General features: G+C 45.9%; 1 pseudogene; it reads right to left on the bottom strand.

Moving 5' to 3' along the window:
- Positions 1–45,232: 45,232 nt before the first annotated feature.
- LOC132591536 (uncharacterized protein K02A2.6-like) lies at positions 45,233–59,744 on the bottom strand (annotated as a pseudogene).
- Positions 59,745–72,089: the final 12,345 nt, after the last annotated feature.

The following is a 72,089-nucleotide window of genomic DNA, read 5'->3' as shown; positions in this document are numbered from 1 at the left end:
GTCGATGGTGTCAAAAGCCGCTGAGAGATCCAGCAGAACTAGGAAACAGCTCTCACTTTTGTCCCTAGCCCGCCGGAGATCATCAACCAGTGCGACCAAGGCAGTTTCAGTCCCATGATGAACCCTGAACCCTGACTGGAAGGGATCCAAATGGTCCACTTCTTCCAGGCGTGCCTGGAGTTGTTCAGCAACCACTCGCTCAATCACCTTGCCCAAGAATGGAAGATTTGAGACTGGGTGATAGTTGGCCATATTAGCCTCATCTAAAGATGGTTTTTTAAGAAGCGGTTTAATGACCGCCTCTTTCAGTGGGGCTGGGAATACTCTCTCATAGAGGGAAGCATTTACCACCCCGCAGAGCCCATCGTCCAGCGCTTCCCGGCTAGCTTTTATTAGCCAGGATGGGCAAGGGTCAAGGAGACAGGTGGTTGGTTTCACTCGTCCAAGCAGCCTGTCCACATCCACGGAGGTAACAGATTGAAATTGATCCCACGAAACATGACTAGACAGGACTCTAGCACTCTCCCGCCCCTGCCCTGCTCCCACGGTGGAGTCTACCTCCCTCCGAATCTGAGCGACTTTATCTGCAAAAAAACTTTGCAAAAGCATTGCAGGAGATATTGGGGTCCCTATCAGGCCCCGATGAAGAAGGTGGTTCGGATAGATTGTGAACCACCTGGAACAGTCTCCTGCTGCTGTTTTCTGCAGATGCGATAGAAACGGTGAAGAAGGTCCTCTTTGCGTCGCTATTGCCACTTGGTAGGCTCGAAGTTTAGCTCTAGCCTGTGTTTGGTCGGATTCAGAATGAGTTTTCCGCCACCGGCGCTCTAGCCTTCTCAGCGACTGTTTCATCGCCCTCAGCTCCGGGGAAAACCATGGGGCTGTCCGGGCTCCATGCAATCGGAGAGGGCACTTCGGAGCCAAACAGTCAATGGCCCTGGTTAACCCCACATTCCACTGGGCCACCAGGGAATCAGCTGAGAGGCCATCAACATGGGATAAAGCATCCCCTACCACTCTCTGGAAACCATTTGGATCCATTAAGTGGCGGGGGCGGACCATCCGAATAGGTCCCACCTACCTGCAGAGGGGAAGGGTCGCGGAGAAGTCCAGTTGCACCAGGTAGTGAGTGATCTGACCATGGCACTTCGTTAGTTTCACTTTTACTTAGTGTCAGATCACCAACTTCCATAGAGGTAAACACCAGGTCCAAGGCATGTCCACGGCTATGAGTTATTCAGGGACAGCCCCATGGAGGCCATGCTTTCCACGAAGTCCCGAGCGGCTCCTTGTAAGGTCGTGTCGGCATGGATGTTAAAATCCCCTAAGACAACCAAGCTAGGTGTCTCCAGGAGCACATCTGACACGACCTGAAGCAGCTCGGGCAGGGAAACCTTGGTGCAGCGGGGAGGTCGGTACACCAAAAAGAATCCTGTACTGCCCCTATTGCCCAACTTCCAGAACATGCACTCAGAAAACCTGGTCTTACCAATAGGACGCCTGGTGCAAACTAATGACTTCCTAAAAATCACTGCAACCCCCCCTCCCCGCCCAGATGGCCTGGGTTGCTGTGCATAAGAGAAACCTGGTGGACAAGCAGCGGCAAGGACAGGCCCATCTGCTTCATCCAACCAGGTCTCTGTCACACATGCCAGGTCAAATCCTCCATCCACAATCAGGTCGTGGATGGCAGTGGTCTTGTGGATCATTGACCTGGCATTGCACAGCAGCACCTTCAGGTCATGTGGGTATCCCTTGCTGATTCCAGTATCCATCCGGTCAGGGCCAGACCCAGGTATTCAAAAGGAGGTGAGATAGTAGTAATGGGGGATTTCAACTATCCTGATATTTGTTGGATGTCAAACTCAGCCAAGAGCATAAGGTCAAACAGATTCCTCACTGGCCTTGCAGACAATTTCATTGTCCAGAAAGTGGGAGAAGCAACAAGAGGATCAGGCATTTTAGATCTGGTCCTAACCAATAGTGATGACCTGGTTAGTGGGGTAGAAGTGGCAGGATCATTAGGTGGGAGTGATCATGCTCTTCTGGAGTTTATTGTTCAGCGGAAAGGAGCAACCAAGCATACTAAGACTCAAATCCTAGACTTTAAGAAAGCCGACTTCAGAAAACTTAGGGAAATGCTGGGTGAGATCCCATGGACAGAAATACTAAAAGGGAAGGGAGTTCATGATGGTTGGGAGTTTGTTAATAGAGAGATATTAAAAGCACAACTTCAGGCAATACCAATGAGACGGAAACATGGAAGGTGCCTAAAGAAGCCATGGTGGCTATCTAAAGAACTTTTAACTGAGTTAAGATTTAAAAGGGATATGTACAAAAAATGGAAAAGGGGGGAAATCACCAGAGAGGAATTCAAACATATAGCCAGCACGTGTAGAGACAAAGTCAGAAAAGCTAAAGCACAGAATGAACTCAGGCTCGCCAGGGAGGTTAAAAGCAACAAAAAGGGCTTTTATGGGTATGTCCGTAGCAAAAGGAAGAGCAAGGAAACAGTGGGATCACTTAGAGGAGAAGATGGTGAAATGCAAACAGGGGACAGAGAAAGGGCAGAACTCCTCAATGCCTTCTTTGCCTCAGTCTTCTCCAAAAAAGAAAACAATGCCCGACCTGAAGAATATGGAGCAGATGATTCAGCAGGGGAAACACAGCCCAGAATAAGTAAGGAGGTAGTACAAGAATACTTGGCTAGTTTAGATGTATTCAAGTCTCCAGGGCCAGATGAACTACATTCAAGAGTATTAAAAGAACTGGCAGAGGTGATTTCAGAACCACTGGCAATTATCTTTGAAAATTCCTGGAGAACAGGCGAAGTTCCAGCAGACTGGAGGAGGGCAAATGTTGTCCCTATTTTCAAAAAGGGGAAAAGAGAGGACCCAAACAATTACCGCCCAGTCAGCCTGACATCAATACCAGGAAAGATTCTAGAGCAGATCATTAAGCAAACAGTCTGTGAGCACCTAGAAAGAAACTCTGTGATCACTAAAAGTCAGCATGGGTTTCTGAAAAGTAAGTCATGTCAGACTAATCTGATCTCATTTTTTGACAGAATTACAAGCCTGGTAGATGAAGGGAACGCTGTGGATGTAGCCTATCTTGATTTCAGCAAGGCCTTTGACAAGTTGCCCCATGATATTCTTGTAAAGAAGCTGGTAAAATGCGGGCTAGACAATGCTACCATTCAGTGGATTTGTAACTGGCTTACTGACCGAACCCAAAGGGTGCTCATCAATGGCTCCTCCTCATCCTGGAGAGTAGTGACTAGTGGGGTGCCACAGGGTTCTGTCTTGGGCCCAGTCTTATTCAACATCTTTATCAATGACTTGGATGATGGGCTTGAGGGCATCCTGAGCAAGTTTGCAGACGACACCAAATTGGGAGGGGTGGCTAGTACCCCAGAGGACAGGATCACACTTCAAAATGACCTTAACAGATTAGACAAGTGGGCCAAAGCAAACAAGATGAATTTTAACAAGGAGAAATGTAAGGTACTACACTTGGGCAAAAAAGGAACAATCTCACACCTTACTTTTGATATCTATGCTACCAATTACTTCTGCCATTTTAATGTTAGAGAAAATGTGCTGATTTAAAAATTATATGTACTACCAAATAACAGTTGTAACAATATGTAAAAGGTAAGCACAAATTTGTAAATTTATTCCTCGCTGTGTAGTAGCAGGGGCTAAACAGTTGTTTTTCTTTACCCCAAGTGAAGCTTCCAGAGGTGTGGTATTGAGGCTCCCAGCCTTTGTGTGTTTGATGGCAGATGCGTGGGGTGTGTGTGCCAAACTGGGTCTTTGACCCAGGTGAGATAAAGCCTAGTCTTGCCCCTGCCCTTCGCCTCCAAATAATTTGGCCCTTATTTCAGACATAGTGTGATATTGGTATATCGCGATGTTAACCTGATAACATCGTCGTCGTTTAGTCGTTTAGTCGTGTCCGACTCTTCGTGACCCCATGGACCATAGCACGCCAGGCACTCCTGTCTTCACCGCCTCCGCAGTTTGGTCAGACTCATGTTGGTAGCTTCGAGAACACTGTCCAACCATCTAGTCCTCTGTCGTCCCCTTCTCCTTGTGCCCTCAATCTTTCCCAACATCAGGGTCTTTTCCAGGGAGTCTTCTCTTCTCATGATGTGGCCAAAGTATTGGAGCCTCAGCTTCACGACCTGTCCTTCCAGTGAGCACTCAGGGCTGATTTCCTTCAGAATCGATAGGTTTGATCTTCTTGCAGTCCATGGGACTTTCAAGAGTCTCCTCCAGCACCACAATTCAAAAGCATCAATTCTTCGGCGATCAGCCTTCTTTATGGCCCAGCTCTCACTTCCATACATCACTACTGGGAAAACCATACCTTTAACTATACGGACCTTAGTAGGCAAGGTGATGTCTCTGCTTTTTAAGATGCTGCCTAGGTTTGTCATTGCTTTTCTCCCAAGAAGCAGGCATCTTTTAATTTTGTGACTGCTGTCACCATCTGCAGTGATCAAGGAGCCCAAGAAAGTAAAATCTCTCACTGCCTCCATTTCTTCCCCTTCTATTTGCCAGGAGGTGATGGGAACAGTGGCCATGATCTTGGTTTTTTTGATGTTGAGCTTCAGACCATATTTTGCGCTCTCCTCTTTCACCCTCATTAAAGGTTCTTTAATTCCTCCTCACTTTCTGCCATCAAGGTTGTGTCATCTGCATATCTGAGGTTGTTGATGTTGAGCTTCAGACCATATTTTGCGCTCTCCTCTTTCACCCTGATAACAGATAACATAAAGAGGAACCTGATAACATATCAGCTGCTAAAATATCATGATGTTGAAAACCAGGAATGCGCCAAGCTGAGGTCACACCAAATTATGAAGATCCACTTGGGGGCGCCAAACATTGGACTAACACTGGACTCCATTTTATGAAGTACATTTTGTCTCTAATCTGCCATTACCTGGCACCTTGGGTGTAGACCGATATTTGGCGCCACCAAGTGGATTTTCTGAATGTTGCACCACCTCAGTGAAGGCGGTGCCAGGGCTCTGAGAAGGCAGGGCTCTTTGATACTGTCATAGCTTTCTCAGCTTTGGGAAAGACAGAAGGGCTCTAGGACCATGCCAATCCTGGTGCTGCTTTACCAGAGCCAATAGTCCTCCCATTTTATCTGTCTTTTTGGGAGGCATTAGAATGCTACCAGTGCCTGGGCACTGCCTTACCAATGCTGGGTAAAACTCATGTTATCACAGCTTTGGTTTATTCACTTCCCTGCACCCCAGCACTGAGGCCCTCACCTCACCTCCCTAAAGCCCCCCCCCTAGTTTCTGCCAAGTTTTGCCTTTTGAACATCTTCTGCCTTTAGCCAGAGCTCCCTTGGAATCTGTTTTAGACCCCTGTGGAGTAGCAGTTGGTGGGACATTGCCCCGCTTCCCTCTACATAGCTCCATCCTTATTTCAGACCATCTATTATATCTGATGTTAAGCCCTCTTGTTTTCTGAACTGTGTTTATGTAGGATGTTCATTTCAGTCTGTCAATCTGCATGCCATTTCAGTTAACAGAACCTCATATATGAGAGAATACATTGCCTGTAGGATCTGCTTTCTTTGCAGGGTATAATACTCCTGAGGTACTTAACGCTGTTGCCAGTCCATTATTCCTGTTCTCTTGTTTGTGTGAAGGGGTGTGTGTGTGTGTTTCTATGTCTATCTCACCTTAAATTTGATATCTATGCAACTGATTACTTTGACCTTTTTAATTACCGTTCCTATAAAATATCACTTGTAACAATATTGTAAAGGTAAATTAAAAATTATAAGTTTTAGACCCCCTCAGTAGGAGCTATTGCAAGGATATTACCCTGTTCACATCCACGTAATGCCAATCTTATTTCAGACATCTTGTTTTCTTGGTATATCGCGATGTTTTGGTAGTAACATATCACGATGTTGAAAACAATACATCGCGTTGAGCAGCCGCCATTTCTTTAAGTCCATTTTCTGTTTCCCTTATGGTCTGTCATAAAATGGTGCCCTGTTGCACACCTCAGTGAAGGCAGTGCCAGGTCTCTGGCAAGTTAGTGCCAGGGCTCTGACCACATCCGGGAGCCCTCATGCTGCCCTTCCAAAGCCGGAAGCTAGGGAAGGAGAGAAGGGCTCTAGGACCCTGCCAGAGCCCTAGATCTGCCTTCCCAGAGCCCGGCAAATTGTTTTGCTGCAATGCGGGGATCCGGCACAGTGATCTGAGCTGAAGTGGTACAAAATTGTGAAGATTCATAATTGAGAAGTTCCATTTAGGCGTGCCACATATTGGCTTAAAAGATTATTAAAATCTGTCCATTTTATCCTCCTTTGGGAGGGCAATGTTAGGGATCTGGGATGTTACCAGAACCCTGGCACTGCTTTCCCAAAGCTGGGAAAACCTCATTTGATCCTAGCTTTGGTTTCTTTATTTAACTGCCCTGCACAGGGATGCTGGTGGCACTGTGGTCTAAACCACAGAGCCTAGGGCTTGCTGATCAGAAGGATGGGGGTTTGAATCCCCCTGATGGGGTGAGCTCCCATTGCTCGTTTCCTGCTCCTGCCAACCTAGCAGTTGGAAAGCACGTCAAAGTGCAAGTAGATAAATAGGTACCGCTCCGGCGGGAAGGCAAACAACATTTCCGTGCGCTGCTCTGGTTTGCCAAAAGTGGGTTATTCTTGCTGGCCACATGACCCAGAAGCTGTAGGCTGGCTCCCTCGGCCAGTAAAGTGAGATGAGCACCACAACCCCAGAGTCGTCCACGACTGGACCTAACGGTCAGGGGTCCCTTTACCTTTACCTTTACACACTTTCACTGGGACCCTCACCTCCCCTAAACCCTCCAGGTTGCTGCCCAGCTCTGCCTTTTGAACAGCCACTGCCCTCAGCTGGAGCTAACTCAGAAGCTGCTGCTAGTTTTGTGGAAGAATATACTGGGATTATTTCTTTTGGTGCTAGTATTTGGTTTTGTCAGGGCAGGGTGCTGGGTGCTGGGTGACAAAATCTGAGGCTTCACTCAGCTGAATGTGGGGGGGAAATGTGTGGAGGGCTGATTACCCAACTGGGATGCAGTACCCCAGAGGTCTCCTGCCAAAGCGCAGAAACTGCTTGTGCAGCTTTGGGAAGAATGGAAGGGCTCTTGGACCCTGCCAGAGCCCTGCAGCTTTCTTCCCAGAAGCAGGTGCCTTGCTCAGCCACAGTTCCTGATGCCACATGTTTCTCTGTACAGGGGCTTCAAATATTGGCCTCGCCCTGGGTGCCATTTTATGAAGTCCATATTCTCAGGTCCATCTGTAAGAAGGATCCTAAAGCCAGATTCTGCACAGGGCACTGAGCTGAGGTAGCACAAAACTGAGTAGATCCATAATTGAGAAAAATCTATTTGGTGGTGCCAAATATTGGCATTGCACGGCGTATTAAGTCCGTCTGTCACTGGCTTCTCAGAGCCCTGGTATCCTCCTGCCAAAGCTGGAAGCCTAGCATGGAAAGGAGAAAAGGGCTCTGCAGTATCCTTCCCAGATTTAGGCACCTTGCTTACCTGCAGTGTCAGATCCTGCAGGTTGTTTGTTTTTTTTTACAAAAAGTGCTGACCTGCAGTGATACAAAGTTGAGATCCATTTGGAGATACCACATATTGGCCTTGTTTATCATGTGATCTTAGCTTTGGACAGATGTAGTCTGTTGCTTAAGCTTCTTTTCTCCCTTCTTCCCTTCTCTGTCTCTCACTGTGTGTGTGTCTGTATTTTCCCCATGTCTAGTCTATCGGAGAACATTTTCTCACCATAACTTCGATATCTATGCTACCAATTACTTCTGCAGTTTTTCTCTCAGAGAAAATGTGCAGATTTTAAATATCTGTACTATAAAATAAGAGCAGTAACAATATGTTAAAGGTAAGTAAAAATTTGTAAGTTTTAGACGCCTCAGTAATAGCAGTTGCCAGGACATTACCCCATTCGCTTCTACATAGTTCCATCCTTTTTCCAGACATCCTATTATTGGTATATCACCAGGTTTGGTTGGTGACCTATCACAGTGTTGAAAGCCAAACACCACCCAGGCCTCCTTGCACCCCTCTTTGCTTCTGAACTATGTTCATGTAGGATGCTGTTCTCACTCTGCCAATCTGCATGCCTTTTCAATTTACAAAACCTCATACAGTATATGATATATTGCTTGGGGGGTCGGCTTTTCTTGTAGGGTATATTCCTCCTGAGGTACATAACGCTGCATCCAGTCCATTATCCCTGTTCCAATAGGTAACCTGGAAGCCAAGTAAGTGCTTCCCTAACTTTGGAAAGAAGGAAAAAGCTCTAGGATCCTATCAGAGCCCTGTAAAATCCTTCCCAGAGCCAGATACCTTGCAGTGTGAGATCTGGCAGTTTTCTTGTGTAGGGTGCTGAGCTGAGATGGTCAAAATGCAGAAGATCCGCAATGGAGAAGATCTGTTTGGGGGTGCCACATAGCGGCCTCAAAAGTTTACTAAAGTCTGTCCATTTTAACCAACTTTGGGAGGGTGGAGGCTACCAGAGCCCTGGACTGCTCACAATTTCTTCATGTATTTTCCCATGCGACTCACTTCCCCAATGCCCACATGTTCCTGCCTGCTCTGCCTTTTAAACAGCTGTTGCCATCAGTTGGGTCTGGCTTGGAAGTGACAGCTAATCCTATGGAAGAAGGAACTGGGGTTACGTATTTACTTCTGAGTTGAAGAAGATGAAAATAAACATTGCCCTGTTGCTTAAGCATCTTTCTTCCCTTCCAGCAGACTGGAGGAGGGCAAATGTTGTCCCTATTTTCAAAAAGGGGGAAAGAGAGAACCCAAACAATTACCGCCCAGTCAGCCTGACATCAATACCAGGAAAGATTCTAGAGCAGATCATTAAGCAAACAGTCTGTGAGCACCTACAGTAGAAAGAAACTCTGTAATCACTAAAAGTCAGCATGGGTTTCTGAAAAATAAGTCATGTCAGACTAATCTGATCTCATTTTTTGACAGAATTACAAGCTTGGTAGATGAAGGGAACGCTGTGGATGTAGCCTATCTTGATTTCAGCAAGGCCTTTGACAAGGTGCCCCATGATATTCTTGTAAATAAGCTGGTAAAATTTGGGCTAGACAATGCTACCATTCAGTGGATTTGTAACTGGCTTACTGACTGAACCCAAAGGGTGCTCATCAATGGCTCCTCCTCATCCTGGAGAGTAGTGACTAGTGGGGTGCCACAGGGTTCTGTCTTGGGCCCAGTCTTATTCAACATCTTTATCAATGACTTGGATGATGGGCTTGAGGGCATCCTGAGCAAGTTTGCAGACGACACCAAATTGGGAGGGGTGGCTAGTACCCCAGAGGACAGGATCACACTTCAAAATGACCTTAACAGATTAGACAAGTGGGCCAAAGCAAACAAGATGAATTTTAACAAGGAGAAATGTAAGGTACTACACTGGGGGGGGATGAAAGGCACAAATACAGGATGGGTGACACCTGGCTTGAGAGCAGTACATGTGAAAAGGATCTAGGAGTCTTGGTAGACCACAGACTTGACATGAGTCAGCAGTGTGATGCAGCAGCTAAAAAAGCCAATGCAATTCTGGGCTGCATCAATAGGAGTATAGCATCTAGATCTAGGGAAGTAATAGTACCACTGTATTCTGCTCTGGTCAGACCTCACCTGGAGTACTGTGTCCAGTTCTGGGCACCACAGTTCAAGAAGGATACTGACAAGCTGGAACATGTTCAGAAGAGGGCAACCAAAATGGTCAAAGGCCTGGAAACGATGCCTTATGAGCAACGGCTTAGGGAGCTGGGTATGTTTAGCCTGGAGAAGAGAAGGTTAAGGGGTGATATGATAGCCATGTGCAAATATATGAAAGGATGTCATATAGAGGAGGGAGAAAGATTTTTTTCTGCTGCTCCAGAGAAGCGGACACGGAGCAATGGATTCAAACTTCAAGAAAGAAGATTCCACCTCAACATTAGGAAGAACTTCCTGACAGTAAGAGCTGTTCGACAGTGGAATTTGCTACCAAGGAGTGTGGTGGAGTCTCCTTCTTTGGAGGTCTTTAAGCAGAGGCTTGACAGCCATCTGTCAGGAATGCTTTGATGGTGTTTCCTGCTTGGCAGGGGGTTGGACTGGATGGCCCTTTTGGTCTCTTCCAACTCTATGATTCTATGATTCAATCTCTGTGTGTGTGTGTGTGTGAGAGAGAGAGAGAGAGAGAGAGAGAGAGACAGACAGACAGACAGACAGACAGACAGACAGACAGACAGACAGTGTCTCCCACTTGACTTTTAGGGAGCACTATCTCTTCTTATATTTGAGATCTATGTTACTAATTGTTCTATGGTTTTTCCCTTAGGGAAAATGTGCTGATTTAAACATTACATATACTATAAAATAACAGTTGTAACAATGTGATAAAGCTAAGCAAAAATTTGTAAGTTTTAGACTGCTAAGCAGTCACAGTTGCCATGACATCTACTCTTGGCCTGTGTAATAGTTCCATCCTTATTTCAGACATCATACCATATTATCTCAGTGTATCGTGTTGTTTAGCAGGTGACAGTTCACAATGTTGCAGCCTACTTCGTTTCTGACCTATGTTTATGTAGGATGCTCATTTCAGTCTGTCAATCTGCATGCCTTTTCCATTTACAGGACCTCATATATGACAGAATACATTGTCTATAGGATCAGTTTCCTTTGCAGGGTATTATACTCCTGATATACTTAGTGCTGTTTCCAGTCCATTATTCCTGTTCTCCTTTCTACAGTACATAGTATTATGCTATTTCAGACAAACATATATCCCAACTGCCCCCCTAGTGGTGGAACTCCAGAAATGAATAAGTACTTAATAACACAATATGGTTCAATTGAACCACTGTGTTAATTTTGGCATTTCTAATGATGAGAGATTGTACTTTCTTGGGCTTTCTTGGGCTCCTTGATCACTGCAGGTGGTGACAGCAGTCACGAAATTAAAAGACGCCTGCTTCTTGGGAGAAAAGCAATGACAAACCTAGACAGCATCTTAAAAAGCAGAGATATCACCTTGCCGACAAAGGTCCGTATAGTTAAAGCTATGGTTTTCCCAGTAGTGATGTATGGAAGTGAGAGTTGGACCATAAAGAAGGCTGATCGCCGAAGAATTGATGCTTTTGAATTATGGTGCTGGAGGAGACTCTTGAGAGTCCCATGGACTGCAAGAAGATCAAACCTATCCATTCTTAAGGAAATCAGCCCTGAGTGCTCCCTGGAAGGACAGATCGTGAAGCTGAGGCTCCAATACTTTGGCCACCTCATGAGAAGAGAAGAATCCTTGGAAAAGACCCTGATGTTGGGAAAGATTGAGGGCACTAGGAGAAGGGGACGACAGAGGACAAGATGGTTGGACAGTGTTCTCGAAGCTACGAACATGAGTTTGACCAAACTGCGGGAGGCAGTGCGAGACAGGAGTGCCTGGCGTGCTATGGTCCATGGGGTCACGAAGAGTCGGACACGACTAAACGACTAAACAACAACAATGATTATTTTGGCGAAATGGCATTGGCCTTCAGCTGCTGGCTTTTAAAGGCTGGTGTTTTGTTACCTCAGGATACGACAAATCCCCTTATCTCACTTTAACTGCTGCTTTGAGGTATATCTTCCGCAAAAGAAATGGCTTAGGAGTAAACACCACACAAATGCGGAGCGGCATCCCTAAGGAGACTAGATGCCTCCTTTGGGCAACTCCTGCAGCCAAACTGGTGCTAAATGCATTGCTCTGCTTTCCTTTGGACTACATCAGTTACGGGGTGGTGGTTCTTGTCGGAAGGGCTCTAGCTAGGACCCTGCCAGAGCCCTGAGCTGCCTTCCCAGAAGCAGGTGCCTTCCTTAGCTGCAGTGCGGGATCCAGAAAGAGCAGAAAGCCCTTTCCACATTGGCACCCAAATCCCCCCCCCAAGTTGTTGCCCAGTTCTGCCTGTTGAACAGCTATTGCCATCAGCCGGAGCTCGCTTGGAAGCTTCTGCTGTTCTGATTGTCTGGTGGAAGAAAAACTTGTTTAAGTCTCTTTCTTACCTTCTCCTCTTTTTGTGTGTGTTTCTGTGCCCCCATCCTGTCTACCTGGGAAAAATCTCTCACCTTACTTTTGATATCTATGGTACTAATTACTTCTGCCATTTTAATATTAGAGACAATGTGCTGATTTAAAATTTATACGTACTATAAAATAACAGTTGTAACAATATGTAAAATGTAAGTACAAATTTGTAAATTTATTCCTCCCTGTGTAGTTGCAGGGGCTAACCAGTTGTTTTTCTTTGCCCCATGTGAAGCCTACAGAGGGGCGCTATTGATGCTCCCAGCCTATGTGTGTGTGATCGTAGATGTGTGGGATGTGTGTGCCAAACTGGGTCTTTGACCCAGGTGAAAAAAGCTTGTTCTGCCCCTGCCCTTCGCCTCCAAATAATTTGGCCCTTATTTGAGACATAGTGTGATATTGGTATATCGTGATGTTAAGCTGATAACATATCAGCCAGTAAAATATCATGATGTTGAAAACCAGGCATTGCGCCAAGGTGAGGTGGTGCCAAATGATGAAGATCCACTTGGGGGCGCCAAACATTGGACTCACACTGGCCTCCATTTTATGAAGCACATTTTGTCTGTAATCTGCCATTACCTGGCACCTTGGGTGTAGGCCGATATTTGGCGCCATCAAGTGGATCCTCTGAACATTGCATGACGTCAGTGAAGGCGGTGCCAGGGCTCTGGGAAGGCAGGGCTCTAAGATGCTGTCAGATCCCTGGCACCCCTTTCTCAGAGCCCTGGCACCACCCTCCCAAACCAGGAAACCTAGTCATAGCTTGCCCAGCTTTGGGAAAGAGAGAAGGGCTCTAGGAGCCTGCCAGAGCCCTGGAGCTGCTTTCCCAGAGCCAGTAGTCCTTCCATTTTATCTGTCTTGGGGGGGGCAGTGTGAGGGCTTTAGGATGCTACCAGAACATAGCTGTGAAGTTCTCCCTTTTTTTAAGGGAAATTCCCTTATGCTGAATAGGCTTCCTCGCGAGAAAAGGGAAAACTTGACAGCTATGTACCAGTAGCAGAACTTCGCATATGAGATAATACATTGCCTGTACGGTCTGCTTTTCCTGTAGGGCAGGCATGTTCAACAGGTAGATCATGATCTACTGGTAGATCACAGGGTGTTTCTGGTAGATCCTGGTTGATCTCTGCCCATCCCAGCGATCTCCTTAGAATAAAGCAAAAAAACAAAACAAAAAACCCAACAACTTTGGCTTCCCCCAAAAAGCTCAAAAACTGCTACTTTTTTAATACTGTGAGTAGATTGCAGTCTATTGGGAGCTGGACGTCCCTGCTGTAGGGTATAATACTCCTGAGATACTTAGTATTGCTTCCAGTTCATTATTCCTGTTCTCCAATTTCTGTGAATGTGTGTTTGTGTGTTTCTATGTCTATCTCACCTTAAAGTTGATATCTATGCAACTGATTACTTTGACATTTTTAATTGCAAGGATTTTACCCTGTTCACATCCATGTACTGCCATCCTTATTTCAGACATCTTGTTTTCTTTGTATATCGCGATGTTTAGGTAGTAACACATCACGATGTTGAAAACAATACATCGCATTGAGCAGCCGCCATTTCTCTAAGTCCATTTTCTGTTCCCCTTATCTGTCATAAAATGGTGCCCTGTTGCACACCTCAGTGAAGGCAGTGCCAGGTCTCTGGCAAGTTGGTGCCAGGGCTCTGACCACACCCGGGAGCCCTCACACTGCCCTTCCAAACCCGGAAGCTAGGGAAGGAGAGAAGAGCTCTAGGACCCTGCCAGAGCCCTACCTTCCCAGAGCGAGTAGTCTTTGCCATTTATCTGTCTTTGCCAGGACCGCGTGAGGGCTCTACCAGAGCCTGGGCACTGCCTTACCAATGCTGGGTAAAACTCTTGTTATCACAGCTTTGGTTTATTTACTTCCCTACACACCAGCACTGAGGTCCTCACCTCACCTCCCTAAAGACCCTCTATTTTCTGCCCAGTGTTGCCTCATGAACAGCTTCTGCCTTTAGCTGGAGCTTCCTTGGAATCTGTTTTAGACCCCTATGGAGTAGCCATTGGTGGGACATTGCCCTGTTCCCCTCTACATAGCTCCATCCTTATTTCACACCATCTGTTATATCCGATGTTAAGCCCTCTTATTTTCTGACCTGTGTTTATGTAGGATGCTCATTTCAGTCTGTCTGTTGGTGATCATTTTCTCACAATATCTTTGATGCCTATGCTACTAATTACTTCTACAGTTTTGATTTTAGAGCAAATGAGCTCATTAAATTTTTTATCTGTATCTATAAAAGTAACAATGTGTTAAAGGGAAGTAAAAAATAAACAATGTACATATTTTCGAAAACTAAGAAATCTTTAATGGGAATTATTTTAAATAAATAAATAAATGGAATAAAAATTGGTAAGTTTTGGAAAAACAACAATCCAGTAGTACCATGCGCTTACCTGGTATTTTGTCCCAGGTGAAGCCTTCAGAGGGGAGCCATTGAGGTTGCCAGCCTGTGTGTGAGTGTACGCAAATGCATTTGGAAGTTGCCAAACTACATCTTTGACCTGGGTGAAATGAAGCCTAGTTTCGCCCCCACCCTTCGCCTCCACATAGTTCCATCCTTATTTCAGACATCATGTTATATTGGTAAATCACGATGTTTAGCTGGTAACTTATCACGATGTTGAAAGCAAACATGGGACTGGATAGACGCCACAAAATAAAGAAGATCCACCTGGGGGCGCCAAATATCGACCTTGAACTGGGCACCATTTTATAAAGTATATTTTATCTGGTCCATCTGTAATCTACCATAACATGGCGCTTCTGTGATATTTGGTGCCACCAAGTGGATCTTCTGAAAGGTGCACCACCTCAGCATAGACGGTGCCAGGGCTCTGGTTAAGCAATGCTATGGGGGCTGTCAGAGCCCTAGCACCGCCTTCTAAGAGCCCTGGTACCACCCCCCCAAAGCTGGAAGCCTAGCAAGTGCTTCCCTGGCTTTGGGGAGGAGAGAAGGGCTCTAGGACCCTGCCAGAGCCCTGCAGCTGCCTTCCCGGAGCCAGGCACCTTGTTTTGCTGCAATGCAGGATCCGGCACAGAGATTTGAGTTGAGGTGGTGCAAGATTGCGAAGATCCATAATCGAGAAGTCCTATTTAGGCATGCCACATATTGGCTTGAAATATTATTAAAGCCTGTTCATTTTATCCGCATTCGGAGGACAGGGAAAGGGATCAGAGATGCCACAAGAGCCCTGGCACTTCCTTCCTAAAGCTAGGAACACCTCATTTGATTACAGCTTTAGTTGCTTTATTTACTACCCCACACATCTTCACTGGGGCCCTGGGGCCCTTGCCTCATCTTTTCCAAACCTCCCCAGGTTGCTGCCCAACTCTGCCTTTTGAGCAGCTCTCGCCATCAGTTGTGGCTGGCTTGGAAGCTGCCGCTGGTCCCATGGAAGAAGGAACAGAGGTTATATAATTTCAAGTTTAAAAAAATGAAAATAAACCTTGCCTGTTGCTTAAGCCTCTTTCTTCCCTCATTTACTTCTCTCTCTCTGTGTGTGTGTGTGTGTATGAGAGAGAGAGAGAGAGAGAGAGAGAGAGAGAGAGAGAGAGAGAGAGAGAGAGACGGTGAATAAATATGGGGAATATTTTCTTGCCATATCTTTGATGTCTACACTACTAATTTTTTCTGCAGCTTTACTTTGAGACAAAATGTTGTATTTGTTGTATATAGTAACGATATGTTAAAGGTAAGTAAAAATGTGTAAGTTTTAGACACCTCAGTAATAGCAGTTGCCAAGACATTCTCTCGTTCTCCTCTAGAGAGCTCCATCTTTATTTCTGACATCATGCTATATAGGCATATCACGATGTTTAGCTGGTAACATATAATGATGTTGAAAACCAAACATCGCCCAGTTCGTTTCCGAACAATTCAAAGTGTTGGTGCTGACCTTTAAAGCCCTAAATGGCCTCGGTCCTGTATACCTCAAGGAGCATCTCCACCGCCATCGTTCTGCCTGGACACTGAGGTCCAGCACTGAGGGCCATCTGGCGGTTCCCTCGTTGCGAGAAGCCAAGTTGCAGGGAACTAGACAGAGGGACTTCTCGGTAGTGGCGCCCGCCCTGTGGAATGCCCTCCCATCTGATGTCAAAGAGAACAACAACTACCAGACTTTTAGAAGACATCTGAAGGCAGCCCTGTTTAGGGAGGCTTTTAATGTTTAATAGATTACTGTATTTTATTTTTCTGTTGGAAGCCACCCAGAGTGGCTGGGGAAACCCAGCCAGATGGGCGGGGTATAAATAATAAACTGTTGTTGTTGTTGTTGTTGTTGTTGTTGTTGTTGTTGTTGTTGTTATCGCCCAGCCTTCCTTGCAACCCTCTTTTCTTCTTAACTATGTTTATGTAAAAGCAATGACAAACCTAGACAGCATCTTAAAAAGCAGAGACATCACCTTGCCGACAAAGGTCCGTATAGTTAAAGCTATGGTTTTCCCAGTAGTGATGTATGGAAGTGAGAGCTGGACCATGAAGAAGGCTGATCGCCGGAGAATTGATGCTTTTGAATTATGGTGCTGGAGGAGACTCTTGAGAGTCCCATGGACTGCAAGATGATCAAACCTATCCATTCTTAAGGAAATCAGCCCTGAGTGCTCACTAGAAGGACAGATCGTGAAGCTGAGGCTCCAATACTTTGGCCACCTCATGAGAAGAGAAGAATCCTTGGAAAAGACCCTGATGTTGGGAAAGATGGAGGGCACTAGGAGAAGGGGACGACAGAGGACGAGATGGTTGGACAGTGTTCTCAAAGCTACGAACATGAGTTTGACCAAACTGCGGGAGGCAGTGCAAGACAGGAGTGCCTGGCGTGCTATGGTCCATGGGGTCACGAAGAGTTGGACACGACTAAACGACTAAACAACAACATGTTTATGTAGGATGCTAATTTCAGTCTGTCAGTACTTAATTGTACAAAAAGGTACAATTGAACAACTGAGCTTAATTATGTTACTTCAAATGATTATTTCTGAGAAATGATGTTGCCCTTCAGCTGGTGGCATTTAAGGGTTTCCTTTGCACCACATCAGTGAGGTCGAGGGTGTGTGTGTGTGTGTGTGTGTGTGTGTTGCCCTCTTGGCATCCCAGGACCTCCACATACACTGTGGACCTCTTGGCATCCCAGGATCTCCACATACACATTTGGCTTGTGCACCAAATCAAGCCCCAGAATGGGGTCCCAGAAAGGTGGAGAGCTGCTTACCTGGCTTTGGGAAGGTTCTGCAAGAGCTCTGGCAGCCTACTGTCTCCTGTCAAAGCCTGGTAGCGCTTGCACGGAGTTAGTAAGAATGGAAGGGCTCTAGGACCCTGCTGAAGCCCTGGCCTTCCTTCCCAGAAGCAGGTGTCTTGCTAAGCTGCAGTGCCAGATTTATTCTACAGTTTCTCTGTACAAATGCCTGAAAAATCAAGAAGATCCACTTGGGGGCGCCAAATTCTGGTATTGCGCCGGGCGCCATTTTTTGAAGTGCATTTTTTCTGGTCCATTTGTAATCTGCAATAAAATGGCATCCTGTGCGATGCCAATACTGTATTTGGCACCCCACGTGGATCTTTTTAACATTGCACCTGGGAAGCCTGCAGCCACTTTTCCAGAGCCGGGCACCTTGCTTAGCTGCAGTGCTGGATCCAGCAGGTTTTCTGCATAAGGAGCTGAACTAAGGTGGCACAAAATTGAGAATATCCAATAGGGAGTGCCAAATATTGGACTCAAAAGATTGCTAAAGTCCATCTTTGGGTGGGATGCTACCAGAGCCCTGGCACCACCTTCCCAAAGCTGGGTAAACCTCATGTGATCCCAGCTTTGGGCAGGTGTGCATGTGTGAAGTGGGGAAATAAGACACAAACAAGACCCTTGCAAGAGAAGAAAGCCCTTTCTTGCTCTCCTCTCGAAATCCCCCATATTGCAGCCCAGGCTGCTCTCCATAGCTGGCGCTCACTTAGAAACCCCTGCCAGTTCCATAGAAATATAAACTTTGGTTATATGCTTCTAATTTAAAAATAAAAATAAACCAGGCCTGTTGCTTAAATTTATTTTTCCCCATATGTTTGTGTGTGTCTCTGTGTGTGCGCGAACACACGTGTGTTTCTGTGTGTGGGGTCCATGGGGTTCTGTGTGTCTCTGGTCCATGGGGTCACGAAGAGTCGGACACGACTAAATGACTAAACAACAACAACAACCATAAAATAACAGTTGTAACAATATATCTGAAGAAGTATCTGAAGAAGTGTGCATGCACACAAAAGCTTATACCCCCAAAGTTACTGCCCAGCTGGGTTTGTTGAACAACTGCTGCCTTCAGCCATGACTTGCTTGGAAGCTGCTGCTAATCCTGTGGAAGAATAAACTGGGATTGTTTGCTTCTGAGTTAAAAATAATAAGATTCCCCTGTTGTTTAAGTCTCTTTCCTCCCTTCTGCTGTCTCTCTGTGTGTTTTTCTGTGTCCCTCTCCTGTCTATTAAGAAACACTCTCTCACCTTACTTTTGATATATGTGCTACCAATTACCTCTGCAGTTATAATTTTAGGGGGGAAATGTGCTGATGTAAAATTTATCTATACTATATACTATACTATAAAACTTCCAAGAGGCTGCAATTGACTCACATAACAAGAAGCTGGCAGTGATGTAGCAGCTTCAGATCAAAGTTGCAGATCAAAGCTGTTGAGCTTTTTTAAACAGGGGCAAGTCTTTTCTTAGGAGGGGCAGCAAATACTACTGCAGCTTCTGGGGGTGCAGCAAAAATTGCTAAACAATAAGTCATCCCGCCAGCGAAAACTCCATCTTCCATTGTTGAAATCGTGTGGGGATAAAGGAAAGAGGGAGGGGGTGGGGCCGAATGCTCGTTGTCCCCCCCAGACGAAAATGAACCCACGATCGACTTCTAACAGTCGGGGGTTGACCTGTCATGGTCATCCTGTTGGACCATGTTGTTGTTTAGTCGTTTAGTTGTGTCCGACTCTTCGTGACCCCATGGACCAGAGCACGCCAGGCACTCCTGTCTTGCACTGCCTCCCGCAGTTTGGTCAAACTCATGTTCGTAGCTTCGAGAACACTGTCCAACCATCTTGTCCTCTGTCGTCCCCTTCTCCTAGTGCCCTCAATCTTTCCCAACATCAGGGTCTTTTCCAAGGATTCTTCTCTTCTCATGAGGTGACCAAAGTATTGGAGCCTCAGCTTCACAATCTGTCCTTCCAGGGAGCGCTCAGGGCTGATTTCCTTAAGAATGGATAGGTTTGATCTTCTTGCAGTCCATGGGACTCTCAAGAGTCTCCTCCAGCACCATACGGTAATTCAAAAGCATCAATTCTTCGGCGATCAGCCTTCTTTATGGTCCAGCTCTCACTTCCATACATCACTACTGGGAAATCCATAGCTTTAACAATATGGACCTTTATAGGCAAGGTGATGTCTCTGCTTTTTAAGATGCTGTCTAGGTTTGTCATTGCTTTTCTCCCAAGAAGCAGGCGTCTTTTAATTTTGTGACTGCTGTCACCATCTGCAGTGATCAAGGAGCCCAAGAAAGTAAAATCTCTCACTGCCTCCATTTCTTCCCCTTCTATTTGCCAGGAGGTGATGGGACCAGTGGCTATGATCTTGTTTTTTTTCATGTTGAGCTTCAGACCATATTTTGCGCTCTCCTCTTTCACCCTCATCAAAAGGTTCTTTAATTCCTCCTCACTTTCTGCCATCAAGGTTGTGTCATCTGCATATCTGAGGTTGTTGATATTTCTTCCGGCAATCTTAATTCCGGCTTGGGATTCATCTAGTCCAGCCTTTCGCATGATGAATTCTGCATATAAGTTAAATAAGCAGGGAGACAATATACAACCTTGTCGTACTCCTTTCCCAATTTTGAACCAATCAGTTGTTCCATATCCAGTTCTAACTGTAGCTTCTTGTCCCACATAGAGATTTCTCAGGAGACAGATGAGGTGATCAGGCACTCCCATTTCTTTAAGAACTTGCCATAGTTTGCTGTGGTCGACACAGTCAAAGGCTTTTGCATAGTCAATGAAGCAGAAGTAGACGTTTTTCTGGAACTCTCTAGTTTCTCAATAATCCAGCGCATGTTTGCTATTTGGTCTCTGGTTCCTCTGCCCTTTCTAAATCCAGCTTGCACTTCTGGGAGTTCTCGGTCCACATACTGCCTAAGCCTGCCTTTTAGAATTTTAAGCATAACCTTGCTAGCATGTGAAATGAGGGCAATTGTGCGGTAGTTGGAGCATTCTTTGGCACTGCCCTTCTTTGGAATTGGGATGTAGACTGATCTTCTCCAATCCTATGGCCATTGCTGAGTTTTCCAAACTTGCTGGCATATTGGGTGTAGCACCTTAACAGCATCATCTTTTAAAATTTTAAATAGTTCAGCTGGAATATCATCACTTCCACTGGCCTTGGATCATAGCTGCCAAGTTTTCCCTTTTCTCACGAGGAAGCCTATTCAGCATAAGGGAATTTCCCTTAAAAAAGGGGAGAACTTGGCAGCTATGTGTTGGACACCCCTGATATAAAATAACAATTGTGACAATATGTTAAAGGCAGGCTACAATTTGTAAGTTTGAGATCCCTCAGAAGAAGCAGTTTCCAGGATATTATCCCGTTTGCCTTCATCCTTATGTCAGACATTGCATTGTATAAGCATATCACGATGTTTAGCCGGTAACATATCACGATGTTGAAAACCATACATCAAACATCTCTCTGAGCTGAGGTGCCACCAAATTACGAAGATCCACTTGGGGGCGCCAAATATTAGACTTGCACTGGCTGCCATTTTATGAAGACCATTTTGTCTGTAATCTGTTGTAAAATGGTGCCCTGTGCGAGGCCAATATTTGGTCCCACCAAGTGGCTCTTCTGAATGTTGCACCACCTCAGCATAGGCGGGGCCATGGTTCTGGAAAGGATGGGCTGTGGGATGCTTTCAGAGCCTTGGCACTGCCATCTCAAAGCCCTGACCAATATTTGGTGCCACCAAGTGGATCTTCTGAACATTGCCCTGCCTAAGCAAAGTCGGGGCCAGGGCTGTGGGTTGCTGTCAGAACCCTGCCACCACCTTCTCAGAGAGCTGGCAGATATTTGGTGCCACCAAGTGGCTCTACTGAACATTGCACCACCTCAGCCAAGGCTGTGACAAGGCCCTGGGAAGGCAGGGCTGTGAGATGCTACCAGAGCTTGGCACTCCCTTCTCAGAGTCCTGGCACAACCCTCCCAAAGAATAAAGTCAAGTCATAGCTTGCCCAGCTTTAGGAAGGAGTGAAGGGCTTTAGGACCATGCCAGAGCCCTGAGCTGCTTTCCCAGAGTCAGTAGTCCTTCCATTTTATCTGTCTTTTTGGGAGGGCTTCAGGATGCTACCAGTGCCTGGTCACTGCCTTACCAATGTTGGGTAAAACTCAGGTTATCAAAGCTTTAGTTTATTTACTTCCCTACACCCCAGCACTGAGGCCCTTACCTCACCTCCCTAAAGCCCCCTAGTTTCTGCCAAGTTTTGCCATCTGAACAGCCGGAGTTTCCTTGGAATCTGTTTTAGACCCCTATGGAATAGCAGTTTGTGGGACATTGCCCCGTTCCCCTTTACATAGCTCTATCCTTATTTCAGACGATCTGTCATATCCGATGTTGAGCCCCCTTCGCTTCTGAACTCTGTTTATGTGTTGTTGTTTAGTTGTTTAGTCGTGTCCGACTCTTCGTGACCCCATGGACCATAGCACCCAAGGCACTCCTGTCTTCCACTGCCTCCCGCAGTTTGGTCCAACTCATGTTCGTAGCTTCGAGAACACTGTCCAACCATCTCGTCCTCTGTCGTCCCCTTCTCCTAATGCCCTCAATCTTTCCCAACATCAGGGTCTTTTCCAAGGATTCTTCTCTTCTCATGAGGTGGCCAAAGTATTGGAGCCTCAGCTTCACGATCTGTTCTTCTAGTGAGCACTCAGGGCTGATTTAATTAAGAATGGATAGGTTTGATCTTCTTGCAGTCCATGGGACTCTCAAGAGTCTCCTCCAGAACCATAATTCAAAAGCATCAATTCTCCGGCGATCAGCCTTCTTCATGGTCCAGCTCTTACTTCCATACATCACTACTGGGAAAACCATAGCTTTAACAATATGGACCTTTATAGGCAAGGTGATGTCTCTGCTTTTTAAGATGCTGTCTAGGTTTGTCATTGCTTTTCTCCCAAGAAGCAGGTGTCTTTTAATTTCGTGACTGCTGACACCATCTGCAGTGATCAAGGAGCCCAAGAAAGTAAAATCTCTCACTGCCTCCATTTTTCCCCCTTCTATTTGCCAGGAGGTGATGGGACCAGTGGCCATGACCTTGGTTTTTTTGATGTGAGCTTCAGACCATATTTTGCGCTCTCCTCTTTCACCCTCATTAAAGGTTCTTTAATTCCTCCTCAATTTCTGCCATCAAGGTTGTGTCATCTGCATATCTGAGGTTGTTGATATTTCTTCCGGCAATCTTAATTCCGGCTTGGGATTCATCTAGTCCAGCCTTTTGCATGATGAATTCTGCATATAAGTTAAATAAGCAGGGAGACAATATACAACCTTGTTGTACTCCTTTCCCAATTTTGAACCAATCAGTTGTTCCATATCCAGTTCTAACTGTAGCTTCTTGTCCCACATAGAGATTTCTCAGGAGACAGATGAGGTGATCAGGCACTCCCATTTCTTTAAGAACTTGCTATAGTTTGTGGTGGTCGACACAGTCAAAGGCTTTTGCATAGTCAATGAAGCAGAAGTAGACGTTTTTCTGGAACTCTCTCGATTTCTCCATAATCCAGCGCATGTTTGCTATTCGGTCTCTGGTTCCTCTGCCCCTTTGAAATCTAGCTTGCACTTCTGGGAGTTCTCGGTCCACATACTGCCTAAGCCTGCCTTGTAGAATTTTAAGCATAACCTTGGTAGCGTGTGAGCGCAATTGTGTGGTAGTTGGAGCATTCTTTGGCACTGCCCTTCTTTGGGATTGGGATGTAGACTGATCTTCTCCAATCCTCTGGCCATTGCTGAGTTTCCCAAACTTGCTGGCATATATGTTGTAGCACCTTAACATCTTGGAGAGTGAAGTCAAATGGGCCTTAGAAAGCACTGCTAATAACAAGGCCAGTTGAAGTGATGATATTCCAGCTGAACTATTTAAAATTTTAAAAGATGATGCTGTTAAGGTGCTACACCCAATATGCCAGCATTCGAGAGGCAGACAAGGGTGGAGCTGTCGTCATCATGAACAAAACTGATTACATCCAGGAGGCCCACAGACAACTTTCCAATACTGCCTTTTACATGAAATTGGACTCAGACCCCACACAAGCATACAAAAAAGAACTGAACAAGATTATTAAGGAGCTACCCCTACACATCCAAGAACAGATCCTCACAAACACACCAGCGGAACCTCGGCCAGGAACTTTCTATCTTCTACCCAAAATACACAAACCAGGAAACCCAGGACGCCCCATCATCTCAGGTATTGGCACCATTACAGTGGGTGTTTCCGGCTATATGGACTCTGTTCTGAAACCATATGCTATCAGTGCTCCCAGCTACGTACGTGACACCACAGATTTTCTGAGGAAAATACAATATTTGAACAATCTTCCTAACAATACTATACTAGCCACTATGGATGTGGATTCTCTATATACCAACATCCCACACAATGATGGTTTACAAGCCATAAGGAACACCATTTCAGATAAAACCACAGCGGACTTTGCTACCAAACTCTGCCACTTTGTCCTTACCCACAACCACTTCAAATTTGGTGATGACCTGTTCCTCCAGATCAGCGGCACAGCCATGGGCACCCGCATGGCCCCACAGTATGCCAACATCTTCATGGCAGATTTAGAACAACGTTTCCTTAACTCCTACCCACTCAAACCTCTCCTGTACCTGCGATACATTGACGATATTTTTATTATCTGGACACATGGACAACAGACCCTGGAAACCTTCCACCAGACATTCAATGACTTTCACCCCACCATCAACCTAACAATGAACCAATCTATGCAAGAAATACATTTTTTGGACACTACTATAAAAATACAGGATGGACATATAGACACCACCTTATACAGAAAACCAACTGACCGACAAACATATCTACATGCTTCTAGCTACCATCCCAAACATACCAAACAATCCATCGTATACAGCCAGGCCTTACGTTACAACCGCATCTGTTCCAACTCTACAGACAGAGAATCTCACCTAAGAGATCTACAGCAAACCTTTTTAGAACTAAAATATCCACCTGATGAAGTTAAACAACAGATCAACAGAGCCAGACAGATACCTAGAGAGAACCTGCTGCAAGACAGACCCAAAAAAGAAAATAACAGAACACCACTAGTCATCACATACAGCTCCCAAGCTAAAACAGTACAACGCATCATCAGAGATCTACAGCCTCTCCTGGACAATGACAGCTCCCTTTCTCAAGCTCTGGGAGGAAGACCTTTCATTGCCTACAGACAGCCACCCAATCTTAAACAACTCCTCACCCACAATAATACAACCACCAGACTTAACATGGACACTGGTACCAGAGCCTGCAATAAACCCAGATGCCAACTTTGCTGCCACATACACCCAGACAACACCATTACTGGCCCCAACAACATCCAACATACCATCTCAGGACTATTTAATTGCTCATCCTCTAACATTGTGTATGCCATCAAATGCCAACAGTGCCCTTCAGCTCTCTATATTGGACAAACAGGCCAAACCCTACGCCAAAGGATAAATGGACATAAATCTGACATCAGGAACCAGAAGACAGAAAAACCAGTAGGAGAACACTTCAATCTCCCAGGACATTCTATACAAGATCTCAAAGTAGCTGTCTTACTACAAAAGAATTTCAGAAATAGACTGGAAAGAGAAGTTGCTGAATTGCAACTTATCACCAAGCTCAAAACCATGGAGGGACCTGGTTTGAACAGAGATATCGGATTCTTATCTCATTATACATGATAAGCGAGCTTCAGCCATCTCAACCCTTGCTTTTTCATGCAAAACCATTTGCAGTCGTTTCCGGTCATCAACAGCTATCAGTCAGTCAATCACCCATTTCCACCACCCTTCTGAGTGATCCCCCCTCCCCATCCCCACCCCTCCCCACCCCTTCTCTACATAAGTGCCTGGAAACTTCAATTTCACTGTATCTGAAGAAGTGTGCATGCACACGAAAGCTCATACCAAAATAAAAACTTAGTTGGTCTTTAAGGTGCTACTGAAGGAATTTTTTTTATTTTACTTCGATCCAGACCAACACGGCTACCTACCTGTAACCATCACTTCCACTGGCCTTGTTATTAGCAGTGCTTTCTAAGGCCCATTTGACTTCACTCTCCAAGATGTCTGTCTCAAGGTCAGCAACCACACTACCTGGGGTGTACGAGACCTCCATATCTTTCTAGTATAATTCCTTAATGTATTCTTGCCACCTCTTCTTGATGTCTTCTGCTTCTGTTGGATCCTTACCACTTTTGTCCTTTATTATGTTAATCTTTGTACGAAATATTCCTTTCATATCTCCAATTTTCTTGAACAGATCTCTGGTTTCCCCCATTCTATTGTTTTCCTCTATTTCTTTGCACTGCTCATTTAAGAAGACCCTCTTGTCTCTGCTTGCTATTTTTTTGGAAGTCTGCATTCAGTTTCCTGTATCTTTCCCTATCTCCCTTGCATTTTGCTTGCCTCCTCTCCTCCGCTATTTGTAAGGCCTCATTGGACAGCCATTTTGCTTTCTTGCATTTCCTTTTCCTTGGGATGGTTTTCGTTGCTGCCTCCTGTATAATGTTACGAGCCTCCATCCGTAGTTCTTCAGGCACTGTGTACACCAAATCTAAATCCTAACCTGTTCCTCACTTCCACTGTGGTATTCATAAGGGATTTGATTTAGATTGTATCTTACTGGCCCAGTGGTTTTTCCTACTTTCTTCAGTTTAAGCTGGAATTTTGCTTTAAGAAGCTGATGATCTGAGTTACAGTCAGCTCCAGGTCTTGTTTTGCTGACTGTATAGAGCTTCTCCATCTTTGGCTGCAGAGAATATAATCAATCTGATTTTGATGCTGCCCATTTGGTGATATCCATGTGAAGAGTCGTCTCTTGTGTTGTTGGAAAAGAGTGTTTGTGATGACCAGCTTGTTCTCTTGACATAAATCTATTAGCCTTTGCCCTGCTTCATTTTGAACTCCAAGGCCAAACTTGCCAGTTGTTCCTTTTATCTCTTGATTCCCTGCTTTAGCATTCCAATCCCCTGTAATGAGAAGAACATCCTTCTTTGGTGTCATTTCTAGAAGGTGTTGTAAGTCTTCATAGAATTGGTCAATTTCAGTTTCTTCAGCACCAGTAGTTGGTGCATAAACTTGGATTACTGTGATGTTAAAAGGTCTGCCTTGGATTCGTATCAAGATCATTCTGTCATTTTTGAGATTGCATCCCATTACAGCTTTTGCCACTCTTTTGTTGACTATGAGGGCCACTCCATTTCTTCTATGGGATTCTTGCCCACAGTAGTAGATATGATAGTCATCCAAACTGAATTCGCCCATTCCCTTCCATTTTAGTTCACTGATGCCCAGGATGTCAATATTTATTATTGTCATCTCATTTTTGACCACTTCCAGCTTACCTTTATCCATGGTTCTTACATTCCAGGTTCCTATGCAATATTTTTCTTTACAGCATCGGACTTTCCTTTCGCTTCCAGGCATATCCGCAACTGAGCGACCTTTCGGCTTTGGCCCAGCCGCTTCATCAGCTCTGAAGCTACTTGTACTTGTCCTCTGCTCTTCCTCAGTAGCATGTTGGATGCCTTCCAACCTGAGGGTCTCATCTTCCAGTGTCATAACTTTTATATGCCTGTTGTCTTTGTCCATGGAGTTTTCTTGGCAGGGATACTTGGAGTGGCTTGCTAGTTCCTTCTCCAGGTGGATCATGTTTAGTCAAAACTCTCCACTATGGCCTGTCCATCTTGGGTGGCCCTGCATGGCATAGCTCATAGCTTCTCTGAGTTATTCAAGCCCCTTCGCCACGACAAGGCATTGATCCATGAAGGGGTCTGTTTATGTAGGATGCTCATTTCAGTCTGTCAATCTGCATGCCCTTTCAGTTTACAGGACCTCATATATGACAGAATACATTGCCTATAGGATCAGTTTCCTTTGCAGGGTATTATACTCCTGAGATACTTAGTGCTGTTTCCAGTCCATTATTCCTGTTCTCCTTTCTACATAAAAAGGTAAAGGGACCCCTGACCATTAGGTCCAGTCGTGACCGACTCTGGGGTTGCGCGCTCATCTCGCATTATTGGCCGAGGGAGCCGGCGTATAGCTTCCAGGTCATGTGGCCAGCATGACAAAGCTGCTTCTGGAGAACCAGAGCAGCACATGGAAACGCCGTTTACCTTCCCGCTGTAGCGGTTCCTATTTATCTACACATAGTATTATGCTATTTCAGACAAACAGGTATCCAAACTGCCCCCCTAGTGGTGGAACTTCAGAAATGAATGAATAAGTACTTAATAACACAATATGGTCCAATTGAACCACTGTATTAATTTTGGAATTTCTAATGATTATTTTTGCAAAATGACGTTGGCCTTCAGTTGGTGGCTTTTAAAGGCTGCTGTTTTGTTACCTCGGAATAGGACACACACACACCCCTTATCTCACTTTAACTGCTGCTTTAAGGTTTATCTTCCACAGAAGAAATGGATTAGGAGTAAACACCACACAAATGCAGAGTGTCATCCCTAAGTAGATTAGATAGTGCCTTGTATGCCTCATTTGGGCAACTCCGGCAGCCATGATGGTACCCTACTGAGATCGTGCTGCCGGGTTGGTGCGCTCCCCCCACTCCTCTTCCTCTGCCAGTGCATTTTATCTGGCTCTGGGAGGGCAGAGTCAAGGATGTGTGATGCTACAAGAGTCCTGGCACTGCCTTCCCAAATCTGGGAAAGCCTTCTACATCTTTAATTTACCAGAAAATGTGCTGATTTAGAAATTACCTGTTATATAATGTAAGAGTAGTAACAATATATTAAAGGTATGTAAAAAATTATTAGTATAAACCCCTCAGTAGTAGTAGTTGCCAGGACATTATCCTATTTGCCTCTAGATAGCGCAATTTTTTCAGACATCATGTTATATTGGTGATATCACGATGTTTAGCTGGTGACATATCACGATGTTAAAAACATCGCTCTCAGCTGAAATGCCGCAAAATTAAGAAGATCCACCTGGGGGCGCCAAATATCGACCTTTATCCAGCCGCCATTTTATGAAGTCCACTTTATATGGTCCATCTGTTCTCTGCCATAACATGGCGCCTCTGTGATATTTGGTGCCACCAGGTGGATCTTCTGAACGTTGCACCACCTCAGCATATGGGAGCTGTCAGAGCCCTGGCACCACCTTCTAAGAGCCCTGGTACCACCATCCCAACGCTGGAAGCCTAGCAAGTGCTTCCCTGGCTTTGGGGAGGAGAGAAGGGCTCTAGGACCCTGCCAGAGCCCTGCAGCTGCCTTGTTTTGCTGCAATGCGGGGATCTGGCACAGAGATCTGATTTGAGGTGGTGCAAGATTGTGAAGATTCATAATCGAGAATTTCTATTTAGCCATGCCACATAATGACTTGAAATATTATTAAAGCCTATTCATTTTATCCATCTTTGAGAGGGTGGCACAAGGGATCTGGGATGTTACCAGAGCCCTGACTGCCTTCCCTCATGTTATTTCAGCTTTTGACAATTGTGGGTGTGCGGAGGGGGGATATAAATAAATGTAGAGTGAGTTTCCTCTCCTGTGGTTATATACTTCTAAAATAAGTTAAAATAAGCTAATGTTAAAATAAAAGTTAACATTGCCTGTTCCATTCTTCCTCTCTCTCTCTCTCTCTCTCTCTCTGTGTGTGTGTGTGTGTGTGTGTTTCTTGGTACAACTCCAGATAGTTCCATCCATATTTCAGACATCATGTTATATTGGTACATCACGATGTTTAGTTGGTAAAATATTACGATGTTGAAAACCAAACATCGGGCTGAACGGAGGTGCCGCAAAATTAAGAAGATCCACTTGGTGGCACCAAATATCAGACTTGCACCAGCCACCATTTTATGAAGTCTATTTTGTCTGGTCCATCTGTAATCTGCCATAACATGGCGCCTCTGCGACACTGTTGCATCCCCAAGTGGATCTTTTAAATTTTGTTCAACCTCAGTTCAGTGCCCTATATTCCGCACTGTGGCTGAGCAAAGCACCCTCCCAAAACTGGGAACCAAGTAAGTGCTTTCCCAGCTTTAGGAAGGAGTGAAGGGCGTTAGGACCCTGCCAGAGCCCTGCAGCATCATTCCTAGATCCAGACAACATGCTTAGCTGGAGTGTAGGACCTGGCATTTTCCTACACAGGGCATCAAGCTGAGGTGGCACAAAATTAAGAAGATCTATAATTGAGAAGCTCCAATTGTGGGTGCCAAATATTGCCCTGAAAAGATTTCTATATCCTGCCCATTTTATCTATCTTTGGGAGAGCAGTGTGAGGGCTTTCGAATGCAATCATTGTCCTGGCACTGCCTTCCCAAAGCCAGGTAAGCGAACCTTATGTGATTCTAGTTTTGCACAGGGGCGTGAATGCGTGTGTTCACATCCACTGCCCAAGATTGTGCTCTGGAGAGAGCACTTTAATGCTGCTAGTGTGACAAAAACAGAAATGGGTGGCTAGGAGAGTGTATGCACCCTCACTTAGGAACAGTTGGTCCATTATTCATTTTTTTGTGTAGTTTTGTCAGGGCAGGGCGCTGGTGGGGGAATCTGAGCCCCACCCCCACAGCTGAATGCAAATGAGGATACTGTACATGGGGGGGGGAATCCATAAAGCCACAAAAGCCCAGAACCCAGCAAGGTGGTGTGCTGCTTACCCGAATTTGGGAAGGTGGCGAGTGCTATATTTAGAGTGATGCCAGACTTTTCTATATAGGGTGCCAAAGCTGAGATCTACTTGGGAGGGGGCGCCAGAGATGGGTTTCAGACCGGCTGCCATTTTATGAAGCCTTTTGTCTGATCCATTTTAAATCTGCCATAACATGTTGAACATAACATATTTGGCGCCTCCAAGTGGATTTTCTTAATGTTGCACCACCTCAGGGAAGGCGGTGCCAGGGCTCTGCGAAGACAGTGCCAGGCATCTGACAACATCCGGTAGCCCTCATGGTGCCCTTCCCTTCCAAAGCAGGAAGGGTTCTAGGACCCTGCCAGAGTCCTGTGTGTTGCTTAACCCTTTTCGTCCCTTTCCTCTCTCTGTGTGTGTGTGCGTGTGTCACCTCTACATAGTTCGATCTTTATTTCAGACATCATGTTATCTCTGTATATCAAGATGTTTAGCTGGTGATATATCACAATGTTGAACAACAGACATTGCCCAAAACTTGTTGCAACCGTCTTTGCCTTTGTTTGGGACTGTCAATCTGCATGCCTTTTCAGTTAACAGAACCTCATATATGATAAAATACATTCCCTGTAGAATCTGCTTTTCTTGATACTCCTGTGGTTTCTAGTTTCTAGAACACTGTTTCTAGTCTGTTATTTCTGTTCTGATTCTTATATACAGTTATGCTATTTCAGTCAACCAGATATTCCAACTGCGCCCCCCCCCCCAATGGTGGAATTCTAGAATGGAATAAGTACAAAAAGGTACAATTGAACCACTTTGCTTAATTGTGGTACTTCTAATGATTATTTCCGAGAAATGATGTTGCACTTCAGCTGGTGGCTCTTTTGTTAACTCAGGAGAGCCAAACCCTTATCTCACGTTAACCTCAGTGTTGGGGGATATCTTCCAGAGAAGAAACTGCTCAGGAGTAAATTCTACACAAATCCTAACTGGAGTCCTTAAGACGGTTGGATAGCGCCTTGCATTCCACTTTCTCAGACAGGGTCTGTGCAGCCCAGAACCTTCTCACACATTGCCCAGCCTTCTGCTGCAAAGAGATCACTTCAGTACTGCTATTGCAGCCAAACAAACATTAATTGTGCACATCATTTTGCTGCAATTATACGTTCGTCTGGGGGGGGGATCTGAATGTGTAGAAAAATACATAAATACATAAAACCTGAGAACCTGCCCCAGCAAGGTGAGGGGCAGATTGCCCCACTCTGGAAAGGTGGTGCCAGAACCCTCCTGCTTCCTGTCCAAGCCCATAAGTGCTTGTCCAGCTTTGGGAAGGACAGAAGGGCTCTAGATCTCTGCCAGAGCCTTTGCACTGCTTTCCCAGAAAGTAGGTGCCATGCTCAACCACAGTACCAGATTTATAGTGCATTTAGTTTAGTGCATTACTAGCAATTTTTCTGTAGCTCATCTGAGGTGCTGCAAAATTAAGAAGATCCACTCCGGGGCGCCAAACTTTGTTCTTACACAAGCCGACATTTTACATTTACGATATGTCATAAAATGGCACCCTGTGCAAGGACAGTATTTGGCACCCCCCACTGGATCTTCTTAATGTTGCATCTCCTCAGTGAAGGCGGTACTACCCTGCAAAAGCCGCCATCCAAGAGACAGAGAGCTTTCTTATCTGCAGTGCGGAATCCAGTACTTTTCCTACATGTGGTGCGGGACTGAGGTGGCACAGAATTGAGAAGGCAATCACACAGGGCGACAGTTTTTGAAAGGTTACCACATTTGTGCATTTTGTCTAGTTTTGGGAGGGCTGCACAAGGTTTCTGGGATGCTGTGAGATTCCTGGTACTGCCTTCTCAGAGTCCTAGTACCTAAAGACCCTCAATTTTATACCTCTTAGGGAGGGGGATGAGAGAGTTCTAGGATGCTACCAGAGTCATAACACAACCTTCCCAAAGGCAGGCAGGGAATAAATAAATGAAGAATGGGTTTCCTCAGCTGAACTTTTATTTACTTTCTGACACATCTTTCTTGGGGCCCCAAGAACACCCCCCCCAAGTTGCCCATCCCTGCCTTGCCTTTTGAACAACTGCTCCTGGGGCTCCTTTGGAAGCCTCCGCTAGTCCTATAGAAAATGAGCTGATTTAAAAGAACTGTACAGTACTATAAAGTACTATAAAATAACATTTGTGACAATATGTTAAAGGTAGGTAAAAAATTTAGACCCCCCCCCCTGGTAGAAGCAGTTGTGGGGACATTACCCTGTTCAGCTCCACATAGTGCCGTCCTTATTTCAAACAACATTTTATCTTGGTATATTGTAATGTTGAGCCGGTAACATATCACGATGTTGAAAACCAAACATCGTGCTGAATCGCAGTGGTGCAATATTAATAAGAACCACTTGGGGGTGCCAAATACTGGACTAGCCGCCATGTTATGAATTACAGTCTCCGTTCCATTTTTAATATGTCCGAAAATGGTGTCCAGTGCAAGGCCAATATTTGGTGCCCCCACGTGGATCTTATTAATTTTGCACTACCTGAGCTCTCTGCGATGTTTGGTTTTCAACACCATGATATTTTACTAGCTAAACATGGCTATATACTAATATAACACGATGTATGAAATAAGGGTGGAAGTACCTGCAGGCAGATGGCAATGTTTATTTTACCTGGATCAAAGACCCAGTTTGGCATACCCAACCACACACCCATTTGCAACACACACACACACACAGAGAGGGGGGGGCAGGGAGCCTCAAGAGCACCCCACTATAGGCTTCTCATGGGGCAAAAAAAACCAAACTAGCCCCTGCTACTACTCAGCTCCAGGGCTCTGGCTGGGTCCTAGAGCCCTTCACTCCTTCCCACAACTGGGGAAACATTTACTAAGCTTCCAGCTTTGAAAAGGTGGCACAAAGGCTCTCGGATGTTGTCACAGCCCTGGCACTGCCTTCCCAGAGCCCTGGCACTGCCTTTGCAGAGGTGCTGCAACATTCAGAAGATCCACATGGGGGCGCCAAAGATTGGCCTCGCCACAACGCCATATTATGGCAGATTACAGAAAAAATGTAATTCATAAAATGGTGGCTGGTGCTAGTCCAATATTTGGTGCCCCCAAGTGGATCTTCTTAGTATGACACCACCTCAGCTCCGCACGATGTTTCATCGTGATATGATACCAGCTAAGCATTGCGATATACCAAGATAACATGATGTTTGAATAAAAGGAGCTATCTAGAAGGGAACAGGGTAACGTCCTCGCCACTTCTACCACTGAGGGATCTAAGACCAACAAACATTTACTTACCTTTAACATATTGTTACAAATGTTATTTTATAGTACAGGTAACTTTTAAATCAGCACATTTTCTCTAATATCAAAATGGCAGACGTAATTAGTAGCATCAATATTAAAAGTAAGGTGAGAGATTGTTCCCTGATAGACAGGATGGGGGCACAGAAACACACACAAAAATAGGAGAAGGGAGGAAAGAGACTTTAAAAACAATCGGAACAGCGGAAGCTTCAAAGTGAGCTCGGGTGAAGGCAATAGCTGTTCAATAGGCAGAGCTGGGAAACAACATGGGGGGAGGATTTGGGTGCCAATGTGGAAAAGGCTTTCTGTTCTTGCTGGATCCCGCACTGCAGCTAAGCAAGACATCTTGCTCCAGGGCTCTGGCAGCGTCCTAGAGCCCTCCCCTTATTTCCTTCCCAAAGCTGCCAACAAGAACCCCCCTCACTGACGTGGTCCAAAGGAAAGCAGAGCAATGTATTTAGCACCAGTTTGGCTGCAGGAGTTGCCCAAATGAGGCATACAAGGCACCATCTAATCTTCTTAGGGCTGCCACTCCGCATTTGGGTGTGTTTACCGGGACTCCTAAGCTATTTCTTCTGCGGAAGATATACCTCAAAGCAGCAGTTAAAATGAGATATGGGGTGTGTGTGTGTTCTATCCTGAGGTAACAAAACAGCAGCCTTTAAAAGACACCAACTGAAGGGTAATGTCATTTCGCCAAAATAATCGTTAGACATTCCAAAATTAACACAGTGGCTCAATTGGACCATATTATTTATTTTTGAAGTTGCACCACTAGGGGGGGCAGTTGGGATATCTGGTTGTATGAAATAGCAAAATACTACGTTGGAAGGAGGACAGGAATAATGAACTGGAAACAGCACTAAGTATCTCAGGAGTATTTGTTGTTGTTTAGTCGTTTAGTCGTGTCCGACTCTTCGTGACCCCATGGACCATAGCACGCCAGGCACTCCTGTCTTGCACTCCTCCCCGCAGTTTGGTCAAACTCATGTTCGTAGCTTCGAAAACACTGTCCAACCATCTCGTCCTCTGTCGTCCCCTTCTCCTAGTGCCCTCAATCTTTCCCAACATCAGGGTCTTTTCCAGGGAGTCTTCTCTTCTCATGAGGTGGCCAAAGTATTGGAGCCTCAGCTTCACGATCTGTCCTTCCAGTGAGCACCCAGGGCTGATTTCCTTCAGAATGGATAGGTTTGATCTTCTTGCAGTCCATGGTCCCATGGTCTCAAGAGTCTCCTCCAGCACCATAATTCAAAAGCATCAATTCTTCGGCGATCAGCCTTCTTTATGGTCCAGCTCTCACTTCCATACATCACTACTGGGAAAACCATAGCTTTAACAATATGGACCTTTGTCGGCAAGGTGATGTCTCTGCTTTTTAAGATGCTGTCTAGGTTTGTCATTGCTTTTCTCCCAAGAAGCAGGCGTCTTTTAATTTCGTGACTGCTGTCACCATCTGCAGTGATCAAGGAGCCCAAGAAAGTAAAATCTCTCACTGCCTCCATTTTTTCCCCTTCTATTTGCCAGGAGGTGATGGGACCAGTGGCCATGATCTTGGTTTTTTTGATGTTGAGCTTCAGACCATATTTTGCGCTCTCCTCTTTCACCCTCATTAAAAGGTTCTTTAATTCCTCCTCACTTTCTGCCATCAAGGTTGTGTCATATGCATATCTGAGGTTGTAGATATTTCTTCCGGCAATCTTAATTCCTGCTTGGGATTCATCTAGTCCAGCCTTTCGCATGATGAATTCTGCATATAAGTTAAATAAGCAGGGAGACAATATACAACCTTGTCGTACTCCTTTCCCAATTTTGAACCAATCAGTTGTTCCATATCCAGTTCTAACTGTAGCTTCTTGTCCCACATAGAGATTTCTCAGGAGACAGATGAGGTGATCAGGCACTCCCATTTCTTTAAGAACTTGCCATAGTTTGCGGTGGTCGACACAGTCAAAGGCTTTTGCATAGTCAATGAAGCAGAAGTAGACGTTTTTCTGGAACTCTCTCGATTTCTCCATAATCCAGCGCATGTTTGCTATTCGGTCTCTGGTTCCTCTGCCCCTTTGAAATCTAGCTTGCACTTCTGGGAGTTCTCGGTCCACATACTGCCTAAGCCTGCCTTGTAGAATTTTAAGCATAATCTTGCTAGCGTGTGAGCGCAATTGTGCGGTAGTTGGAGCATTCTCTGGCACTGCCCTTCTTTGGGATTGGGATGTAAATAGTTCAGCTGGAATATCATCACTTCCACTGGCCTTGTTATTAGCAGTGCTTTCTAAGGCCCATTTGACTTCACTCTCCAAGATGTCTGGCTCAAGGTCAGCAACCACACTACCTGGGGTGTACGAGACCTCCATATCTTTCTGGTATAATTCCTCTGTGTATTCTTGCCACCTCTTATTGATGTCTTCTGCTTCTGTTAGATCCTTAACACTTTTGTCCTTTATTATGGTAATCTTTGTACGAAATGTTCCTTTCTTATCTCCAAATTTCTTGAACAGATCTCTGGTTTTCCCTGTTGTATTGTTTTCCTCTATTTCTTTGCATTGCTCGTTTAAGAAGACCCTCTTGTCTCTCCTTGCTATCTTTTGGAAATCTGCATTCAGTTTCCTGTATCTTTCCCTATCTCCCTTGCATTTTGCTTGCCTCCTCTCCCCTGCTGTTTGTAAGGCCTTGTTGGAAAGCCGTTTTCCTTTCTTGCATATCCTTTACCTTGGGATGGTTTTCGTTGCTGCCTCCTGTATAATGTTACAAGCCTCTGTCCATAGTTCTTAAGGCACTCTGTCCACCAAATCTAAATCCTTAAACCTGTTCCTCACTTCCACTCTGTATTCATAAGGGATTTGATTTAGATTGTATCTTACTGGCCCAGTGGTTTTTCCTACTTTCTTCAGTTTAAGCTGGAATTTTGCTATAAGAAGCTGATGATCGGAGTTACAGTCAGCTCCAGGTCTTGCTTTTGCTGACTGTTTAGAGATTCTCCATCTTTGGCTGTTAAAAGGTTTGCCTTGGATTCGTATCGAGATCATTCTGTCAATTTTGAGATTGCATCCCATTACAGCTTTTGCCACTCTTTTGTTGACTATGAGGGCCACTCCATTTCTTCTACGGGATTCTTGCCCACAGTAGTAGATATGATAGTCATCCAAACTGAATTCACCCATTCCCTTACATTTTAGTTCACTGATGCCCAGGATGTCAATATTTATTATTGTCATCTCATTTTTGACCACATCCAGCTTACCTTTATCCATGGTTCCAGGTTCCTATGCAATATTTTTCTTTACAGCATCGGACTTTCCTTTCGCTTCCAGACATATCCACAACTGAGCGACCTTTCAGCTTTGGCCCAGCCACTTCATCAGCTCTGAATCTACTTGTACTTGTCCTCCGCTCTTTCTCAGTAGCATGTTGGACGCCTTTTGACCTGAGGGGCTCATCTTCCAGCGTCATAACTTTTATATGCCTGTTGTCTTTGTCCATGGAGTTTTATGGCACGGATACTGGAGTGGCTTGCCAGTTCCTTCTCCGGGTGGATCACGTTTAGTCAAAACTCTCCACTATGACCTGTCCATCTTGGGTGGCCCTGCATGGCATAGCTCATAGCTTCTCTGAGTTATTCAAGCCCCTTCGCCACGACAAGGCATTGATCCATGAAGGGGATCTCAGGAGTATAATACCCTGCAATGGAAGCTGATGCTATAGGCCAGTGTTTCTCAACCAGTGTGCCTCCCATCATTCCTGACCACTGGTCTTGCTAGCTAGGGATGATGGGAGTTGTAGTCCCAAAACATCTGGAGGCACACTGGTTGAGAAACACTGCTATAGGCAATGTATTCTTTCATATATGAGGTCCTGTTATCTGAAAAGGCATGCAGATTCAGACTGAAATGAGCATCCTACATAAACACAGTTCTCTGGCATGGTCCTAGAGCCCTTCTCTCCTTCCCAAAGCTGGGCAAGCTATGACTAGGCTTCCTGCTTTGGGAGGGTGGTGCCAGGACTCTTAGAAGGAAGAGCCAGGGCAGCATCTGACAGCATCCCACAGCCCTGCCTTCCCAGAGCCTTGGCACTACCTTCACTGAGGTGGTGCAACGTTCAGAAGATCCACTTGGTGGCACCAAATATCAGCTAGTGCTCAGAGAAGGTGGTGCCAGGGCTCTGACAGCATCCGTGGCTGAGATAGTGCAAATGTTCAGAAGATCCACTTGGTGGCAACAAATACCAGCCTTCAAAGGACGCCATTTTATGGCAGATTACAGATAAAGGTACTTCATATAATGTCGGCAGGTGCAAGCCCAATGTTTGGCTCCCCCAAGTGGATCTTCATAATTTGGTGCCACCTGAGATTGCTGCGATGCCAGGTACATCGTCATATGTCATCGGCTACACATCGTGAAAACCAATATAACACGATTGACTGATATAAAGATGGAACTACAGTACATGGAATGAACAGGGTAATGTCTTGGCAACTGCTACTACTGAGGGATCTAAAACTTACAATTTTTACATACCTTTAATATATTGTTGCAAATATTGTTTTACCGTACACATAGTTGTTGAATCAGCACATTTCCCCTTTAATTAAAACTGTAGAAGTAATTTGAAGCATAGATATCAAAAGTAAGGTGAGCGAATGTTCCATAATAGATATGAGGTGGCCAAAGAAACATATACACATACACAAAAAAAGAAGGAGAAGCAAAGAAAGAGGCTTAAAGAGCAGGGGAAGGTTTCATCATCATCATCATTAACTCAGAAGTAAATTAACACAGTTTATTTTTGCAGGGGACTAGCATTAGCTCTGACAATATCCCAGAGCCGTTGGATATTTATCCCAAAGAAGTATAAAATGGACAGATCTTAATAATCTTTTAAGCCAAAATGTGGCACGCCTAAATGGAACTTCTCAATTATGAATCTTCACAATTTGCACCATTTCAGCCTCACAATTTGCACCACCGCATTGCAGCAAAACAAGGTGCCTGGCTCTGGGAAGGCAGCTATAGGGCTCTGGCTGGGTCCTAGAGCCCTTCTCTACTTCCCACAGCTGGGGAAGCATTTACAAGGCTTCCAGCTTTGGAAGGGCGGCATGAGGGCTCTCGGATGTTGTCACAGCCCTGGCACTGCCTTCCCAGAGCCCTGGCACCGCCTTTGCGGAGGTGCTGCAACATTCAGAGGATCCAGATGGGGGCGCCAAAGATTGGTCTCGCCACAACGCCATATTATGGCAGATTACAGACAAAATGTACTTCATAAAATGGTGGCTGGTGCTAGTCCAATATTTGGTGCCCCCAAGTGGATCTTCTTAGTATGACACCACCTCAGCTCCGCACGATGTTTCATCGTGATATGTTACCAGCTTAGCATTGCAATATACCAAGATAACATGATGTTTGGAAAAAAAGGAGCTATCTAGAAGGGAACAGGGTAATGTCCTGGCCACTTCTACTACTGAGGACTAACAAACTTTTACATACAGTACCTTTAATATATTCCTTTTAAATCAGCACATTTCCCCTAAAATTAAAAGTGTAGAAGTAATTAGAAACATAGTTATCAAAAGCAAGGTGAGAGAATGTTCCATAATAGACACAGGGTGGATAAAGAAACACATACACACAAAGAGGAGAAGGGAGGAAAGAGGCTTAAAAAGCAGGGGAAGGTTTCATTTTTTTATTTTTTTACTCAGAAGTAAATAATCCCAGTCTATTCTTCCACCGGAGTAGCGGCAGCTTCCAAGCGAGCTCCAGCAGAAACCAGTACTATTCAAAAGGCAGGGCTGGGCAACAACTTGGGGTGAATTTGAGGTGGCAAGGGGGAAAGTGCTTTCTGCTCTTGCAGACTCCAGGGGTCAGGCAGGGTCCTAGAGCCCTTCCCACCTTCAAAAAGCCTGGGAAGTATGGCATTGCATTAGTATTTGTAATTGCAGGTGTTTTGCTCAGCCGCAGTGCAGATTTAGGGTGTGGAGTGGAAGAGGTGCAACATTTAGAATTTCCACTAGGAGTGCCAAATACTGGTCTTCCAAAAGCACCATTTTATGACAAATCATAAATGGAACAGAAAATGGACTTCGTAAAATGGTGGCCAGCACTAGAACAATTTTTGGCGCCCCAAGTGGATCTTCTTAATTTTGCACCACCACAGAGAAATTGCCAGTATCACTCTACATCCACTGTAAATCTGGTACTGTGGCTGAGCAAGGCATTTGCTTTTGGAAAGGAAGCTCCATGTTTCTGGCTGGGTCCTAGAGCATTTCCATTCTATCCCAAAGCTGTACAAGCACTTATGGGATTTGGCAGGAGACAGAAAGATTCCGGTATGCTGCCAGAGTCCTTGTGCTACCTTCCCAAAGTGAGGTGAGGAAAGCATCCCTCCCATTTGGTGGGTCCCGTTCTGGGATTTTTTTGATTGTACAAATTTTTTCCTCCTACACATGCAGCTGTAGCGGGCCTCAGATTTTGTTCCACAGCATTCCAGAAACCTAGTAGGTGCACCTCTGATTTTGGGATGGTGAGAAGGGCTTTAGGACACTGCCAGAATCTTAGAGCTGCATTCTCAGAATTGGGTGCCTTAACTGCGCTGCAGTATCCTACAGTTTTCATGCACATGAGGTGTGCCAAAGCTGTGGAATGCTGTCAGAGCCCTGGCATTGCCTTTCCAGATCCAGGGTACCACCCTCCCAATGCAGGAAGCCTAGTGAGTGCTTTCCTTGCTTTGGGGAGGAGAGAAGGGCTCTAGGACCCTGCCAGAGCCCTGGAGCTGCCTTCCCAGAGCCATGCAAATTGCTTAGCTGCAGTGTGGAATCCAGCAGCATGCCCAGGTGAAGTGGTGCGAAATTGAGAAGCTCCTTAATTGAAAACATCCATTTGGTGGCCCCAGATTGTGGCTTTACACAGGGCACCATTTTATGAAAGGACACCAAATATTTTTTTCTTATTTTGGAAGGGCTTTGCTGAGCCCTGGCACTGCCTTCACCAGTGCTTGCCCAGCTTTGGGAATGATGGAAAGTCTCTAGGACTCTGCCGGAGCCTTGTTTTCCTGTACGGTGTGCTGAACCAATGTGGTGCAAAATTGAGAAGATCCATTTGGGGTTGCAAAAATTGAGACGATCCATCTTTGGGAGGGCTGTGTGAGCTTTGGCACTGCCTTCCCAAAGCCAGGTAAACATTATGTGATCACAGTTTTGCACAGGGGTGTGTGTCTGTGTGCGTCAAATTAAATAAATGAAGACTAGGTTTGCTTCAAGAGGGGGCGGGGATTGTCTTGTTGTCTGTGCAGTTCAGGACTTCCACATACATTGCCCAGGACTGTGTGTTGCTGGAGAGATCATTTTAGTGCTTTCCATTGCAGCCAAACCAACATTGAGGGTGGGTGGGGAGTCCTTCTTGTGCATATCCCTTTGCCTCAGCATTACCACCCACCTGCTAGCTAGTGCTACAAGAACAGAAACAGGTGATGGGGGAAAGCATATGAACTGTGGCTCCACTATTCATTTTGCTGCAGGTAGATGTTCACCTGTGGTTTTGTCAGGGCAGGATGTTGGGGGATGGGGAAATCGGAGGCCCCTCTCAACTGAATGTATAGGAGGATCCCATACATTGGGGGGGATGTGTAAAGCCACAAAACACCAGAACGGGCTCAGCAAGTTGGAGATCTGCTTACTTGATTTTGGGAGGGTGGCATTAAGGGCTCTGGGATGCTCCCAGAGCCCTCCAGTCTTTTGCTTTGGCAATGATGAAAAGACCCTGCTGGAGCCCTGGAGCTTCCTTCCCAGAAGCAGGTTCCTTGCTCAGCCACAGTAACCGAATTTAGAGTGGTGCCAGCAGTTTCTCTGTACAGGGTGCTTCTTTAGATAGTTCCACATCCATCCATATTTCAGACATCATGTTATATTGGTACATCACGATGTTTAGCTGGTATTGTATCACGATATCGAAAACCAAACATCGTGTTGAGCTGAGATGTTGCAAAATTAAGAAGAACCACTTGGGGGTGCCAACGGGCCTCACGCCAGGCACCATTTTACAAAGTCCATTTTATCTGGTGCATCTCTTATCTGTGTTAAAATGGCGTCTTCCGCAAGGCCAATATTTGGCGCCCCCAGATGGATCTTCTGAATGTTGCATTATGTCAGCGAAGGCGGGTACCAACACTCTGGATGCTGTCAGAGCCCTGGCACCGGCTTCAGTGATCAGGCAGCTTTGAGGGGTGTGTGTGTGTGTGTGTGTGTGTAAGGGGGGAATAAAAAAAGAAAGTTGGTTTCCTTGATTTCCCTACATATCTTCAACCCCTTTCCTCCTTGCCTCCCAAATACACCTTCCCAAGTTGTTGCCCAGCCCTGCTGCCCTCAGCCAGGGCTCCCTTACTAGTCCCATAGCAGAATAAACTGGGATTATTTGATTCTGAGTTAAAAATAAATAAAATCTTCCCCTGTTTTTTAAGCCTCTCTCTTCCCCTCTCCTCCTGTTTCTGTGTGTGGAGTATCTATGATACTAATTACTTTCACTGTATTAACTTTAGAGGAAAAGATACTGATGTAAAAATTATCTGTACTATAAAATAAGGGTTGTAACAATATCTTAAAGGCAAGTAAAAATATGTAAGATTTAGACCCCATCAGTAGTAGCAGTTTCCAGAACATCACCCCCATTCACCTCCAGATATTTCCATCCTTATTTCAGACAACATGTTATATTAGTATATCGCGATGTTTAGCTGGTAACATATCACGATGTTGGAAAACCAAACATCGTGCAGAGCTGAGGTGGCACCATTTTATGAAGTCCATTTTGTCTGGTACATTTGTAATCTGCCATAAAATGGCGTGCTACATGAGTCCAATGTTTCGCGCCCCCAAGTGGATCTTCTTAATGTTGCAGCACATCTGCAAAGGCGGTGCCAGGGCTCTGGGAAAGCAGTGCCAGGGCTCTGGCCGTATCTGGGAGCACTTGCTGCATTTCCAAAGCCGGAAGCCTAGTAAGTGCTATCTTGGGGAGGAAAAAAGAGCTCTAGGACCTTGCCAGAGCTCTGGAGCTGCCTTCCCAAAAGCAGCCGCCTTGCTTAGCTGCACTGCAGCATCCTGCAGTTTTCCTGCACAGGGTGTTGATCTGAGGCGGTGCAAAATTGCAAAGATTCGTAACGGAGAAGATCCATTCATTTTTTGAAGGGGGCAACATATTTGCTTCAAAATATTTCTAAGCTCCATCCATTTTATCCATCTTTGAGAGGGTGGTGCCAGGGCTCTGTGATGCCAAAAGAGTTCTGGCACTGCCTCCCCAAAGCTGGGAAAACCTCATCGGATCCTAGCTATGGTTCCTGAATTTACTTCCACACGTACCTCCTGCGCTGGGGTCCTGGAGCCCTTGCCTCACCTCCGCTGTATGCGGGGAAAAACCTGTGTGGAGGGCTCCTTACCAATCTTGGGAAAGTAGTGCAAGAGCTTTGGCAGAGCCCCAGAGCCCTCCATTCCCCTTCCGAAAGCCCAGTAAGCAATGCCACAGCTTTGGGAAGGACAGAAGGGCTCTAGGACCCTACCAGAGTCTTGGAGCTGCTTTCACAGAAGCAGGTGCCATGCTCAGCCGCAGTGCGGAACATGGGTGCTGCCACCAGTTTCTCTATGCAGTGTGCTCAGCCGCAAATTTAAGATGATCCACTTGGGGGCGCCAAGTATTGGTCCACACCAGACCATTTTATGAAGTCCATTTTGTGTAGTCTATTTGTGATCTATCATAAAATGGCGAGCTGTGTGAGGCCAATATTTGGCGCCTCCAAGTGGATCTTCTTAATGTTGCACAATCTCTGTGAAAGTTGTGCCACCCTTCCAATGCCAGAAGCTTAGTATATGCTGTGGGAAGGAGAGAAGGGCTCTAGGACCCGGCCAGAGCCCTGGAGCTGCCTTCTCAGAACCAGACACCTTTATTTGCTGCAATGCGGACCCAGCATTTTCCTGCAAAATGGAGAGTGGGTTTCCCCTCTCTCCTTCCCTTAGTTTGCTTTTCCACTCACCTCCTGTATTGAGGCAGTGTCCCCCGATTTCCCACTTCCCTCTGAAATGCCCCCCAAATTATTGCCCAGCTGTGCCTGTTAAACAGCTGCTGCCCTCAGCTAGGGCTTCCTTGGAAGCTGCCACTGCTGATCCCATGGAAGAATAAACTGGGATTGTTTACTTCTGAGGTTTTTGTTTTAAAAAATCTCCCCCTGTTCCTTAAGCCTCTTTCCTCCCTTCACCTTCTGTTTTTGTCTCTGTGTGTGTGTGTGTTACTGTGTCACCATCGTGTCTATTAGGGAACAATCTGTCACCTTACTATTGATGTCTATGATACTAATTACTTCTAGTGTTTTAATTTTAGAGAAAATGCGGTGTACTATAAAAAAACAGTTGTAACAATATATTAAAGGGAAGCAGAAATTTGTAAGTTTAAGACAACCTCAGTAGCAGCAGTTGCCAGAACATTACGCTCTTCACCTCCACATGGTTCCATCCTAATTTCAGACATCATGTTTTATCAGGATATTGCGATGTTTAGCCACTGTGACATATCGTGATGTTGGAAACCAAACATCGTGCTGAGCTGATGGTGCAATATTCAGAAGATCCACTTGGGGGCACCAAAATGGCACCAGGCACCATTTCACGAAGTCTATTTTGTCTGGTGCATCTATTATCTGTCTTAAAATGGCACCTTACGCGAGGCCAATATTTGGCGCCCCCAAGTGGATTTACTTAATGTTGCAGCACCTCAGTGAAGGTGGAACCAGGGCTCTTGGGAGGTGGTGCCAGGGCTGTGACTGCATCCAGACATCCTCCGCTGCCCTTGGGAAGGAGAGAAGGGCTCTAGGATCTTGCCAGAGCCCTGGAGCTGTCTTCCCAGAAGCAGGCACCTTGCTTAGTTGCACTGCAACATCCTGCAATTTTCCAGCACAGGGCTCTGAGCTGAGGTGATGCAAAATTACAAAGATTCATAACGGAGAAGGTCCATTTGGGGTGCCATATATTTGTCTCAAAATATTACTAAGGTCCATTTTATCTGTCGTTGGGAGGGTGGTACCAAGGCTCTGAGATGCCACCAGACCCCGGCACTGCCATCCCAAACTAGGGTCAGCTCACCTCCCAAATGCCCCCCATTGCTGCCCAGCCCTGCCTTTTGAACAGCTGCTGCCCTCAACCAAGGCTTGCTTGGAAGCTGCTGCTGCTAGTTCCGTGAAAGAATAACTGGGATTATTTATATTGATGCAAGTATTTGCCCCCCCACCAGTTAGCTGAATGTGTAGGAAGGTCCCTGTGGAGGGCTGCTAACCCGATCTTGGGAAGGTAGTGCAAGGACTCGGGCAGCATGCCAGAGCCCTCCTGTTTCCATTCCCAAAGCCCAGTAAGTGTTTGTGCAGCTTTGGAAAGAATGGAAGGGCTCTAGGACCCTGCCAGAGCCCCTGAAACTTCCTTCCCAGAAGCTGGAGCTTTGCTAAACCGCAGTATGGGATTCAGAGTGGTGATATACATTTGGCTTGTGATATATTTCTCTGTATTCCTTGGAAAGTGGTATTGGATTTAGAGTGGTGCCAACAGTTTCTCTGCACAATCTGTGGTGCTGAGGTGGCTATCTGTCTCTCTGTGTGTTTTTTCTGTCTCCCTAAATGTGCTTCCCCAGATAGTTCCATCCATATTTCAGACATCATGTAATATGGGTACATCACGATGTTTAGCTGGTAATGTATCACAATGTTGAGTATCACGATGTTGAAAACCAAACATCGGGTTGAGCTGAGATGCTGCAAAATTAAGAAGATCCACTTGGGGACGCCAATGGGCCTCATGCTGGGCGCCATTTTACGAAGTTCATTTTATCTGGTTCATCTCTTATCTGTGTTTAAATGGCGTCTTGCACGAGGCCAATATTTGGCTCCCCCAAGTGGATCTTCTTAATATTGCAGCACCTCAGCTTTGAGTCCGAAATCCAGCCCTGTGGCTGAACAAGGCAAATGTTGTCCCTATTTTCAAAAATGGGAAAAGAGAGGACACAAACAATTACCGCCCAGTCAGCCTGACATCAATACCAGGAAAGATTCTAGAGCAGATCATTAAGCAAAAGGTCTGTGAGCACCTAGAAAGGAACACTGCGATCACTAAAAGTCAGCATGGGTTTCTGAAAAAAAAGTCATGTCAGACTAATCTGATCTCATTTTTTGACAGAATTACAAGCCTGGTAGATGAAGGGAATGCTGTGGATATAGCCTATCTTGATTTCAGCAAGGCCTTTGACAAGGTGCCCCATGATATTCTTGTAAAGAAACTGGTAAAATGCGGGCTATACAATGCTACCATTCAGTGGATTTGTAATTGGCTGACTGACCGAACCCAAAGGGTGCTCATCAATGGCTCCTCTTCATCCTGGAGAGTAGTGACTAGTGGGGTGCCACAGGGTTCTGTCTTGGGCCCAGTCTTATTCAACATCTTTATCAATGACTTGGATGATGGGCTTGAGGGCATCCTGAGCAAGTTTGCAGATGACACCAAATTGGGAGGGGTGGCTAATACCCCAGAGGACAGGATCAGACTTCAAAATGACCTTATCAGATTAGACAACTGGGCCAAAACAAACAAGATGAATTTTAACAAGGAGAAATGTAAAGTACTACACTTGGGCAAAAAATAATAATAATGAAAGGCAGAAATACAGGATGGGAGACCCCTGGCTTGAGAGCAGTACATGTGAAAAGTATCTAGGAGTCTTGGTAGACCACAAACTTGACATGAGTGAACAGTGTGATGCAGCCGCTAAAAAAGCCAATGCAATTCTGGGCTGCATAAATAGGAGTATAGCATCTAGATCTAGGGAAGTAATAGTACCACTGTATTCTGCTCTGCTCAGACCTCACCTGGAGTACTGTGTCCAGTTCTGGGCAACACCGTTCAAGAAGGATACTGACAAGCTGGAACGTGTCCACAAGAGGGCAATCAAAATGGTCAAAGGCCTGGAAACGATGCCTTATGAGGAATGGCTTAGGGAGCTGGGTATGTTTAGCCTGGAGAAGAGAAGGTTAAGGGGTGATATGATAGCCATGTTCAAATATATGAAAGGATGTCATATAGAGGAGGGAGAAAGGTTGTTTTCTGCTGCTCCAGAGAAGCAGACATGGAGCAATGGATTCCAACTACAAGAAAGAAGATTCCAGCTACACATTAGGAAGAACTTCCTGACAGTAAGAGCTGTTCGACAGTGGAATTTGCTACCAAGGAGTGTGGTGGAGTCTCCTTCTTTGGAGGTCTTTAAGCAGAGGCTTTCCCCTTCATGGATCAATGCCTTGTCGTGGCGAAGGGGCTTGAATAACTCAGAGAAGCTATGAGCTATGCCATGCAGGGCCACCCAAGATGGACAGGCCATAGTGGAGAGTTTTGACTAAACATGATCCACCTGGAGAAGGAACTAGCAAGCCACTCCAGTATCCCTGCCAAGAAAACTCCATGGACAAAGACAACAGGCATATAAAAGTTATGACACTGGAAGATGAGACCCTCAGGTTGGAAGGCATCCAACATGCTACTGAGGAAGAGCGGAGGACAAGTACAAGTAGCTTCAGAGCTGATGAAGCGGCTGGGCCAAAGCCGAAAGGTCGCTCAGTTGCGGATATGCCTGGAAGCGAAAAGAAAGTCCGATGCTGTAAAGAAAAATATTGCATAGGAACCTGGAACCATGGATAAAGGTAAGCTGGATGTGGTCAAAAATGAGATGACAATAATAAATATTGACATCCTGGGCATTAGTGAACTAAAATGGAAGGGAATGGGCGAATTCAGTTCGGATGACTATCATATCTACTACTGTGGGCAAGAATCCCATAGAAGAAATGGAGTGGCCCTCATAGTCAACAAAAGAGTGGCAAAAGCTGTAATGGGATGCAATCTCAAAAATGACAGAATGATCTCGATACGAATCCAAGACAGACCTTTTAAAATCACAGTAATCCAAGTTTATGCACCAACTACCGGTGCTGAAGAAAGTGAAATTGACCAGTTCTATGAAGACCTATAACACCTTCTAGAAATGACACCAAAGAAGGATGTTCTTCTTATTACAGGAGATTGGAATGCTAAAGGAGGGAATCAAGAGATAAAAGGAACAACTGGCAAGTTTGGCCTTGGAGTTCAAAATGAAGCAGGGCAAAGGCTAATAGAGTTCTGTCAAGAGAACAAGCTGGTCATCACAAACACTCTTTTCCAACAACACAAGAGACGACTCTACACATGGATATCACCAAATGGGCAGCATTGAAATCAGATTGATTATATTCTCTGCAGCCAAAGATGGAGAAACTCTATACAGTCAGCAAAAACAAAACCTGGAGCTGACTGTAACTCAGATCATCAGCTTCTTATAGCAAAATTCCAGCTTAAACTGAAGAAAGTAGGAAAAACCACTGGGCCAGTACGATACAATCTAAATCAAATCCCTTATGAATACACAGTGGAAGTGAGGAACAGGTTTAAGGATTTAGTTTTGGTGGACAGAGTGCCTGAAGAACTATGGATGGAGGCTCGTAACATTATACAGGAGGCAGCAACAAAAACCATCCCAAGGAAAAGGAAATGCAATAAAGCAAAATGGCTGTCCAACGAGGCCTTACAAATAGCGGAGGAGAGGAGGCAAGCAAAATGCAAGGGAGATCGGGAAAGATACAGGAAACTGAATGCAGATTTCCAAAAAATAGCAAGGAGAGACAAGAGGGTCTTCTTAAATGAGCAGTGCAAAGAAATAGAGGAAAACAATAGAATGGGGGAAACCAGACATCTGTTCAAGAAAACTGGAGATATGAAAGGAACATTTCGTACAAAGATTACCATAATAAAGGACAAAAGTGGTAAGGACCTAACAGAAGCAGAAGACATCAATAAGAGGTGGCAAGAATACACAGAGGAATTATACCAGAAAGAAACTTATAGAACAAAAGAGAAGAGAAATAGACTCCCTAGAAACCAACAAAACAATGATCAGCATTCTATATTCTAAACAACGCTTCTGACTCTTGGCAAATAGATGTAGGAAAAGAACACTCAAAACAAGAATACACTGCATCACCAAAAAAGACGGCAACACAACATTCTCCCCCAAATAAATAACTTCAGAATTTGCAGAATTTTACTCCAACCTATTCACCTCCCACAACCCACCTGAGAAGGAAATAAAAGAATTCATAGCAGGAGTGACCATGCTTACCTTAACAGATGAAGAACAGGAATACAAGGACAGGCCCATCACCCCAGAGGAAATAGACAAGGTCCTCAAAAACCTGAAACCACAAAAAGCCCCAGGTCCAGATGGCTTCACAGCAGAATTCTATAAGAAATTCAAAGAACCCCTAATGCCACACATGACTCGCCTATTTAATGAAATCATGAAAGGGGGGCCCATCCCCCAAACCTGGACCCACTCCAAAATAGTCTCCATCCCAAAACCACTGAAGGACAATCTCAAAGTTGAATCATATCGCCCAATCTCATTAATAAACCAAGACTACAAGATATTCACATCAATCCTGGCCAACCGCCTAAAACACTTCTTACGCAACTTAGTAGCCCCAGATCAGACCGGCTTCGTCCCTGGTCGCAATATCACAGACCCCATCAGGAAACTGCTGAACCTAATCGAACACAGCAAGGCAACCAAAATCCCACTGACAATTATGTCTCTAGACATCCTCAAAGCCTTTGATTGCCTAGAATGGAAATACCTGTTAGCAGTACTAACTAGCATGAAATTTGGCCCAAACTTTCTACAAATCCTCAAACAAATATACTCCCAAGCCTCAGCTAAATGCAGAATCAACAACATAGACTCGAATAACATAGAAATCCAAAGAGGCACAAAACAAGGATGCCCACTATCCCCCTTCCTATTTATACTAGCCCTAGAACCACTAGCAATCCGAATCCGTGCAGCCACAGACATCAAAGGAGTGGAAATAAAAGGCAGAACATATAAATTAGGGCTCTTTGCAGATAACCTAATGGTCACAACATCAGACCCCTTAAACACAGCAATCTCCCTAACCAGAGAACTCAACACATTTGCAACGGTGTCAGGCCTGCGAGTAAACTTTGCAATATCAGAAGCCATGTGCTTCAATACTCCTCCCCACACCCAGAAAGAACTCACTAAAATCACCAAAATAAAACTCCGTCACACCAAGTTCAGATACCTAGGGGTACAAATAACCAAAAATCTCAACAAATTATACCTATACAACTATAAACCCGTGTGGCAACAAATAAACAAAGACCTAAAGAGATGGAATAACATGAATTTCACCCTCTCAGATAAAATGGCAATGATCAAAATGATCACTCTCCCAAAATTAACCTACTTATTCCAAACCCTCCCAATCTGGATCCCCCCAAACCAACTCCGCAGATGGCAGAGAAAACTACACTCCTTCATCTTCTCACATAAAAAACAAAGAATAATCACCAAATACCTGCACCTCCCCACCTCACAAGGAGGATGGGGAATCCCTAACATAGAAACATATTATAGGGCCAACCAAATACGACATATAATCCCATATATACTGGAAGATGAGACAAAACAATGGATACACTTAGAGAGAGACACAATTGAAAGTATCTGCACCACAGCATACCCATTCCTCCCAAACAAACTAAGAAGGATCCCCACAACACTTAATAGGTACACACAAACCATGTTCAAAGCATGGAAAACAGAAACGGACAAACTATCCCCAACCACATCCCCATTAATCCCCCTGGTCTACCATCCATTATTCCACCATGCAGCACAAAACATCCAAACTAAAACTTGGCAAACCAAAGGCCTATATCGCCTAACAGACTTTTTACAAAAATAACATACCTCTGACAACACAAGAAATACAAGATAAACTAGAAGACACCCAAATACCCTGGTTAGCACAACACCAATTACATGCCCTCTTAAACAAGCCACCAATAAAATTAGCAGCAACAAGACCCCTGACACCCTTTGAAAACCTCCTCCTAACGACAAAGGGTCACGGCAAAGGGATGGTATCTGCAATATATAAAATACTGCTCCAAAATCCCACAAACCCCCCAGACACAATAAAAAAACAATGGGAAGATGACATAGGCTACGAGATTAACCCCACTCAATGGACCAGAATGTGGTCTAAACCCCCCTTTAAATCCATATCAGCAAAAAGGAAAGAACTCATTCTGAAAACCATCTACAGGTGGTACCTAACACCACGAAAACTAGCACTAATACGCCCAGGAACCTCATCAAAATGCTGGAGAGGATGCACCTCAACAGGCACATATTTCCACATGTGGTGGGAGTGCCCCCAAACCCAACAATTCTGGAGAACAACTGTAAGAGAAATAGGTAAAATTTCCGGTGTCCTTCCAGCCTCGGGGCGCCCCCCTGTGCCTACTGCTTCTGCTTCCCCTGCCCACCCTTCTCGCTCTACAGGCCTCACTGCCCTGCTGTCCCCTTGGGACCCCTCTGTCCCGCTCTCCTCCCAGGTTTCTCCTGGGAATCGCCGCTGTAGCTGGTCGCAGTGGCGGTGCCAACATTGCCCCCCTTCCGTTAGTACCTCGTCCGACACAGGACCGGTCACCTTGGTGACTGTGGCGGGTACCCATGCTGGGCCTGCCCCAAAATTCTTTGCGTACACTGGGTCCTGGGCCACGAATGTCCGGGGGTTCCTGCCTTTCCCCACCACTACCTCATCCTGAGCTCTGTCGGGGTGAAGTCGGTCCAGTCTAGTTGCAAGGCGCCGGCCCATTAGTAGTTCAGCTGGGCTCCGGCCCATCGTTGTGCTGGGGGTGCTGTGCTGTGCTAGAAGGAATGCGGCAAGGCGGTATTCCCAGTCCCCTTGTGTCATGCGGCGGAGGCTGTCCTTGGTGGTCCGCACCATGCGCTCTGCTTGGCCATTGGTGGCAGGGTGGAATGGTGCTGAGCGGATGTGGCGGATGGCGTTCTGCGCTGTGAAGGTCTGGAACTCCTCTGATGTAAATGCGGTTCCATTGTCCGAGACGAGGATGTTAGGAAGCCCGTGGGTTGCAAACAGCTTGCGTAGTACCCGGATGGCTGCCGCCGTAGAAGTGGACGGTACCAGTGCGACCTCCAGCCATTTGGTGTAGGAATCCACCACTATGAAGAATGTTTTTCCCTGGAAGGGGCCAGCGAAGTCCACGTGCAAGCGTGACCATGGATCTCGACTGGCCTCCCAGGGCTGGACTGGGGCCCTTGGGGGATCCGGGCGGGATTCTTGGCAGGTCTGGCAGTGTTGGACCCAGGCCTCTATCTCTCTGTCAATCCCCGGCCACCACACATAACTCCTGGCAAGGGCCTTCATCCTCACTACCCCTGGGTGTGTCTCGTGTAGGGCTGTGAGGACCCTTTTGCGGAGGGGCTGGGGAACAACGACCCTGCTTCCCCATAACAGGCACCCCTTGTGGGCCGACAGTTCGTGTTTGCGGGCTGCGTAGCCAGCAAATTCTGGCCCGGGGCTGCTGCTGGGCCATCCTCGCCACACCCAGTCCAGGACCCGGGAGATGACCCTATCTTTTTTGGAATGGTACGCAACTTCTTGTGCCTGAATGGGTCGGTCGGGAAGCAGCTCCAGGGTCATAACCTCTTGTGCAGGTGCTGGGTCAGGGCCTGTTTCTGGTAGTGGTAGCCTGCTGAGGGTGTCTGCGTGGCCCATCGCCTTCCCAGGGCGGTGGATTAGTGCATACTGGTAGCCGGCAAGGAAAATTGACCACCTGAGGATGCGGGGAGACAACACTTGGGGGGTCTGCTTCTCAGGGGCAAACAGGCCAAGCAACGGCTTGTGGTCAGTCACTATGGTAAAGGGCCGCCCGTACAAGAAATCATGGAATTTTTTTACGCCCTTCACGATTGCCAGACCCTCCTTGTCAATCTGTGAGTAGTTTCGTTTGGCTGCAGCAAGCGTCTGGGAGAAGTATGCCACCGGCACCTCTCTTCCATCCGGGAGTTGGTGTCCCAGGACAGCGCCAATGCCATAGGGAGAGGCGTCGCATGCCAGCACCACTGGCAGCCTTTCGTCGAAGTGTGCCAAGACCGAGTTCGAGACGAGCAAGTCCTTGACTGCCTGGAATGCGGCCCTTTGTCGCTGGCCCCACACCCAAGGGACCCTTTTATCTAGGAGTCTGTGTAGGGGCTCTGCTACCGCTGCCTTATGGGGAAGGAAGGCATGGTAAAAGTTCAATAGTCCCAAGAATGACTGAAGTTCGGGCCTGCTCTTGGGCGCTGAGGCCTCACAAATGGCCCGTACCTTGTCACTGGTTGGATGGACCCCTTCTGTGTCCACCTTAAATCCCAGAAAGTCCACCTGCGGCACTCCTAGTAAACACTTTTCCCGCTTCACCTTGAGGCCCGCCGTCTGGAAACGGTGCAGGACGGTGCGGAGGCGGTCCTCAAATTCCTCTGGTGTGGGCCCGGCGATCAACACATCATCGAAGAAGGGGGTGACACCAGGAATCCCTTTAAGGAGGGAGTCCATTAGATTCTGGAATATGCCTGGTGCCACGCTAATGCCAAATTGCAGCCGCTTTACTCTGAATGCCCCTCTGTGTGTCACAATCGTCTGAGCCTCTGCTGTGGCTTCGTCCACAGGTAATTGTTGATAGGCTTGGGCCAAGTCCAGTTTGCCAAAAATTTTGACCACTGGCACTGGGTGGCGAGGACATGGCTGACCACTGGCACTGGGTATGCATGGGCCGTGAGAGCCTTGTTTATGGTGCATTTGTAGTCTGCACAGATGCGTACCGAACCGTTGGGCTTGACGGGTGTGACGATCGGGGTTTCCCAGGGTGCATTAGGCACTGGCTCCAGCACTCCTTGCTCCACGAGCCGGTCCAATTCCTCGTCTATGCAGGGTTTCAGGGCGAATGGGACCCGACGGGCCTTGTGCCTGATGGGTCGTACCGCGGGGTCTAGCTGTAGGGCAATGGGGGGCCTGTATATCTTCCCAATGCCCCGTCGAAACCCCCCGGAAACTCTTTGCATATGGCGTCCACGTCCACTTGTAAGCTAGTGTGGTTCACCCCAGTAACGGCTAGCCCCAGTGGTCCAAACCATGCCAGTCCCAGTAAGCTAACGTAGGGGCCCTTCACTACCAGCAAGTCCAGTTGTTGCTTTCGCCCTCGATATTGCACCCTGAAGGTCCCCACCCCCATTGTGGGGACCTTACGTTTCTGGAAGTCCCGGAAGGTGAATGGGGCCGGCCTTAGTTTGGGACCCCCATTAGGGCACAGTTCCCTTAATGTTCGGGCCGAGATTATGGATAGAGTTGAACCCGTGTCCAGCTCCATGTGGCATGGGGCTCCCTCTATCTGTACCTCTACATAAATTTTCTCTGTGTTGGGATGGGGCAACTGGAATACCTGGTAGTCCGTGATCTCCGTTGAGTTGCCTTGGTGCATGGTGCCGTGTGACCTGGGGCTCCTGGGTTGGTCATCTGATACTGGTCGGTGGGTGAGCCGAGCCCGACACACCCGGGCTATGTGTCCCAATTTTCTGCACTGCCTGCACTCTGCATTGCGGAAACGGCAGGTCCTCCTCTCGTGGTTCTCCCCACAGCTTGCACAGTTCCCTCCTTCTCGTCGATGCTGCTGTGGTGTGTGTGCTGCTTGAGTGCGCCGCTGTACTCGGTGTACTTCCTCCCTGTCAGATTCTGGGTCGTCGGTGAGGTCTTCGTGGTGGACCCTCAGTTGGGATGGTGGAGCCGGTCGTGCCTCTTGCGTTGACCTCTTGGCGGCTTCGGTTGCCAGGGCTTCCTCCAGAGCGACCTGGAACGTGAGGTCCTTTTTGGCGTAGAGGCGTCGTTGCAACATCTCGTCCCTCAGGCCACCGATGAGGCGGTCACGAAGCATGTTTTCCAACTCTGAGAAGTTGCATAACCGGGCGGCTTGGCGGAGGGAGGTCACAAACCCAGTTATGGTTTCCCCTGGGGCTTGCCGCTTTGCATAGAAGGCATTTCGGCAAGCTACCACTGAGGGCTGTGGCGAGAAGTGCTCCTTCAGCCGATCCATTATTGTTTTGTAGGAGACGGTAGCGACATCTCTAGGTGCAAGGAGAGCCCGGGCGATTTCAAACGTCTCCTCTCCACAGACACTGAAGAATGTTGCCCTCTTCATGGCATCGTTGGTGACTTCTTTCGCTTGCAGGAGGAAGTTGAAACGGGCGGCGTACCCTTCCCAGTCTCCCGATGCTGGGTTGAATGGCGAGAAGCTGCTGTTGGTTGCCATTCTGGGTTCCTTGGGTCCTGGAGCTGAAGCCTGGATGCACGGTGCGATGCTGCGGTGCGGCAGGTGGCGGTGCTGCGGTGCAGTGTGTGGTGGCAGTCAGCTCAGCAGGATCCCACCTTCGTCGCCAGTGAAATATAGAGTGAATTTCATGCTCTTTATTCAGCTCATAGTCATCAAGGAGAAGAAGAGAAGACTGGCTCCTTTCCCAAAACCATCTGCTTATATACATTATTTACACAATGGGCCTTGCGTGATTGGCTACTTCAGGGCTACACCTGTGGGCCAATCAGGTTGTGGATTGACTTCTGCCTGCAGCCTGATTGGCTGCTCCTGCAGGCCAATCAGGTTGCGGATTCACTTCCACCTGGAGTTGGATTGGGTAGCTCCTGCGGACCAATCAGACTGCTGATTCTGAATCCTATTGTTCTAGGATTCAGCTCAGTACATAACATAACCCAACAAACATTAGAACTTACCCCAGAACTGGCTTGCTAAACCTCTTCCAGGACAATAACGCCCATCTACATCACAAAGAACTCATAACCCACTTACTCTCAGCAACCAGAAGCACCATAACCAGACACTGGAAAGACCTGTCAGGAGTAAGCATGGACCAATGGTACCAGACGGTGTGGGAAACAGCCCTACTAGAAAAATTAACCAATAAGTTGAAATTGACACGGGGACAAATAGAAGAAGACGGCTTCACCCCAGTATGGTTCCCCTTTATCACATAGACAGCCCAACAAGACAACGACAGAAATCCACCAACAGCATACAAATCAATATGGCTAACCTGACCCAGAACACCCACCCACCCCCACTCACACATGAAACAAAGACCACCACAGCCAACCACAAAAGAAAACTATATCCTAGGCCAACCCCTACAACTCTCACCATCAAAGGAAAACAAATGAACAGCAAAGAACTTGCACAACCAACGCTGACAACCCCCCCCCACATTAAATAAAATAGAAACATTGTCACATGACCCCCACCCCACCCCCCTCCCTTATCTACCTCTCTCCCCCTTTTCCTCCCCAATGTCTCAACAATTGAAACTGATCTGTAAAAATGTTATGAGAGACATTGCACACATCTTTGTAAACTGAGAAAACCTTTAATAAAAACTGAAAAAAAGAAAAAAAGAAGAAGAGGTGGCAAGAATACACAGAGGAATTATACCAGAAAGATATGGAGGTCTCGTACACCCCAGGTAGTGTGGTTGCTGACCTTGAGCCAGACATCTTGGAGAGTGAAGTCAAATGGGCCTTAGAAAGCACTGCTAATAACAAGGCCAGTGGAAGTGATGATATTCCAGCTGAACTATTTAAAATTTTAAAAGATGATGCTGTTAAGGTGCTACACCAATATGCCAGCAAGTTTGGAAAACTCAGCAATGGCCAGAGGATTGGAGAAGATCAGTCTACATCCCAATTCCAAAGAAGGGCAGTGCCAAAGAATGCTCCAACTACCGCACAATTGCCCTCATTTTACACGCTAGCAAGGTTATGCTTAAAATTCTACAAGGCAGGCTTAGGCAGTATGTGGACCGAGAACTCCCAGAATTGCAAGCTGGATTTCGAAGGGGCAGAGGAACCAGAGACCAAATAGCAAACATGCGCTGGATTATGCAGAAAGCTAGAGAGTTCCAGAAAAATGTCTACTTCTGCTTCATTGTCTATGCAAAAGCCTTTGACTGTGTCGACCACAGCAAACTATGGCAAGTTCTTAAAGAAATGGGAGTGCCTGATCACCTCATCTGTCTCCTGAGAAATCTCTATGTGGGACAAGAAGTTACAGTTAGAACTGGATATGGAACAACTGATTGGTTCAAAATTGGGAAAGGAGTACGAGAAGGTTGTATATTGTCTCCCTGGCTTCCAGGAAAGATGGCGCCGGGCCAAGTCACTTCCAAACTTTTTATCGGAAAGCCTGAATCTGCTCACCACTCTAACCACATTAATCAAGTGCAAAGAGGCTGCTCCCTCTGACTCGACATCCAGCAACAGGGCAAATGACGGGGAACTCAAGCCAGGACCAGAGCATAAAAAAACAAACAGAAACAAACCTGTGCAAGAGGGAGGGATCCCTGTTCTCAAAAAACAAAAACAAAAAATGGCCTCTAAGAGAAAACATCCCACACAAAATGTGAAAAATCCAAAAACATCAAGTTGAGAGGACGAAAGGGAACCTCGAGTGGCAAGGGGGGGAAAATGAATTTCCAAAAGCTGTTCAAATTGCTGGAGAACTTAACATCAGAGAAATCGGGCCCCTATACCCAGAAGGGAAAAATAAACACACAGGAATCATCCAAGCATGCTGGGGAAACGCCCCACGCTCTTTCAGAACCCACATTGACCCTTGGTGGAGAACCAGCGAAATATATGGAACCTTCAGTCTACAAGCAGGCCCCCTTGTTACGGGCGCCCCAAGGAGAGCCTGGCAACCCTAACACTCCAAAGAAGGCCCAAGTCAATTTATCACAGACTTGCTGGAAGTTAAAATTGAATAACCACAAACTGGTTATCTCAATACTATCTATGAAAAGACGTCCCTCACCCCATGCTATGAGAAAAGAAAACATCTCTGGAATAATTGCCACAGTCACCGGGGGGGCCTTGTGACAGCAAAAAAGATCAGCGAGGTAAAAGTCCTCCCTTATGACATAGCACAATGCAGAGCCATAGTGACCTTTAAGGACGGGCTCTCAGTTAAACAGATCCTGTCAGTCAAAGAAAATTTTCTGAGGGAAGATCTCCTAGTGCAGCGCTTCTTCGAAAATACCGAAGACCCTTATCCACTCATTGGATCCTTTAAGCCAGGCAAGCCAAAAATCAAAGCAAATCCAAATGAAGCTAATAGCAGCGGACACTACAAACCACCCCTCCCTGTGATGGGCTTTTCCAAACAGGCGGGACCGCGGAAGAAAACCTCTCAACCAACAATCACACCAGAAATCGACATCCCCCCTGAGGAGGAGTACCCCCTCACAACTTACTATGAGCAGATCCAACGCTCCCAGGATGCACTAATCAAAAGACTCTCGGTCATAAGGAATTCCCTACATCTTCTAGCCCAGCCACCGCCTTTGGAATTCAATTTTACCAACCACAAATCCAAACCCCTAACCAATGAAGAATGGACTACCTGTCTATTTCTGTCCCCAGAAGAAATGGGCTCCCCCACGCCTCCTTCAATTCCGCAACACAAATTACAACAAATTGAGCTAGTGGTACCAGCGCCGGGAAACGGCTCAATCCTCAGGGACTGTCTGGGCACCCTGGAAGCCATCTACACAGAGGATTGAATACAGGAGTCAGCGGGCGGCTGCCCGCTCGGACACACCAACATCCTTACCCGTAAGGGTTCCCATAAAACATTACAACCCGGAAAAATCAAGGCCAACTTTAAGGCACAAAGGAGTCAGTGGCAAAAAACAGCTGAGTGCGATAAAATCGAAAACTCTCATGGAAAAACCTCTGTGCTAAACATTCTCTCCTGGAACGTAGCAGGCTGGGCTAGATGCTTATCCCACTCTTCTGACATTCCTTTTTATCATCAAAACTTCAATATTATTGCCAGGCCCTCCAGGAGACTTGGGCAGCTGAAAATCCAACCCTGGAAGGCTACCACACATATGCTGTAGGGGCGGTCGCCATAGCTGCCAAGTTATCCCTTTTTTTAAGGGATTTCCCCTTATGCTGAATAGGCTTCCTCACGAGAAAAGGAAAAACTTGGCAGCTATGGCGGTCGCAGGTAGAGGCCCAGGGAGGCTCAAAGGGGGGCTATGTATTCTGATCTCAACACACTTAAATGCCTTATGCAAGGAATTGTCCCCACTAGAGCAGCTTGCAATGGCCCTACTTATCTCCTGGAGAAACTGCAATTTCCTAATCATTAACGTCTACATTCCCCCAACCTCTAAAAAAACTGATATTGAGAGTAACTGGACAAAACTGGACCTATATGTCAGGACACTGCAAGCAGACTATCTGGGAGCAATGGTCCTGCTGGCGGGCGACCTTAATGCTAGGTTAGGGCCGGATGACCCCATTTTGGAAATTAAATACAGGTACAAAATTGGCTACCTAGCTGTCTCTGACCCAGAAACCTACCAACCTCCAAGGTAGTCAAAGGATCAACACTCAAACTTCGCAGGAGCCTGTCTCCTCAAATTCTCCCGACAGCTGAATCTCCCTATTTTAAATGGGTGTACCAGCGGCGACATCCCTGGGGAATTCACCTACATGTCTGGGGCAAAAACAAGCACAATCAACTACATGCTGGCAGATAAAGAACTACTACCAAAAATTGAATACCTAAAAGTACTTCCATTCATCGAAGGGGACCATTTTCCTTTGCACCTGCAGGTAGCACCAAAAATCAAATCTTCCTTCCTCAGGACATTATATCCCACTGAGATTACTGCCCTAGAGCGACCTGGCTGCAGAGCCAAATGGTCCCAGGCCCTCAGCCTCAGACTGAAGGAGCTCCTATCCCCTGGAAAATTAAGTACAATCTTAAATGGCATTGGGCCCAATTCCAAGTCTGAGGACCCAATTACGGTATATGAGAGCCTACTACAAGAATTAAAACCGTACTTATTCAACACCCCAGGGGGGGGGGAGTTCAACAAACCACCAATACCTAATAAACCCTGGTTCGACCTCACTTGCCTGGAAGCCAAGAGAGCCCTACGAAACGCATACAAAGCTGCCTTGACAGCCGAAAAGGCAGACAGACTGCAAGCCTATTATACTGTCTGCTTCCAAAAAACAAGAGTACAAAAAGCTTATAATTCAGCAAAAGAATGCCTACAGCAGAAAATGCTGGGCGGAACTAATCAGTGCGGCGAAATCCAAAGACCAAACCCTTTTTTGGAGACTGGCGGCCCCTGGCATCCGCAAGACCAACTCGTCCCTAATCTCACAAATTCCCCAAAACCTCTGGGTCTCGTATTTCCAATCTCTATATGACGACACTGAACTACCACCTCAGACCTGCAAAATAGAACAACTGGCAAAATGGCCCCCAGTAACAGTAACTGAAATGAAAACCTACATCAACCAACTGAAATCGGCTAAAGCCCCAGGCCTAGACGGCATTACGCCAGAAATGTTAAAAGCACAAGTGGACTGGTGGGCACCATTTCTAGCCGCTCTCTTTACGCATATAGATGACTCTGGCTGCATCCCCAGAGATTGGGGAATAGCCACAATAGTGCCATTCTACAAAAAGGGCAACAGACGGGATCCAGCAAACTACAGGCCGATCAGCCTACTAAGCGTGACCAGTAAGCTCTATGCAAAGCACCTTCTCACCAAGTTTTCAGACTGGTTAGAGAAGGAAGACATTCTTGCAATCGAACAAGCGGGATTCAGACCCGGCCGGTCCATGTTGGATCACTGTCTAACGCTACAACATCTTATAGACAAATACAAATCAAGAGAGCAGGCCTCTCTGTACGCCGCCTTTGTAGATTTCAAAGCAGCCTTTGACACCGTGTCCAGAACCAGACTCTGGGACAGACTGCAGGACACATCAATCGACAAACGGCTCCTATTATTAATTCAGGCACTCCACGTAAATACGGCCCTCAGAGTTAGGTGCAGCCACCAAGGGCACCTAACAGATCCCATCAAAACCTACAAGGGCATCAGACAAGGGTGCCTTCTGGCTCCACTACTTTTTAACTTTTAGCTTAACAACCTAGTAGCTGCACTAACTGATATAGACTGTCATCCACCAAAGCTCGCAAATTGGCACATCCCTGTCCTTCTATATGCCGATGATGCGGTCATCTTATCCAGAACACCAATCAGTCTTAAAAGGGCACTAAGGAGGCTTGCTATATATTGTGAAACAGAATGCTTCAAAATCAACTACCAAAAAACTAAGGTAATAGCGTTTGGGAAAAAATCAAAGCCCAGAATCTGCAAGGACACAGATTAGAGCAAGTTTCCGACTACAAATATCTCGGAATGGTAGTACAGGCCACAGGATCCAATAAATTGCACATGAATTCTATTGGAAGCTCAGTGGAAAAAACCGCAAACTGTATCCTCAAATTCTACAGAACTCAAGGGGGCTTCTTCGTTCCGGCGGCCCTTAAGCTATTTAAGGCCAAAACGTTGGCTCAGCTCCTCTATGGAGCCTTTCTAGGCCCGTCCTCCTCCTCTTTCTCTCCCTTGGAGCGTGTACAATCCAAATTCCTCAGAGCCCTCCTCCACGTCCCCAAATGCGTATCCAACGCATGGGTCAGACTCGAAACGGGAACGACAAGAGTGGAGGCTTGAATCTGCCTATCATCAATCTATAAATGGCTGGCTCTAAATCTGAAACCCCAAGGGATCGTGCCACTGATCCTATGTGACCAGTTCCAGTCCGGTTGGCAGCTAAAGGTTCTGAACTCTCTCCAGAATATGGGCCTTGCCCCCCAAGCCCTCCTAAGGATGGATCTAAGGCAAGCTAAAGCAATGGTCAGACAACGACTCATTGACATCGAAAGACAGCAGGACTGCTCAAGATGCCCTGAATACAGAACTGGAGAAATCGAGAGATACATAGCCGCCCCGGCACCTTACCTCTCCTTTCTCCTGTCAAAAAACACAAGAAGGGCTTTTACACTTGCCAGAAGCGCGGCATTGCCCACGCCTGTGCTGGAGGGGCTTTACAAAAAAATCCCATACGCCCAAAGACTCTGTGTATGCCCATTAGGGGAAATAGGAAGCCCTGAGCACCTGTTCTTCAGATGCCCCCTATATGAAGAAGCTCGAAGGGAGATCCTGGACCCCATACTGGTGAGCTTAGCAAGCCTCCCGGAAAAGCAATTATACAATCTGCTCTTGCTAGGCAAAGACCTGAAAACAACCAGGGTGGTCGCCAGATTCTGTGCCCAAATATGCAGGCACAGACTTTCTTCCCAGCCCGTCTGATTTTTTCCTCAATGGCACCCCGAGAGAGCTAGGCTCAGCTTTCTGCAGCCACTATTTTAAGGGTTAAACTTTTAGCACTGTTATATAATTAATAATTTTCTTTTAAATCTTGTTCAAAGCAACTTTTATACGTTATGCTCCCAGAAACTGTTTTTCAAAGGGATCCGTTTTATTTTTATTTTTATTTTATTTTATTTTATTTTACTTCTAAGAGCTGGTCCTCGACCGTAATAATAAATAAATAAATAAAAAATTGTCTCCCTGCTTATTTAACTTATATGCAGAATTCATCATGCGAAAGGCTGGACTAGATGAATCCCAAGCCGAAATTAAGATTGCCGGAAGAAATATCAACAACCTCAGATATGCAGATGACACAACCTTGATGGCAGAAAGTGAGGAGGAATTAAAGAACCTTTTAATGAGGGTGAAAGAGGAGAGCGCAAAATATGGTCTGAAGCTCAACATCAAAAAAACCAAGATCATGGCCACTGGTCCCATCACCTCCTGGCAAATAGAAGGGGAAGAAATGGAGGCAGTGAGAGATTTTACTTTCTTGGGCTCCTTGATCACTGCAGATGGTGACAGCAGTCACGAAATTAAAAGATGCCTGCTTCTTGGGAGAAAAGCAATGACAAACCTAGACAGCATCTTAAAAAGCAGAGACATCACCTTGCCTATAAAGGTCCATATTGTTAAAGCTATGGTTTTCCCAGTAGTGATGTATGGAAGTGAGAGCTGGACCATAAAGAAGGCTGATTGCTGAAGAATTGATGCTTTTGAATTATGGTCCTGGAGGAGACTCTTGAGAGTCCCATGGACTGCAAGAAGATCAAACCTATCCATTCTTAAGGAAATCAGCCCTGGGTGCTCACTGGAAGGACTGATCGTGAAGCTGAGGCTCCAATACTTTGGCCACCACATGAGAAGAGAAGAATCCTCGGAAAAGACCCTGATGTTGGGAAAGATTGAGGGCACTAGGAGAAGGGGACAACAGAGGACGAGATGGTTGGACAGTGTTCTCAAAGCTACGATTTGACCAAACTGCGGGAGGCAGTGCAAGACAGGAGTGCCTGGCGTGCTGTTGTCCATGGGGTCACGAAGAGTCGGACACGACTAAACGACTAAACAACAACAAAGCAGAGGCTTGACAGGCATATGGCAAGAATGCTTGTATGGTGTTTCCTGCTTGGCATGGGGTTGTACTGGATGGCCCTTGTGGTCTCTTCCAACTCTGATTCTATGATTCAGCAAACGTAGCACCAGGGCTTTGCCAAGAGCCCTTCCTTCTTTTGCAAAGGTAGGGAAGCACTTGCTAGGATTCCAGCTTTGTGAAGGCGGAGCAGGGCTCTGGGAAGCCAGTGCTAGGTGTCTGACCTCATCCCAGAGCCCCTGTGCCACACTTCCTAAGCTGGAAGGCTACAAAGCGCTTTCCCAGCACTAAGGAGAAGAGGTGGGCACCAGCACCCTACTGGAGCCCTGGAGCTGCCTTCCCAGAGCCTGGCACCTTGCTTAGCAGTTTCCCTGCACAGGGCGCTTAGCCAAGGTGGTGCAAAATTGAGAAGATCCATAACTGAGAAGTACTATTTTGGGGTACCAAATATTGGCCTCACACAGGGCACCATGAATGTTTACCAAGTCTGTCCCTTTATTCTGGTTTTTGGAGAATGGCACCCAGGCCCTAGGATGCTGTCAGAGCACTGCTGGCACCACATTCTCAGATCCCTGGTACCACCCTTCCTAAACCAGAAGCCTAGTAAGTGCTTCCCTGGCACCTTGCTTATTTTGCAGTCTGAGATCTGACCGTTTTCTCTACACAGGTACCGGTAGAAGTGAGATGGTGCAATATTGAAAAGATCCATAATTGAGAAGATCCAGTTAGGGGTGACACATATTGGCCTCAAAAGATTACTGAAGTCAGGCTTTGGGAGAGCAGTGCAAGGGCTTTGGATGCTATCAGGGCCCTGGCACCACCTTGAAAAAAATAAACGCTGGTTATTTACTTCTTAGTTAAGAAAGCATGCCTCTTTCCTCCCCCCTCCCCCCTTCAATGTTGATTGGGGAACATTCTCTCACTTTACAGTACCTTTGTTTTCCAATTACTTCTGCAGTTTTAATTTTGGAGAAAATGTGCTGATGTAAAAATTATCTGTACTATAAAATAACAGTTATAACAATACGTTAAAGGTAAGTAAAATTGTGAAAGTTTTATTTAGACCACTATATAGCTCCATTCTTATTTTGGACATCATGTTATATTGGTACAGTGGTACCTCGGTTTAAGTACACAATTGGTTCCAGAAGTCTGTACTTAACCTTAAGCATACTTAACCTGAAGCGAACTTTCCCATTGAAAGTAATGGAATGTGGATTAATCTGTTCCAGACAGGTCCACAGAGTACTCAACCTGAAGCGTACTTAACCGGAGGTATAAGTGTAATTGGTTCTGGAAGTCCATACTTAACCTGAAGCGTACTTAACCTGAAGCGAACTTTCCCATTGAAAGTAATGGAAAGTGGATTAATCCGTTCCAGACAGGTCCGCGGAGTCCTTACTGGTAAACTGAAAATACTCAAACCGAAGCGTACTTAAACCGAGGTATGACTGTACAGTGGTACCTAGGGTTAAGAACTTAATTCGTTCTGGAGGTCCATTCTTAACCTGAAACTGTTCTTAACCTGAGGTACCACTCTAGCTAATGGGGCCTCCCGCTGCCGCCGTGCCGCTGAAGCACGATTTCTGTTCTCATCCTGAAGCAAAGTTCTTAATCCGAGGTACTATTTCTGGGTTAGCAGAGTCTGTAACCTTGAAGTGTATGTAACCTGAAGTGTCTGTAACCTGAGGTACCATTGTATATCAAGATGTTTAGCTGGTGACATACCAGGAAGTTGAAAACCAGACATTGCCCAGCCCTACTCTGAAGTTGGCAGAGACTTTCCAGCCTTGGAGGGGGATATCCAATGTTCCCATGGCTCCTGGGATGCCCTTCCCGGGACCATATGATTGTTCTCTAAGTGGTGAAAAAGTATGCATCTGAGTTGGGATAAGCACTAAATTTTTACATGTTGGTCTCTGGTCAACCCTTCATTATGATCAAGCAATTCTTCGTGAAGGCTGATGCTGGATATATTTATGCAGAAGTATTTCCCAATGAGTTCAGCTAGGCTTGCTGCCAAACAAGTATTCAGCCTTAGAGTAAATATTAGTAAATATTTAATAATATGTAAAAAAGAAAAACAAATGCAGAACAAGTGTTTTAGTGAACTGATGCTTGCTAGTTGGGCTAGCTATCTGGAAAGTTTGTTTGCTGAAGTGACACAATGACAGTCTGAAGGGCAAAGTTGAAATGCAATATTTGCAGAAAAATGATAAGAAAAAGGTCTTGTAGGTGTTCAGCAAGATCATACACCTGACTCTTGCTTGATGTGGCTCTTGAAGAACAATTAGCAAACAACCAAACTTTGCCAATAATGTTTTCCCATAAAAGCAGCTTATGTACTGCAACAAATGTTGCACACCCTCAAAGAATGTGTGCTTTGACTGAAGTCACAGTGGAAGTGAAGTAGTCTAACCCTTGACCCTGTATATGTGGGATTGGTTGTTGAACTCTAATCCTTGGCCCTGGTCACATCTATTTATGAACAAAACCATGGCTTAGTGCAGACAAGCAAACATGCAGTGTGGCTGCTATTGCAATGCTGTGAGCTATGCCATTGTTTGGCTTGGGTCTCATCCACACCATACATTTAATGTTACCCAAAAAATAAAGAAGAAATACACAAAGAAATGAACCAACCGTCTTAATTTTCAAACCCTTTATTGTTTTATAGTAGTATAAGCGTACACCCGTAGATACAACGTAGCATACAGCGATCCCTTGACATTTGTTATTTTGACAGCTGCTTGTGAGGCAGCACCCCCTAACAAAGACTACGCAGGTACTGCAGCTGTCAGGCACTGTAGCTGTCAAACCATGCATCTGCAAAAGCAGCTAAGACTTGCAGAGGAACCCTGCTGAGAGTCAGTGAAAGTGTGAAACTCACTTGCAACATTTTATCTGGCCTTGTTATTTTGTACCCAGTAGCTCCATAGTCTATTTTCTATACTGTACTGTAGTATAAAGCTTTAAAATGCAATATAAAATCACATCTGTGACAGATTTTCACCATTCCAATGGTGTTTTGCACAGGGAACTGATGGTGACCAGAGGAGGGAGGTGAGGCCTGGGGTAGCCATAATCACCCCCCAGGTGTATGGTCACTACCCCTGCCCATACTCGATAGGTGTTAAGTCTCACCTTCCTGACTCAGGAGTGCCAGACTCAAACCCATTCTGAGAACAATATCCAACCGGTTTCAGTGTACTGGGATACTTGGAGAGACAATGGGGGGTATTTGACTTGGCCGGGAAGACAGAGATTGCGGGTATCACCTTTTGTCTCAACTACGGTAGCACCAGGGATGACAACTATCCCTGATTGACAAGCCATCAGTTTTCAGCCAAGATGCCACTCCTAGTTTGTGACATGTTTGTGACATATGTGTGACAATTTAAATGTGGGGTTATGGAGGATCCGGAAAACTTTTAAAAGACGGTGTCACCCTTTGTTCAGGGCTTCTCTCTGCATCTCCTATGTTGTAGTTTGGAGTCATTGTTTGGCTTGGCTGCTGTTTTCTTCTATACCCTAGCTATAGTCTTTGTTTGACTCTCCAACCTGAACCTGCAGAACTTTTCAGCAGCATTAAGGCACTCTTACATTACTTAAATTGCCATGGCTCCCCTGTCCCAAGGAATCCTGTGAATTGTAATTTGTTACGAGTGCCTGGCATGCTCTGGTCCATGGGGTCACGAAGAGTTGGACACGACTAAACAACTAAACAACAACAACAACACAGGGGCGTACCCAGGATCAAAACTAGGAGGGGGGCAAGCCATGGTCGTTCAGGGGCGGCAGGGCCAAGGCACGGGAGGGGAGGGGCCACAAAGTGGGAATGTGGGTGGGGCTACGGAGCCCAGGTGAAACTGACCTGTTTTAAGGGAGCTGACACCACGCTTACACAATTATCTCTGCTTGGGAAAAGAAAACAGGAAACATAAACAAACCTCAGTCAGTAAAGCATGAGATTCTTAATGTTGTGGTTTCAAGCCCCATGTTGGGCAAAATATTCCTGCATTGCAGGGGGTTGGACTAGGTGACCCTGGTGGTTCCCTTCCAACTATGTGAATGATTCTGTTGTATCTGAAGGGCTGTTCACAGGGAAGATGGAGAAAACTTGTTTTGTGAGAGATGCTTGTGCTGTGATTCCTGCACTGGAGGGGGCTGGTCTAGAGAACCCTCGGGGGTCCCTTCCAACCATCTAGTTCTGTGATCCTATGATTAAAATACTCCAAGAAATATATAAACGGGCTTCTCTGTCGCAGTCACTGGAAAGGGCTCCAGGGGCAGGGCGGCCATCCCACAGAAAGTTTGGTATGTGCCCTGCCAAACCACCCTCTAGCCCAAGCCCCATTCACCAGGTGAGACCTGGTGAGCTGAAGGAGTGCTCTGCAGTGGCAATGGGGCTGCCCAGGAGAGCTTGGCTAGGGATCTATCTATACCTATCTATAGGACTGATCCATTTTATCTTAGGTAGGATTTAAAGATTTAAAAACTGCCAGTGATCAAATCAAATCCAGCACCTAATTTTAACCCCTCACTCCTCCTGGGAAGAAGAAAAATAAGAGGGGGGGGGCAGGTGGAGAATGTCATATGCAGATATTCAGACATATTTTCTCTCCAGCAAAGACTTGATAGGTGTTACCTGTCCTTAAAAACTTGATCCCCCCCCCACTTTAAAACGTAGAAAAAGTTAAAATGCTGAAATAGATTGAATTTCACATCCACTTCATTGGATATTCCCTAGTTCTAGTATTATGAGAAGGATAAAAATCTCTCATGTTGTTTAGTCGTTTAGTCGTGTCCGACTCTTCGTGACCCCATGGACCATAGCACGCCAGGCACTCCTGTCTTCCACTGCCTCCCACAATTTGGTCAAACTCATGTTCGTAGCTTTGAGAACACTGTCCAACCATCTCGTCCTCTGTCGTCCTCTTCTCCTAGTGCCCTCAATCTTCCCCAACATCAGGGTCTTTTCCAAGGAGTTTTCCCTTCTCATGAGGTGGCCAAAGTATTGGAGCCTCAGATTCACGACCTGTCCTTCCAGTGAGCACTCAGGGCTGATTTCCTCAGAATTGATAGGTTTGATCTTCTTGCAGTCCATGGGACGCTCAAGAGTCTCCTCCAGCACCATAATTCAAAAGCATCAATTCTTAGGCGATCAGCCTTCTTGATGGTCCAGCTCTCACTTCCATACATCACTACTGGGAAAACCATAGCTTTAACTATGCGGACCTTTGTAGGCAAGGTGATGTATCTGCTTTTTAAGATGCTGTCTAGGTTTGTCATTGCTTTTCTCCCAAGAAGCAGGCGTCTTTTAATTTCGTGACTGCTGTCACCATCTGCAGTGATCAAGGAGCCCAAGAAAGTAAAATCTCTCACTCTTCCCCTTCTATTTGCCAGGAGGTGATGGGACCAGTGGCCATGATCTTGGTTTATTTTGATGTTGAGCTTCAGACCATATTTTGCGCTCTCCTCTTTCACCCTCATTAAAAGGTTCTTTATTTCCTCCTCACTTTCTGCCATCAAGGTTGTGTCATCCGCATACCTGAGGTTGTTGATATTTCTTCCGGCAATCTTAATTCCTGTTTGGGATTCATCTAGTCCAACCTTTCGCATGATGAATTCTGCATATAAGTTAAATAAGCAGGGAGACAATGTCCTACTCCTTTCCCAATTTTGAACCAATCAGTTGTTCCATATCCAGTTCTAAATGTAGCTTCTTGTCCCACATAGAGATTTCTCAGGAGACAGATGAGGTGATCAGGCACTCCCATTTCTTTAAGAACTTGCCATAGTTTGCTGTGGTCGACACAGTCAAAGGCTTTTGCGTAGTCAGTGAAGCAGAAGTAGACGTTTTTCTGGAACTCTCTAGCTTTCTCCATAATCCAGCGCATGTTTGCTATTTGGTCTCTGGTTCCTCTGCCCCTTTGAAATCTAGCTTGCACTTCTGGGAGTTCTCGGTCCACATACTGCCTAAGCCTGCCTTGTAGAATTTTAAGCATAACCTTGCTAGCGTGTAAAATGAGGGCAATTGTGCGGTAGTTGGAGCATTCTTTGGCACTGCCCTTCTTTGGAATTGGGATGTAGACTGATCTTCTCCAATCCTCTGAGTTTTCTAAACTTGCTGGCATATTGGGTGTAGCACCTTAACAGCATCATCTTTTAAAATTTTAAATAGTTCATGTCACGGTCCGGTCAGCGGGCGGTTGAAGCCCTGGCTGAGGATGTCAGGACCAGAGGCAAGATAATGGTGTAGAAGCAGGAACAGGTGCAGGGCTGAGGGTACAGCAGCAGGAAGTCGCAGGGTCAAAGAGCAAGGCGGAGGCGAAGGGCTGGGAGTCAAGGAGCAAGGCGTCGGCAAGACAAAGGTCCAAGGGTCGAGGATCAAGGCGTTGGCAAGGCGAGGGTCCAAGGAACAAGGCGTCGGCAAGGCAAGGGTCCAAGGAGCAAGAGGCCAGAGGCAACCAGGCGGGGATAGCGTTGCTGTGGCAAAGAGCTGAAGGGAAATGCTGAGCTTTTATCCCTCCCAGCTCCTGCCACCAGGTGCAGTGAGGTATCAAGTGGCCTCACCTGAGTGGTCACTCCTTGCTTCTCCAGTACAAGCTGAGGCCTCATCTGAGTGGCCACTCCTTGCTTCTCCAGCACAAGCTGAGGCAGGCCTCAGTCCTGCAAAGCATTACAGGCCCCAGAGCCTGACTCCTGCCCATACTCCTGACAGTTCAGCTGGAATATCATCACTTCCACTGGCCTTGTTATTAGCAGTGCTTTCTAAGGCCCATTTGACTTCACTCACCAAGATGTCTGGCTCAAGGTCAGCAACCACACTACCTGGGGTGTACGAGACCTCCATATCTTTCTAGTATAATTCCTCTGTGTATTCTTGCCACCTCTTCTTGATGTCTTCTGCTTCTGTTAGGTCCTTACCACTTTTGTCCTTTATTATGGTAATCTTTGTACGAAATATTCCTTTCATATCTCCAATTTTCTTGAACAGATCTCTGGTTTTCCCCATTCTATTGTTTTCCTCTATTTCTTTGCATTGCTCATTTAAGAAGGCCCTCTTGTCTCTCCTTGCTATTTTTTGGAAATCTGCATTCAGCTTCCTGTATCTTTCCCTATCTCCCTTGCACTTTGCTTGCCTCCTCTCCCCCGCTATTTGTAAGGCCTCATTGGACAGCCATTTTTCTTTCTTGCATTTCCTTTTCCTTGGGATGGTTTTCGTTGCTGCCTCCTGTATAATGTTACGAGCCTCCATCCATGGTTCTTCAGGCACTCTGTCCACCAAATCTAAATCCTTAAACCTGTTCCTCACTTCCACTGTGTATTCATAAGGGATTTGATTTAGATTGTATCTTACTGGCCCAGTGGTTTTTCCTACTTTCTTCAGTTTAAGCTGGAATTTTGCTATAAGAAGCTGATGATCGGAGTTACAGTCAGCTCCAGGTCTTGTTTTTGCTGACTGTTTAGAGATTTAGCCTTTGCCCTGCTTCATTTTGAACTCCAAGGCCAAACTTGCCAGTTGTTCCTTTTACCTCTTGATTCCCTACTTTAGCATTCCAATCCCCTGTAATGAGAAGAACATCCTTCTTTGGTGTCATTTCTAGAAGGTGTTGTAAGTCTTCATAGAATTGGTCAATTTCAGTTTCTTCAGCACCGGTAGTTGGTGCATAAACTTGGATTACTGTGATTTTAAAAGGTCTGCCTTGGATTCGTATCGAGATCATTCTGTCATTTTTGAGATTGCATCCCATTACAGCTTTTGCCACTCTTTTGTTGACCATGAGGGCTACTCCATTTCTTCTATGGGATTCTTGCCCACAGTAGTAGATATGATAGTCATCCGAACTGAATTCGCCCATTCCCTTCCATTTTAGTTCACTGATGCCCAGGATGTCAATATTTATTATTGTCATCTCATTTTTGACCACATCCAGCTTACCTTTATCCATGGTTCCAGGTTCCTATGCAATATTTTTCTTTACAGCATCGGACTTTCCTTTCGCTTCCAGACATATCCGCAACTGAGCTACCTTTTGGCTTTGGCCCAGCCGCTTCATCAGCTCTGAATCTACTTGTACTTGTCCTCCGCTCTTCCTCAGTAGCATGTTGGACGCCTTTCGACCTGAGGGGCTCATCTTCCAGCGTCATAACTTTTATATGCCTGTTGTCTTTGTCCATGGAGTTTTCTTGGCAGGGATACTGGAGTGGCTTGCCAGTTCCTTCTCCAGGTGGATCACGTTTAGTCAAAACTCTCCACTATGACCTGTCCATCTTGGGTGGCCCTGCATGGCATAGCTCATAGCTTCTCTGAGTTATTCAAGCCCCTTCGCCACGACAAGGCATTGATCCATGAAGGGGATCAATGCCTTTGTAACATTTCCTCATAGGGGAATTTCTCCAACCCCTGGATCATATTGGTCACTCCCCCGCCCCACCAATAATGTGACTTGCTGCCATAGCAATAGGTATGCTCTCAAGTAACCCAACCTTCAGCAATGTAGCCTGTCAGTTTTGTTCCGTGTACATGCTGTCAATTACTACCTGATAAACTGCAAATATGGTACTCACAGGTACATGATCCACTGAGTCAACCATTCATCCTATTATTTAATGTAAACTGCTTAGCTGCTTATTTATAGTTGCTTTATACTAAGTCCATTGGTCAATCTTGTTTAGTATTGTCTACACTGACTGGCAGCAGCTTTCCAGAGTTTCTGACTCTACCTGGACATGCCTGCAACTGAACCTAGGGCAATGCAAGGCAGTTGATCTATACTGAGCTACAGCCCAGAAAGCATAAACCAGGAACCAGAGGAGCACTTAAGAAAGGACAATAACAGTTTGCTATAATTTGGCAAGCTTTGGATACCTAAACCAGCTCAAGAGAGGGGCTTGCCGTTCTTGAGGTAAAGAACTGAAATACACAGGTTCTTCCTTTGAAACAAAAGAATGTCAGGGATTTGCAAGATGCAAATTAAATCCCTGCCCCCAGGCAAATCTACTTGGGGTGTGAATTGGATTTGAGCTCACAGCTCCTTCTTTATGTGGCTGTTGAGCTCAAATGAACAACAATGGGCTGGACACAGGAGGAGGTGCTGCTAAAAAGATAGTGGTACCTCTACTTACGAATTTAATGCATTCCAAACGCACATTCGTAAGTAGAAAAAAAAAGTAAGTCGAATCCCATAGGAATGCATTGGGAGAAAAAATTCGTAAGTAGAAAAAAATGGCTCAAAGCTCGCCCCTGCTGCCACCTCATGTTATGGGAATTACTGACATAATGTCTGTAAGATGCTTTAAATCACTGAAGCACTAGAATTGTATACTAAGTGTTCCTCCTAAGCCTTGGTAGGCTT

The sequence above is a fragment of the Zootoca vivipara genome, chromosome Z (genome assembly GCF_963506605.1).
Source record: "Zootoca vivipara chromosome Z, rZooViv1.1, whole genome shotgun sequence".
In the NCBI taxonomy this organism is placed as follows: Eukaryota; Metazoa; Chordata; class Lepidosauria; order Squamata; family Lacertidae; genus Zootoca; species Zootoca vivipara.
The sequence above is the reverse complement of the archived record's forward strand: the minus strand, read 5'-3'. Positions and strand labels throughout refer to the sequence as shown.